Source organism: Saccostrea cucullata, unplaced genomic scaffold (assembly GCF_032062105.1).
Source record: "Saccostrea cucullata isolate Sc308-1 unplaced genomic scaffold, CSIRO_AGI_Scuc_v1 ctg3033, whole genome shotgun sequence".
In the NCBI taxonomy this organism is placed as follows: Eukaryota; Metazoa; Mollusca; class Bivalvia; order Ostreida; family Ostreidae; genus Saccostrea; species Saccostrea cuccullata.
The window spans coordinates 1-59,533 of NW_026934665.1; the positions used below are offsets into that span (position 1 = coordinate 1).

General features: G+C 34.1%; 3 protein-coding genes across 3 annotated transcripts; 1 reads left to right on the forward strand and 2 right to left on the reverse strand.

The window, feature by feature from the left end:
- Positions 1–2,107: 2,107 nt before the first annotated feature.
- Positions 2,108–40,802, forward strand: LOC134241148 (nuclear pore complex protein Nup133-like; the record flags this gene model as incomplete). The annotated part of the gene is made up of 6 exons (XM_062723231.1): positions 2,108–2,209; positions 2,358–2,414; positions 2,560–2,640; positions 3,450–3,517; positions 3,744–3,829; positions 40,576–40,802. Coding segments are annotated over 6 exons (528 nt in total), but the record flags the coding sequence as incomplete, so codon positions are not given.
- LOC134241147 (tripartite motif-containing protein 55-like) lies at positions 26,650–31,263 on the reverse strand. Its single transcript, XM_062723230.1, has 2 exons — positions 31,229–31,263; positions 26,650–28,360 (listed from the first exon to the last, which is right to left on the reverse strand). The coding sequence occupies exon 2, from the start codon at positions 28,342–28,344 to the stop codon at positions 26,650–26,652; it is 1,695 nt and encodes a 564-aa protein (XP_062579214.1). The 5' UTR covers positions 28,345–28,360; positions 31,229–31,263.
- Positions 40,803–54,095: 13,293 nt separating the features above from the next.
- On the reverse strand, positions 54,096–54,903 carry LOC134241146 (uncharacterized). The gene is made up of 2 exons (XM_062723229.1): positions 54,417–54,903; positions 54,096–54,139 (listed from the first exon to the last, which is right to left on the reverse strand). The coding sequence occupies exons 1-2, from the start codon at positions 54,901–54,903 to the stop codon at positions 54,096–54,098; spliced, it is 531 nt and encodes a 176-aa protein (XP_062579213.1).
- Between the last annotated feature and the right edge of the window lie 4,630 nt (positions 54,904–59,533).

The window sequence follows — 59,533 nt, forward strand, 5'->3', positions numbered from 1 at the left end:
CAGACAGACTGAAATTGATATTCTCTAGTTTCAGCGGGGGGCAACAAACGAGCAAGCTTAGCCAGTTGTGTTTTTTTTCGAAGTATCTGTTGTATGACTTAACAAGTCTGTCCGCTATTTAGCATCGGGATCGAAATGATTTGTAGTGAAAACGAGAGTTAAAGCAGTAAAAACTGAAAAACTAAAAATATGTTATAAACCAATGTTTGTGCTGTAGATTTAAATACATTAGTAAAATACCTTCAATATATTTTGTAAAAGAGCTCCAATTTACGCGCCAAACACTAAATTCATCCAACAGTAGCAACTGTATGCTTCGCTGCGTAGAACACATGATCAGGTGCGAACCAGTTAAATTACTGCGAACCAGTAAACTGTTTGAAACCTTCTATACAAAAATAAGCATCGGGAAATTCCTTTTTTGAGTTAAATTTACAGATTACTTTGGTGTTTAATAGGGATTTGTTGGTTTATAATCTATATTGATTTTACTGAAATAAAATTAGCAGGAGTGATTTACTGCAGAACCACTCCCAGAATTCCAGGTCACGCAAGCGCATTGGAAGTTCTTCGTACCATAACTAGTCAGCCCGCGGGCTGACTAAATACATGAATTCTTTGAAAATCTTCTTCTCTGCTCCTAGGTATTAGATAAACTAACTAAGTACATAGTTATGATGAGCAAGAGTGCCTCAACCAAAATTGTGAATTTTATGGCCCCATGCAGGGTCAGGGGTTCTGGTGTTGGGGGTGGGGCTCTATTGATTATACAGTGAAAATACATGAATTCTTTGAAAATCTTCTTCTCTGCTCCTAGGTATTAAATAAACTAACTAAGTGCATAGTTATGATGAGCAAGAGTGCCTCAACCAAAATTGTGAATTTTATGGCCCCAAGGTCAAGGGTTCTGTAATGGGGGGGGGGGTCTATTGATTATATGTTGAAAATACATGAATTCTTCGAAAATCTTCTTCTTTGCTCCTAGGTATTAAATAAACTAACTAAGTGCATAGTTATGATGAGCAAGAGTGCCTCAACCAAAATTGTGAATTTTATGGTCCCAGGGTCAGGGGTTCTGGTGTTAGGGCGGGGCTGTATAGATTATATAGTAAAAATACATGAATTCTTTGAAAATCTTCTCTGCTCCTAGGAATTAAATAAACCAACTAAGTACATAGTTATGATGAGCAAGAATGCCTCTTCTAAAATTATGAATTTTATGGCCCCAGGGTCATGTGTTAGAGTGGGGCTCTATTGATTATATAGTGAAAATACATTAAATCCTTGAAAATTTTCTTCTCTGTCTCAGGGTATGAAGCAGATGAACTACTTATATAGTTATGATGAGCAAGGGCCCTAATCTTGCAGAATTGTGAATTTCAAGGCCCCAGGGTCCGGGGTGGGGGGGGGGGGGCTCTACTTATATACTGAAAATGATTAATTGTTTGAAATCTCCTCCCTTGTATAAAATTTATAAAACATTTATTTATTTTTTGATAGGCAATTTTATGGGTGCCTTTTAAAAATTTGTGCAATGTGTGAACCTAGGGTCAGGGGTTTATGTCACAGTGTTAGGGGCACTACTGATTATTGCCGAATATTACTGATTAGTTGGAGTGCATTTTTGTCCCCCTACCCTGCATATGGGTATTCAGTAACCAAGCTAAGCAACCGATAAGTGTATTATTATGATGAACAGTGGTGCCTCTTTCAAAATTGTAAATGCCATATAACATCTGGCTTAAAACATGAATCAAATTCAATACACTGTAACTAGAAAGTTGTTGCATAATGCTCAGGTGACCTATAAGGCCCTTGGGCCTCTTGTTTATTATGATATTCTATAATAATTTCAGGAAGAGGTTGTAATTCTTTACCAAAGAAAAAACTAACATTGTTAATAAAACGTACTGTAATTTACTTATTAAAAAGTTACATTTTAGAAATTACAAATTAATATAGCAACCAAGAAACTAGCTTGCTTGAAACTATTTTTGAATGGTCCTTAGATACTAAAGTATTCTGACACAGAAAAAAAAACATTTTCTTCTTTTGCTTTCTTTGCCTGTAGTATAAAATGAAGTATTTACTGTACATTATTGTTCAGGATTTATGTTTGAATGTATTTTCCTTGTTGTTTATTTCAGACATCAATGAAGAACAAGAATTAATTGCCCATCAGCAGCAGTTACCTGCCCTTGTCATAGAGGTTAACTTATATAACTATTGCTAATTGCCATTATGTTTTTATCTTCACCTATTGATGTTCACTTTATATCAATTAACTCACAAATCCAATTTAACAAAACTTGGAATAATGAAATAGTGATTTTAAAACAAAATCACTTTTCTTGTAGAACCTTGGCATGGAGCCAAACAATATGAGAGTTCTCTCCCCTGTACAGCTGATAGAGGTATGTATCAGTGGGGACTTCCACCTTCATTTCTGTCTCTATTGATTGTAGACCATAAAGAAAAATTGTACAACACATTTAGTACTCTCTTGCCATTAAATGCTTATATTATAAATTTTATTGAATTATTTAACTTCTTTTCCAGTTATACATCTCAGGAACAAACATTGATGCCACGGAATGTGATTTCAAGAAAGCTCTGGATCTCTTACAATACATAGACAAGGTAAATGTATAAAAATGTGAGTACAGTAGAACACGGTTATAGCGAAGTCCTGGGGCCCTGTGAATTTAATTCGCTATATCCGTAATTCGTTATATCCGTATAACGAATTCGTATAACCATATATAGCGAATTCGCAATATGCATGTTTTCCTTCAAGGGTTACTATTAAATATGTTAGGGAAGCAAATATTACAAAACATACCTTCGATAACTAAGGTTTTATTATGAATTGAATTTTATATACAAATGCTGAGAGAAAATAAAGTCAGTTCAATTATCCAAATTTTGAAATCTTTTAAATTTCTTTATAAAAGAGGTAAAATTCATTATATTTAACCTCAACGGGACTCAAAATCAGTTCGCTATATCCGTAAATTCGTTATATCAGAGTTCGTTATAACCGTAAAATTTTACAAAGATTTGTTAAGAATTTTGCCGCGGACCAAGAAAAACTTCATTATATCCGTGAATTCGCTATATCCGTGTTCGTACTAAACGTGTTTTACTGTATAATCAAAAAAATTTATTAATTACACATGTACATAGGAATTTGAGCAATAAATAAACAACTGACAGGGGTATCTTTACTTATTAATGTTGGCTGTCTCAGAAGATTCAAAATTTTTGTAGAAGATAGATTTTAAGAACAGCTAGCTTCCTTTTCCAGTTTAAAGTATTTTTATAAATACATGTACCTCTGAAAATATTAGAACAGAGATATTCAAATATGGAAAAGAATGGTACCTCTAATTTTTTTTTATGGAAGACTATATTAAATCCTAGAGTTTTCAGCATTTATTTTCTTTCAGACTGACCCATCAATAGACTTTGAAAGTCTGAGGATGCACATCTGGGCCAAGTCTATTCTTAGAGACAGGTAAGGCTCAGGTAGAACTATAGAATCATAATATCTGTAAGGTAGTTAAGTTTTTTGCTCCATTTGCCTGAAGTACATGGAGAAATTGAATGGAATTTCAGGTCATCTGGGGTTTTCAATGTGACAATAAAGATTTATTTTAAAGGACAAATTTTCATTGCATAAATTATTTTTATACTTTAACAAAATACAATTAAAGAACAAAGGTTGTGTTTTACATTAACAGCTGGCAACAAGATGATTCAGTGGATGTTATGGAGACCATCATGAATACTGTGTTCTTCAAAACAGTGGACCTGGCTTACAAAGAAGGTAGGTTATTATCAAGATGTGTTGGTCTTGTAATAAGGTATGTTTATACATGTAATTTTAATAGCTTTTTCACATGGGTTTGTTTTTGTGTGTGCATCATTGGAATTTTAATGTTTTTGTATTTGAATTTTCGTTGAAAAAACAATCTTTCTGTAAACAGTTTCTTTACCTGTTGAATATAAGAAACAATTTTTTTTTCTAGAAAGCAATGTTATTATAAAATTGCTGAAAACAATGATTTTTACTGACAAAGACAATAGTTTTGTCTTGGGTGAACTACTACTAAGTTTTTTTTTATATTCTGATAAATTAAAGTCATTACTTTCTTTATTCAGGAATGGACGTGAAGACGTTTATGCCAGAATTGAGGGCAGTGTTAAATTGTGATGAACTTGGAGAACTTAAGGATAATGCTGGCTTTCAGTATTTGATACAAGCTGGATATGAACATATTGGACAAGTGTTATGATTTATGTCAAGTCACAGATGAGTCTGCATTGGATACGAGTTTTGTATGAACATATTGGATATTAAGTGTTATGATTTATGTAAAGTGTACTAGAAGTGTACAGGCAATATACTGTACAGGGGGAAAATAAATCGCGGTGTTAATATTCGCTATATTCACGGTGTTGATAAATCCGTGAATTCAAGAAAAAGTGAATAAGTTTTCAATAGGTATGGATGAGGAAGGAAACTTTTATTATACACCAAATCCGCGAATTCAAGAAACCGCGACAGTGTCAGAGAAGAGAAAAACGTGAAATTTACAACCCGTGAAATTAATCACCTATACAGTAGTTAATGTGCAAAGTACGAAAAGGTAGCTCAGCAATAATGCAATGTGCAGTAGATTTAAGGTGTCAATTAAAATTAGTTGGAAGGATTTGTTGAAATAAAAGATATGAATTTACTCTTTTTTCCTGCTTTTTTTTCTTTCATACTGTATAGCAGGTTTCTTAAGCGGGTGAAAAATTTGACGGTTTATTTCTTGACAAATGGTTCATGTATACACGTATTTTTTTCCTAACATGGCGTTCAAGTCATTACCGTAATTTTATATCAGTTAAAACATATAAAAGGGAAATGCTTGGGAAACATTGTTTAAAGAATGGGTGGACTTAACTGGCCAGAAAAAATGCCGTAAATTTAAGTTTCACAAAATGTTTTTTTTTTCATCATATAAACCCCCGATATCTTAACCCTGTATTCATGGTACGGATGTGAATTTAAAACGCTTTTTTCGAGGTAAACTAAATAAATATCGAAGGCATGGTGCCTGAAGATTTCTTGAATGTCAATAGATAATCAGGGTCACGCGTTTTTCATCGTCTAAATACATATTCAGCACATGTTTGTCGGGTATTCTTAAAAAAACTGTAGTCGTATATTGAACAAAATAATGTTATATTAAAAGGAGAAGAGCCGACAAAGGTGTGCTCACACTTAATTTAGCAAAAAAACATGTTCGAAAGAAACTTCTCGCTTCCATTGTCATGTCTTCAATTGACCTGTTTAATATTACAATTCATCACGTGATGTCCACCTGCGAGTGTACTCGTGAAAACAGTTACATTGTATTCTACAACCTGACCTCGATCTAAATTATGTCTTTGAGCGTGGTTTGTTGCCGTTTTCAGAATTTTAGCAAAATAAATAGTTTTAATTTTGCGTGTCATTACATTTTTAAAATAATAACATCGCTGTAATATGCTAAACACGTATTCGAATTTCTGGAGAGAGAGAAGGATAGAGAGAGAGATGTCAACAATGACGCCGATCGATAGCTCCGCCTCCTATAAATATTGATTGTGTGACATAAAAACCACTCCGGGTACATGTCGAATTCCGGAAGACGACACTCATGTATCGTTGCTTCAATTTTGATACATGACAACATGGCATTGTTTTTGCACAAATATTCCACCTAATATAACCAAGTATATGTAGGTCTTTCCATTGCTCATAATATATTTTGGATTCACTTCATTTTCAGCTTGGTAGAGGAGTCGCAAAAAGATCCAAAATAGGGCGTTAAGTCCACCCATTCTTTGATGATTATTTGTACTGTGTAAAGCTTGCGAAAATTGTTGATTTCGAGCTTAATCTTTGAAGAGATTGTTGTTTTTCTCTATATATGTAGCTTGCAATTAGATGTTCTTATGTTTTTTGACGCGGTTTATTGAATGAGGTAAATGTAAATTGCAACAGGTCCCATTTTAATGGACACTTTACCTGTAAAGCATGTAGAAAGACCATTTAGATAAAAACAGTTACTAGCTCCACCCACTGCAATTCGATTGCAAAACAGTTTGTCAAGTCTTCTGCCTAATGCCATGTACATATTATTAAATATTCAACTAATCAGCATCTAGGAAGACAGCCAATTAAGACAATGGATGGAGGATAGTCCAGAATCTTACTTAATGTGAAAAGAATCAGCTAGTTTGGTGAGGTGTATTCTATATTTTAACTCAGTCAAATCAATATGATTTAAAACATCAAGGAATGGATTTTGTTTGTTGATTTACAAATGAATATTAATTTTTAATATAATAGATAGAATATTTAGATTGCAGAATACATTACTTTAAACAGGGTATACATTATAAGTTATGTACATGTTATTAATCAGCATCTAGGAAGACAGCCAACTAAAACGATGGATGGAGGATAGTCCAGAATCTTACTTCATGTGAGAAGAATCAGCTAGTTTGGTGAGATGCATCCTATATTTTAACTCAGTCAAACCAATATAATTTATATCATCAAGGATCGAATTGATTTTATTTGTTGATTGACAAATTAATTTAAATTCTCAATATAATAAAAAATATAATGTTTGCATTACATTAATGTAATGTTATATTTTTCAATTTTTTTTTACAGCTCTTTTATCAGATTGATGTAGAGAGGATGTTTAAAGAGTTTCGGTCCAAATATATTTTGGTAATAAAGGTTATGATGAACTTCAGTGTATACATTATAAGTTATCTGAACTCCTTTGTTCATTACTTGGACAGAGAAACTTTTTTTACTTTCTTACCTATTCAAACTTCCAAATTGCTTATAGTATGACCTCTTATTAGAAAGGACTTCTGTGTTTCATCATTGATTCTTACCTTCATATTTCATGTTGCTTAGAAAAAATGCTTTAAATATCAAATCTAAAGCCGATAGATTAATTTATACGAGGGTTGTCCAAAAAGTTCGTGGACAATGAGGTTTTTGTCAAAATAAAGGGTTCTTTATGCATCTATTGTATATCAAAATATTTTCTATGAAAAACCAAGTCAGAATGATTTAATTTTTATAGATGGAACGTTAATATTTTTGTAAAAACCGGGGTCTTTAAAGATCGCAGATTTTGCGCACGGACCAGTCTGACATTAAGCTAATTTCATTATAACGTCAAACAGTTTCATGTTGACTTAACACATGTTTATGGACACGCACTATATTTCTTTTTTAAGGCGCAACGCAAGTCCAAGTGCTAGCAATAATCTTTAAGTATTGATTATAAATTATGTTATTTTAAAAATTCAAAACAATGCACAAAAATTAACGAGCGTCATCTAAATAAACAGTTTGTATACACAAACTGCACAGCCCAGTCCGACGCTGTGCTAGATTTATAACAACGCAATGAATAAAAATCTCCATTTTCAGTGAATTACACTTGTTTCTTGTAGCGTCTTCGAAATTGTACACACCGTTGAAAAATTGTGTATACAAATCTGAAATTCATACACCAAATATATTTCAGTAATTTTGAGTTGTTTTAAGAAATATTTTGTCTTTTACGTCGTTTCAACCGCATACAAACTTTTTTTTATCGGACGCTGCCCCGTACGGACGTCCGACGTCGCTTTTTTTTTGTCGAGTTTTGACACATATCTGTTAGGGTTTTTATTTAGTATTTGTACTGTCTGTATAGTAAGCGATACTTAAGATATCATAAAATGATTATAGCCTCTTTATTTGTGTTACATAAAATTTTTATTAAATTTTGACTTGTCTTATATAATAAATATTCATTTTAATCCGAACACTTTATATTAGAATTTATGTCATTTTAACCTTGGAACGTGCGCACTATCTGGGACCTTTAAAGACCCCGATTTTTACAAAAATATTACGTTCCATCAATAAAAATTAAATCATACTGATTTGTTTTTTTCATAAGAAATATTTTCATATACAACAGATTTATATAGAACCATTTCTTTTCACAAAAACGTCATTGTCCACGAACTTTTTGGACAACCCTCGTACACTGAACGAAGTCCAGTTAGTTAGTGTAATTACCAGAAAAAAAGTTTATTTACTTCTTAAAAGAGAGTGGTAATTTATGCAAATCTTTAAATTCAATTTGTATGTTGTTTAGAACCAGGACTCACATCAGTACTCAGCTAAAGACGTGGTTGTTGGACATACAGCCCACACGGTAAGTCAGAGGGTTCCACCGTCTTATAATTAGAAATAATTTATTATACACATTTTCTGAAAGAGAGGAAAGTATACTGTTTTACCCTTGTGAGTAAGTCTGTTGGAACAAATTTTGTCGCTGTTTTCTTAGCAACTACTCATTGCAGATGCTTGGAACTTTAGCACAGGCTTTGTATAGGCATGCCATAATTTGGGGTTCATTTCTGTTTGATTCCAAGTCAACTTTCTGTTATCTGTGTGTCTGTCCACACCAAATTTCAAGTTCTGGTTTTTTGTTTTTTTTTTTAGATATTTGAGCAATTTTTGGACTTATAGACATACCAATGTAGGAGGGTTGTGTGTGTGTGTGGCATAACTGTTTCAAAAATCTCTCTTGTTTATTTTTGAAGGCCACCATCAAAATTTGAAAATTCTTTGAAATATTTAAGAAATGAAGCTTATTTCAACTTATATTGTACGATATAACATAACCGCGAAGCGTTATAATTTAATTTCAGTGCAGACATTGAGTTTTTTTTCCAGAATAAGCCTTCACATTGATTAAATTTTAAAAGTAACGTCAAGCGGAGTAAAACGTTTTTTGGCGTAACTCATTGTGACGTAGGCAAGTTATGTTATACAAAATGGATAAAATCTTTTATCCAATCAAATGACGTGTTACAAATAAAATAAAATTATCTCTTTCTCTCTTATGGACATTAACAAACATATTATTTACAGGCTTATAATGAATGGCCTGTTCACTAAATAGTATTTGAAAAACTTGTTCCCCTGTTTCAGTGTTTAGCTGATGTATATTTGTCTTTAATATATAATGTACTTAACTTTCTATACGTTCTCTCTTCTATGAAACAAGGTCAAGAATATGATTGTGAATTCATGATCATGGAGTCCTAGCCAAACTGAATAAACTTTGATATGAATTCTGTGGCATGAGAAGCTCATGATGATCAGGTGACAATTTTGGCCAATGGGCCATTTGTTCAAACTTGCTGACTTTTTTTTCAGGCAGGCTGATGTATTTCTTGGTGAGGATGTCAATATGGATGAAGACTTGACTGCACAATTTGGATTGGGTAAGATGTAAGTTATGAAATAATCATAACGGTGCTTAAAGTGTTTTAAGATAACGTAAAACAGACATTCAATGCGCCAACATATCCAATTGCGTCTAGAATGGTATTTGCAAACTAAATGAATTTTGTGACTTGAATTGAAAACTATATCGCATTTTCGCAGCTGAGAAAATTTTGGCTAATGATTATCTGTTTTCAAGATCAGGATTGAAATATACGGTCTTTTTTTCAAAGATTCTCTATCAAGAAAATGTTTGAAGACGTTCCTTAAACTCTGTAAAAGGTAGCAAAAACTGCAATTACGTAATGTAATGATAGCATGCTGTATGATAGTCTACAGGACATGTTGTGATCAACCATATGCCTGTCTGGGGTGGTTCTATGAACTATTTTTAAGTGGTTTCTTCAATCTGGCAAATTATTTTGTCACAGTAATAAGTAGTCTTTGATGTAAAAAGGATATATATCGATGGTGCAAAAATGAATGTCATTCCTTGCTTATTATATGCTACATGTAAATGTGTTATTCAAGAAATGTTTAACACCATGGCGAGTGAAATATTTCTTGATGGTGACCAGAATTTCTGAAATGGCAACCAAAAATAATTTTGAGGTGTCATTTAGTGACTGGTAGGAAGTGTGACTTGGAGAACTTATATTACTAAAAAAAAAGAATAAGGCAAACTGTTTTATGTGCTCCAACTAACCCATCTAAATTGTTCATACAAAAGATTTATCTTTTGAAACTACATTGTTCCTACTGAGTATTCTACATGTACCACACAGTGAACAGGTTTTGTGTTTTTATATAGAATTGAATGTTTTAGATTTCGGACGATTTCATAAAGAAATAATTTAGAAAGAAGTAGAGCATAAACTATTCCTTATCAAGCTTACATTTGATCTTATCACAGTAAGAGTACTTTGTAATATTACTAGTACATGCATCAATTTAATCAGATAACAACATAATGTTCTCTGATGATATTCTAAGCAATTTTGTATTAGCTTTAAATAGGAGGATTTTAAATACATATAATTTATCAAAAAGCATTGATACACTGCATTTGCTCTTAGTTATCATGTACTGTTTTGTATAGGTTTTATTTGATCATTACTCAGCCCTTAATTCCACACATGTATTTGTTTACTTAAATGAATCATTAATTTTTGCAGACTTTTCAAATGAGTTTACTTTTGATATTTGATTTTCTTTACTTGTCTGTTACTTTTTTGAGCAACGAAAAGATTGTTATTTGTATCTGTACACAGTCCCCAGGGATAACTCAGTCCACAGTCTATGTAACGGAGGAACTGTCCATACTGGTCTATGATGTGGACACAGTCATTGTAATAATCAGCTGTAAGGATGTGACTCTGACTGTCTGTGGTGATTCCTCGTGGATTGAATGGTTTGTTCTTTGGAGCAGGAGTATGTCCAGTGTACCTGAATCTCAGTTTCCCGGCCTGATTGACCACCACTATTGCTCTAGCTTCACTATCAGACACACAGATATCTAGGTTCCTGTTCTCCATTATGTAACCACCAAATGAATAGAGAGATTTACCTTGATCATCAAACTGAATGGTTTGTTTCTCTGTGGAGCCAAAGTAACAGACAACTTTTGTTGATTTGTCATCATCACTGACCATAATAACCATGAGGTCACCAGAGGAGGTACTACACACACCTTTAGGTTTCCAGTTCTGTAGTCTGATCACCTCGTCTGTCTTCTCATTCTTCACAATGTTCACTGTTCTATCAATGTAATCGGTATAAACTAGATCTCCACTTTTTGTCACTGCTATGTCCCATGGATTGTTCCTTGACTTGGTTGTGATTGACTTGAGTAGTGATCCCTGATTGATGCTGAAGAGTTTCATGGTGCTGTTAAGCCTACTTGTCCAGATTTCTTCATCACTCAGACAGGATACATTGTAAAGGTTATAATACCCAGTTTTTATGGTGATGACAGTCTCTGGTTCATCAAGCATCTGTTTGACTGGAGGAGAAGATCCAGCTTCTGGTGATTTCTGCGTTTCCTTCATGCTGTAGCCATGTTTGTCTGAAGTTAAAGTATTTGATGATAAAGTTCCAAACAGTTTACTGAGTCTTTCTCCTTGAATTTTTTCTGGAATGAATTTCGATAAGGACGGGGATAGTTTTTGTGGAAGATTTCTGTATCTATTTACATTTGATGTAACACTTAACAGTTTTGACAAGTCATTAGTGTCTATACCAATTTCAACTGAATTGATTTCATCCTTGATGTCAGACATTGTCTTGTTTATTTCATCCAGATGTTTTTGTAGAGTTTGTAACTGTGTGCTTTTCATCTCATCAACTTCAGCTTTGAGTTTCTGAACAAGTTTGTCAATTTCTCTGTGCCAGTCCTCTCCATGTTTTGTTATGGCTGTTGAGAGATCTCCATATTCCTTTTGTAACTGACTCATTCTGGTTTGTACATCAGAGGCTATGTCCTGGTAGGTGGGGTAAATTTTCTCCTTTAATTCAGTTTGTTCTTTTAAAATCTGGTCTTTTTTATCATCCAGAATCTGTAAGATTTCTGATAACTTATGACCCAGGTGTTTTTCAGATGCTAGACACTTTGTACAAACAGGAATGTCACATTGATTACAGTACATAGTGCATTTTTCTTTGCTATGACTTGTACACCCAGGGTAGAAGGGGGTAGATTTCCTGGACTGAAATTTGACGACTTTGTGGTCCTTGGATTCATCAGATATCATGTGTTTTCCTACACAAGCTGTACACAGGTTGACAAGACATGAATCACAGTGCATCTGTACCACAGCGGTCTCACACAGGTCATATCGCATCACGTCCTGGGCACTGGTACGGGGGTCCATGGTTAAACTTTTTACTCTAAAGTAAAGAGTTAATTACGCTTAGAAATGGAGCTAAGTTGGTAAGATTTTGGAAAAAAACATCAGATATTTGAATTGTTTCTTTCAGAGGGGCATTTATTTGGCAAATTATACGTTCGATTACAAAGTTTTATATAAATGTTTATTTTTATTTTTGACCAGCAGTAAAATTTAAAAGTTCATGGATTCATGCCCGAGAATGGGGTTTGATCTTATATATGTGTTGCAAATACATTGATCTTTGGAATGATCTTGTCTCAGGGACTATGATCAAGCAAATGTTTGAATGATAAATATCATCACTTAGCGAGGCCTGTACTAGATTATGAATATTGTGGATTAATGGAGCTGAGATGGCCACATTAAGAAATTGGTTCATGAAACTTGGAACAAAATGACTCATTCTTTATTCATTGATCTTAAAAATCCTTGGTAACGTTTTGGTTTTCAAAAAATCTTTTTATATGACTATAAAACCATGCATTTACTGTTATCTAGTAGGTAAATTAGAATATCAGAATGTTTAATTGATATATAAACATTACCTGACGTCTAAGACTGCAATGACTGCCAATAAAGTGGATGTTGTTATGTGTTCATGTCGCATGACCTAGTTACGGCGTATCGACCTGTCAGGTATTTATACTTCCTGGTCTATATATAGCAGATTTAAATCTCGGTACTGTATTTTGCTTTGTTGACTATGCCGAGCTTCACTGCTTTTAATATTTGAAAATAAAGATTCTTATCTACAGCAAAAATAATGACATTATCTCAGCATGAAATGAAAAATTTAAGGTCACTGAAAGAGGATGATACTACCATTCTAACCCCATCCCCGACCTCCTTGTCCGTGGTTTGATTGAAATTTGATTCTGCTGACTAATCTTAATTACTTTAGTTAAAATAATAATAACTTTAATTAATAATTTAGAGTCTGAGTTAAATTACCCGAGTCACATCTTAAACATGTAAAATATTTTATGTATTGTACAGAATGTAAGATTGATTATTCTAGTATTCAAGCTCAATGTCGATTTGAACAATACATTCATGTACACATCTGGGGCAAATAGGGACCTCCAAAAACATCATGGGATTAGGTGCCATGGAGAAGTGAGCATCTCCTGTAGACCGGTCACACCCGCTGTGTGTGGCTTGTAATGATCAGCAAAAAACAGAAAAATCTGTAGAAAAATCATTGTGAAAATAATGGCCTAACAATATCTGATGTCAGAAAACAGGTTTTCTACTTGATAATCAGTATATGCTTATGTAAACATTGAAATATATATGATACACAGATGTAGCAGGTATGGCGCCCATCTTTTACCTATAACATGTTTTGTTTATTTCAGCTTTCTTGGATACAGATATAAACGGAACTCCTAGTGAATTAGAAAGCTTGATGATTCTGGGATATAAAGACACATACTCGGTAAAACATTTTTAGTTCACTTCTACTAAGCAACACTGGCAAACTTTTCCTTATTCGTAGCCACTGCAGGCCGTTGTGTGTGGGAGGTGTGAAGATGAGGATGAGCGGCCATTCTATGTTTTATCTGGGACACAGTTCCAGAAATGGGTCATCTCTCAGCCGTCATAGAAAAGGTTCTTATTACACTGATTTCATATTAAATGTAATGAGGAATACTGGATGCACTTACTCATTTTCACGTTTAAATAGTAACAGGTGGTGCTTATACAGTAAAGTATTGTTATAGCGAACACGCATATAATGAATTCAAGCTTACAGCAAAGTTTTTCTCATACCGGAAAGTTTAAATGATTCATAGATTTAACGAATACAACAAATTACATTTATAACGAATCAGAATAGATTTCCTCGCACTTTGTTATAAGGATGCTATACTGTACATAAACATGATACGACAGATATTAGTTACAAAAAAAAATTCAAAATACAATAAAAAGAACCGTTATATACCTATCAGAGATATTGCTGTCATAAATCAAATCCCTAATTTAATTTTAATTTTGGGCTCATGTATAAGGTTTCAGACATAAAATCTAGGAAATCTGCACAAAAATGTGAACAACAGCTTAAAACTACTCATTAAAACTAAGAAAAGAAACATCATCAAGTGTTAAAATAGTTTTTACATTACACAGAAGATAATGTAAATTCATTTGTCTCTTGGAAATAATGACTGGACATGCATCCAGTTAAAGATAAATTAATGAGTTTGGTGTGGGAAGTTGTTAAGGCACATCTTATCAAGCATTTGATATCTCCTGAGAATTTAACAGAGAATTAAGGATCTCTCTTCTCCAATTCTCCAATTCTCTTAATTGTATTTTATTGTTTGTCAAAGCATTTCATTAGTGAAATTTATTTTCAAAATGAATTTGATATAAAATTATTAAGATTAATTTTATTTTGTATAATATGATTTAACAATCGGTTTGCAGAGTGTCATGACATATAATAGTTGCGTTATATTTCTTTAATGCAGAAATTAAAAAAAATGTTACAATGGAATTGCAATGTATTAGTATTGATGTTTTATTTGGTTGCATCTTTGTTTCATTCACTAAGAAATATATTGAGCAATTGTAATTTCATTGCAATTTTTTGTAAGAGAATTGTGAACACCTCTAGATTCACAAAGTATTGTGAATTGGCACCTTCTCTGAAAAACTCAGCGGGGGGGGGGGTGTATTTGTCCCTATTGGACAGTTCTAGTTTGCAATTCTTTTTACAGCTGTTCTGTCAGATTGATGTAGACAATTTTTTATAGAGTTCCTGTACAAAAAAGTTTGGGTAATGTCTAAACCACATTGTTTACATTAATACATTATCCGTCCCATTTTGAAGGTTACTGTGGTAGGGAAAAATTTTTTTGTTTTTTGTTTGCATATTTTAACTTTCAGAGTTGCTTATTGTACAGTGGTATGACTTGTAGCTACAAAATTGTGCTTGATTACTGTTTGTTATTTTTATATATCATGTAACTTAGAAATGTTTGTTTGTATGTTTAGATAGTCGACACTTATGCCTGTGTTTGGACAGTTTCATTACTATGAACAAAACTTTGTTTCTCGTATAAGAAATTAGAGTAAAATGCAAAACTGCGCATGTATTATTTAATGGCTAGAACCAGGACACTTGGCAACTGAAGACTTGGTTGTTGGACATGCAGCACACACAGTAAGTCCAAGATTTCTCAAGCTTTGTTTTCGGGGTATCAATTCTATGTTGTTGTTGATTTTTTAATGCCACTATTCTTGAAAATTTGTTTTGAATATTGTTCATAACTCATTTATATTTACAAACAAATTGTTTGCAAGCTTATAATAAATGGCCAGCCCTCTACAAAGTCTTATTATATTGAAAGGATTTCCATGTAATGGGATTTTCTATTTTTGTAAGAAGTTTATGAATTATCCGCTTTTGCTTGCTTGAACAAAGTGGAATTCGAATACACAATATGTGGATTTTCTTTTACCACAATGAGGTAAATGTATTAAATTGGGTTAGGTTCGACTTTAGTAGACCGTTTCTATATTGAACATTTATTTGGATTTTAGAAGGCTAGAAATGTGTTTTTTTAAGCCACTGCAGGCCCTTGTTTGTGGAAAAGTGAGAATGAAGATGAGGTGCCAGTTTATGTTTTATCTACGACACAGATCTTAAAATAGGTCATCTATCAGCATGTCATAGTAAAAGTTTCTTTTTACGGGTCCTTGCCTAAAGCTTTCTTTTTGATTTGTGTAGCAATGTTTTTCGAAGATCAGCTATACTTTGCAAAAATACGATACGAGTTACAGACGCGCCCCCTCCACATCTTGTTCCAAGCATAACCGGTACCTTTACTTTCTAAAATGTTTAATGAAAGGCCTGTTGACTTCCTTCCAAGCATAACTTTTACTATATCGAAAATTTTCATTGAAGACCCCCCGCCCATTTTTTTTTATTGCAGTATAGTCAAAGAAGGTTTAAAGAAGTTTGACAATTTTCCTTTTTTTTCAATGTCAGCTTTTTAAAAAATAAATTTGAATTCCCCCCCCCCCCCGCCTTTTCAAAATTTACACCCCTGAGTTGAGTTGGTAAAACTCAACTGCATATATAGACATCTTATTTCACATGCACTTTGGGTTATTTAAAAAGAATATTTTAGACATTTGCTGCCATATGTTTGTTTCATATCTCTGTTAATAAGGAAAATTTTCAAATAGCAGCCAATGCGATGTTTTCGGTTATTAACCGGTGCAATATATGCTAAGACTCTGATAGCAACCATTGTACTGTCCGTGTTCTAGACACTTATAACAGAAAACACGTCTGCTCGGTTTAACGCTTTAATTCTAAACTACATAACTAAATGATTACACAAATCGGCGTGGCTGAAACTGTCAACATCAATTACTGAATTTGTATTTTACATATAACATTCTGCTGGTATAGCAAATTCCTAAACGTGGGAAAACATTAAATCTGAATGACTATTTTAAGATATGAACATTACATCCCTCTTCACCTTAGACAGAAAAACAATCTTTACATAATTTCTTAAATGACAGCCTGTAATGCTAATAACTAATCTTTATACAAATAGAGAATAAAGTAATTGTCAAATAACAAAAAAGTCAATCATTTTTTTTTCTTAGGTGGTCACATAGTCTTTTAGATAGGCGGGTGGTTTACGTTCCCGGGATGGTCTTCCGGTATCTGTGACAGAACGGTCTTTATCCAATTCGTCTCCTGTTTCGTCTGCGCTAATTTCGGGTTCATGCGATTCCGTTTCGTTTTCGTGGCTCGATATAAATTTCTTTATAGCCGTGCAGTTTCGCTTAATCAACGATCCATTTTCAACCTCGAGAGTCGCTGCATTTCTGCATTTCTCCCTCACGATGAACTTCTCAGGCGCGAACTCGGTTGATAACTTGTCGCGCTTTGGCTGACGTTGTACAACAGTGTCGCCGATCTCAATTTCACACGGTACGGCGCGGCGCTTCTCATCCGCTCTTATTTTAAAATCCTCTTTCCGTCTTGCGTCCGTTTCTCTTACTTCTTTGCGATCGATTCTTGTACTGATCTCTGGTAACTTGGTATGAATTTTCCGATTATATAATAACTCTGCAGGGCTTTTTCCAGTTGTAGAATGTGGGGTCGCACGATACGCAAGTAAGAACTTGGGTAATTCTTGTCTCCAATCCTTGCCCTCTGCGTTTGCAGCTTTAATAGCTTTGAGTAGTGTTCGGTTTTGCCTTTCTACCTCCCCATTTCCTTGTGGCCAGTATGGTGTAGTCCGAATGTGTTTAATACCATTTGAATTCAGGTATCCCTTAAACTCCTCTGACACAAACTGTGGTCCGTTGTCGCTTCGCATGCTGTAAGGTAAACAGTGCCTCGCGAACATACTTTCGAGTTGGAGAATGATCTTCTCACTTGTTATCTTTTTCATTATGGCTACTTCCTGAAATCGGGAGAAATAGTCTATAACGACTAGTAGATTTTCCCCAGAAGGAAACGGTCCCATAAGATCTATAGCCAGATCCTGCCATGGCCCGTCGGGTAATACCGTTGTTCGAACTGGTTCGGGCCTAGTGTTGTTCGACAATAGTTGGCATTGATGACATGTTCTAACAAACCGCTCGGCTTCTGTATCTATGCCTGGCCACCATACCTTTTCTCTTAATCTTTGTTTCGTGCGGACAATGCCCTGGTGTCCTTCGTGGGCCAACTGTATTGTTTGTTTCCTTAGACATTTAGGCAGTATGATGCGCGATCCACGTAATACTATTCCGTCGACGACTGAAAGTTCCGCTTCCACAGTACGAATTTTAGGATCCAAACGGCCATGTCCTGTTTTGATCCTCCTCATAATCTCGACGAGTTCTCGGTCCTCCGACGTTTTCTGACGAACTTCTTCAATAGTGAGTGCTTTCGGTACAGCATTATCTGCAATGAAATGCGCATACTCGTCTGCAATGTGGCGTATTCGGCAAGCCTGATTCTGACTCAATCTGGATAGAGCATCAGCAGCGTTCTTTGGTCCAGGTATATAGACAATCGTATATTTATACGGTTGAAGTCGCAATATCCATCGCTCGATTCTAGCTGGTTGTTTCGACTTTGGAGAGAAAATGTAGGTCAACGGCTTATGATCCGTCCAGATTTCGAATTCCAGCCCGTATATATACATGTGAAACTTTTCACACCCAAACACGACGCCTAGAGCCTCTCGCTCAGTCTGCGAGTATCTTTGCTCAACGTCGATTAGAGTCCGACTGGAATATGCAATTGGTTTAAACAATCCGTCCGGTTGTTTCTGTGCTAGAATGGCCCCAAGTCCAACGGGACTTGCATCCACGATTATCCTTGTCTCGGCTTTTGGATTGTAGTATGCTAGTGCTTCGGCACTTACAAGCGCTCTTTTTAGCATGTCAAACGCATCCTGGTGTCTTTTCGTCCAATTCCAGTGCGTGTTCTTCCTTGTAAGCTCTCGTAAAGGGGCAGCTATCGTTGAGAAATTCGGTATAAAACGGCCGCAGTAGTTTGCTAGCCCCAGGAAGCTCCTTATTTCGGAACTGTTGCTCGGCGTCCGGGTCTCCGATACTGCTTTGATCTTTTCCTGGTCAGGTCGAACCCCCTCTGATGAAATCACATGTCCGAGGAATACAATTTTTGACAGACCGAATTCGCATTTTTCTCTATTAAGGGTAAGCCCTTTCTCAGCTAGTCTGTCGAGCACCTTGGTAAGTTTCTTGTTATGGTCCGCCTGATCCGTCCCGTAGACTATAATGTCTTCAGACAAATTCCTTACTCCTTTGATACCTTGAATGACTTGTCCAATTACTCTCTGGTAGGTCTCAGATGCTGAGGAAATTCCGAACATGAGGCGCTTATAGCGATAAAGGCCCTCGTGTGTCACAAACGTGGTTATCTCTCTTGATTCCTCGTCTAGCTCTATTTGGTGGTATCCCCAGCGTAAATCAAGTTTAGAAAACACTGTGCTGCCGTTCATATCCTCAAGCATTTCATCCACTGTCGGGATCGGGTATTGTTCGCGTTGAACAGCAGTGTTGACCCGTCTCATATCGACACAGATTCGAATTTCCCCGTTTTTCTTAGGCACAACGACAAGTGGCGACACCAAGGCCGTTGGGCTGTTTACTTTCTCAATTATGTCCATCTTCTCCAGCTCCTCGACCTTTTTGTGCACGCTTTTCCTCACATTAAATGGTAAACGTCGTAACGGTTGTGCTACAGGGGTCACGGTCTTGTCGACATGGATCTTCAGCTGAAAGTTTTCCAGTTTCCCTACTCCATCGAAAACAGAACTTCTTGAGGCAACAATCCTATCAAGTTCACTTCTAACGGAGCATAGGTCCGGCTCATCGGTTCCTATGCGTAGAACTCCTAGCTCTACTGCTGTGTCTCTTCATAGTAAGGAAATATAATCGCCCTCAACGACAGCAAACTCTGCATATATTTCACGCAGTCCATGCTTGGTTACAGTCCGAAATGTTCCAAGTATTTGTAACGGTTCCTTCGATCCGTAAGAAAACAATCTTTTTGTGCTCCTCGATAAGGACATTGTTTCATCGTTAGCTCTAATGGCGCTCCATACATTGTGGTTAACGATATTGCAGCTCGCGCCAGAGTCAATTAGCATCTGTATCCTAGCTCCCCCACGCTAACGTCTATCATGCCATTTGCATCGTTTTTGTAGACAGCAAATGCGAACTCGTCATCTGAGGACTCGCTCTGCACTAAATGAACATGCTTCGTACTGCGGTTCTTACCTGGTCTAGTGCGCGGGGTATCCGATTTAGTCTTACACACCTTTGCGAAATGACCCTTTTTCCCACACTTATTACACGTCTTGTCCTTAGTAATTGTACAGTTCCTTGCAATGTGGCCCTTCCGCCCGCACCTAAAACACGTGGCATCTTTCTGCGAACTTTTCTGAGACACGTATTGTTTCCTGTGACTTACCGACGGCCTTACAGTGTTTACATCGGAGCTTGAAAATGTTTCACTGCCCTTGAATCTGTCCGCTTGCTCGTTTACGATTTCGCCAGCTCGGGCTATGTGCATTGCATTTTTTAAAGTTAATTCCTTTTCCTTTAGGAGTCTTTTTCTTAATTTTGACGATATACACTTTTCAACGATTTGATCGCGAATGTTGTCGTCTGGCTTCTCAAATTCACAGGTTACGGCCAGTTTGCGCAGCCTAGTCACAAAACTGTCATTTTTTTCTGTTTCACCTTGTGCCGCGTTTCTGAACAAATGGCGCTCAAATGCTATGTTACGTTTTGGTTGGAAGTACTCATCTAATTTCTTTCTGGCACCGTCCAAGTCATCTCCTGACTCCCCAAGGGTATCAAATATTTCTTGAACCTCACTTCCCGCGGAGTGTAGAAATAAAGCCCGTTTTTGCGCTTTATCCGTAATCCCTGTCGCCGTTATGTAGAAATCAAAAGTTTTCTACCACTTATTCCACCTTTGGGAAACACTTGTCTGGTCACCATTAACATCGAATGGATTAAGTGCAGGTAACTGCAATGCCTTTGCCATTATTGTTATCCTCGTCGCCAATGTACTGTCCGTGTTCTAGACACTTATAACAGAAAACACGTCTGCTCGGTTTAACGCTTTAATTCTAAACTACATAACTAAATGATTACACAAATCGGCGTGGCTGAAACTGTCAAATCAATTACTGAATTTGTATTTAACATATAACATTCTGCTGGTATAGCAAATTCCTAAACGTGGGAAAACATTAAATCTGAATGACTATTTTAAGATATGAACATTACAACCGTAACTTTAAAAAATCGTGTTTTATCCACAAATTTCTTTTTAAATACACTTTTCAATTTTTAAAAAAAAATTTCTAAGAATTATTATAGATTGACGCATCTTCAAATACCAAAATTCCCACAATCTGATAATGGATGATTTAAAAAAAAGCATGAAACTGGGTATTAATTGACTTAAGATTTGGTATAGGCTTCGGAAATTTTTACTAATTCTAAATTATTAGAGGGCTATTCTGCAAATTACACATGACAACATCTATAGAAATACCTTACTTGTTCCGTGCACCCGGACTTTTCAGAGACTATATCTTGATTTGGGGTCATGATTTCACCGTTTTACAACTTGTTTTCAACATATTTATTTCTGCTAGCAGCCGTTTAGGTACTGCACCGTGACTTTGTCTTTCTGTCCGTCTGTCTGTTTGTCCGTCTGTCAATCTTCCGTCCTCGATTTTTCTGTTTTTTTTTAGTTGGCTCGCGTAGCGAGCTACTCCCTGTTAACACAGCCGTTTCATAGCTGTAAAATTTATCATGCATCCATCAAGGTGATCCATACGCCAAATATGATAGTTCTTGCAAAACATGCTTTTGTTTGAGCCATTTTATATACTTAGGAGGTAAAAACTGCACAAAAGTTCATACTGTTACATTATATGTCTTCATGCTTTTAAAGAAATTTTTGATGAAATATCTGTACAATGTAAAATTACTGCGTATAAATATATGTTCAAGCATGTTAGGCAGATCTAATCTTCCCATCTAAAGTTTATTTTGACCTAGAATACTCCCTAACACAAACATCAGCTTCTCTCATTAACTGCAGCTAGTGTACTTGAAAAATCTATTTTTAGAATCCAGATTTGCTGTGGGAATCTTTAAACTAATTACTTAACAACACTGACCACTGCAGCTAGTGTGCTTAACTGAGTATAAGATATTGTGTCCAGATGTATCAAAAAGCTCAATTAACTCGAGCGAGTCAACTCGCAGGCCCTTCAGGCCTTTGATTTCTAATTACCTTCTTTTATGGTTGATCAATTAAGTTCAAATTTGATTTGTTGGTTAAATGGACAATAAGACATTTTTGATGCTATTCTATGCAATAGCTGCATTGTTAATACCCATACTTTCTATTTCTATTGCCAAAAAAAAACATGACCTTCTCATGCAAGTTATGTATTTTTTCTGCATCAGGTGCAACGTTAATTCTTATGCTAACAACCAAGGAAAGCATTTATTGTTAACAATTACACTGAATTGTAAATATCTTGTAGACTGAACCGAAATATCAATATGAATAACAAACCATATTCAACATCAAAAGAGTTCATAACAGGTGACCTATTGCTATCCGTTTTCGTCCGTCGTGCGTCATGTGTTGTGTGTTAACATTTGAACATTTTCAGCTTCTTCTCTGAAACCACTGAACCAATTTCAACCAAATTTGGTATACAGCATCTATGGGTAAAGGGAAACAAAAATTGTGAATTTCATGACCCCGCCCCCCTGGGGCCTGAGGGGATGGACCAAAACCACTAAAATTAATGAAATATTTAAAAATCTTCTTCTTTACTCCTGGACATCAAGCAGGCAAACTGTTGGCATGAATCTAATGAGCATTGAGTCCTCTACAAAAATTGTGAAAGTCATGGCCCCAGGGTCAGGGGTTCTAGTGCTAGCTAGGGCGGGGCTCTATAGATTATATAGTGAAAATGCATTATTTCTTTGAAAATCTTCTTTTCTGCTCCTTGGTATTAAATAAACTATCTAAGCACATAGTTATGATAAGCAAAGTTGCCTCTTCAAGTTTGTGAATTGTATGGCCCCAGGGTCAGGGGTTCTGGTGTTAGGGCGGGGCTCTATTGATTGTATAGTGAAAATGCATTATGTTTTTGGAAAATCTTCTTCTCTGCTCCTGGGTATAAATAGACTAACTAAGCACATAGGTATGATGAGCAAGAGTGCCTTTTCAAGATTTGTGAATTTTATGACCCCAAGGTCAGGGTTCTGGTGTTAGGGTGTAACGTTGAATATTGACCCGAGTTGAAAATTGACCCGGGGGTCATTTTTCAACGTTGAATATTGAACCGGGGTCATTTTTCAACGTTGAATATTGAGACAAAAAGTCGTTGAATTTATACCCGGGGTCATTTTTCAACAGCTTGATAATTTTTTTCTTACACCTGTTGACGTCAACATGTTGAAAATTGACCCTGTTGAATATTGACCCCTCCTCAAAGTTTGAACATTTTTTTTAGGTGGGAAGTTGTTTTACGGGATTTATCATGCAATATCACTTTATTTATATTTCGGTTTCAATTTTTTCCCCTTTCAAGAATAATAGAAATAAACATACAGTATCACCCCGTGTATATATGTACAATTTGATCAGTTCACGATTTCAGTTATCTTCAAGCATGACAACTTTATTTTTGAAAATACTTTCCAAAATCCATGGCATCCATAAATAACTACAAAACAACGAATAGGGCATAAAACAAAAATCTTAAAAATCTGCTGTATAGAAAGTGAGCCCTATATATATTGACCAGGTGGGTGGAACATCCCATCTAGTCAAATTCAGTATAAAAATAACAAAATTAATTGCCCCAAAATTAGAATGAAACACTCCGACCAAAATGATTCCAATGATAGGTTATATTTGTAAAAAAAAAAAAAAAGAGCAATATTATAGCGACCATAGCATGTAAGTACTGACTTTAAATAAATTGTTGAAATCCCTGTAACAATTAACTTATTTGTCAGTAGCCTGTCTCGGCTTGAAATTTGATCGCTTCCGGACCATAACCTTATGAATGAGATTATTCTTATTCTAAAAAAAAATCTTATTCTATACAACGTGATTCCTATTTGATTACTTGTTATTTCTATTCCATTATTTGTAATTTGTATTCGATAAATTGCTATTCCAATTACAGGAAATGTGAGAATATGATTTAAATATCATTAAATTTACATATTTTTTTCTCGAAAACACGAGGAAGTGCTTTGGGAGAAAGGCGTCTTTGGAATCTCAAATTCGAAGGCATTACAGAGTACTGTGTTCTTTTATGCATGTATGTTGTTTGTCCTGAGCAAGGGGCTTGTCTTCCGGTCCGGATTGATAAATGTAAAATAATTTTTTTTTCAATTTTGTATTACATAATAGGTGTAGTACTTTTTGTAAAACAATATTTTTCTCGATTGATCGTGTCAGAATCTTTATTAAAGCAACTTTTGTTTAAACTAGAATTGGTTGTAAACTGCATTTAATCAAAGTTTTAATGTAGGATCTAATCATATATACATGTATATTCCCGAGTAAAATACACATTTTGTTTTAGATCAGAGAATTGATAGCAGAAACACGAAATTGATACAATAATTTCCTAGCGTATTTCTCGTTAATTAACGGAAAACATTCTTTTCAAATGAAATAGGCCTTTAATTGTCACCAAATGTGTTATGTTATGACATACAATCGAGCAAAAACGCAGTTTCTTGGTATCAGTCACGGAAAACGGCCTGGCTGTATTGATTATATAGTAAAATACATTAATTCTTTGAAAATATTTTCCTTTGCTTCTGGGTTTTATGCCAATGATCCAAGTAAATATATATTTATGATGAAGAAAGGTGCATCTAGCAAAGTGGTTTTTTATGCCTCCAGGGTCAAAAGGGGGGGGGGGGGTTACATAGTCTGAAAATAAATTAATGCTTTGACATCTGCTCTTTGCTATTAATCAACCATTTTATGATTATATTTGCAAAATTTTGAAATATGTGGCCCATTGGTCAGTGGGTGAGGTGCACAACTGGGTATAAAGTTGAAGTGCATTTTCTCTTTATTACTCTGATCTACCTCTAGGTATTAAGTAAATAGTAAAGCATGCTAAGTTAGTAATTATGATAAGCAACGGTGCCTCTTTCAAAATTTTAAATTGTGAATTTCATGGCCACCGGTTTAAAACACGAACCAAATTTAATTGTTTGAAAGTTGTTACACAATACTCAGGTGACCTATAAGGCCCATGGGCCTCTTGTTTATACTAGAATATCCTAAAGATTTTGCTCCTGTTATTTTATGCTGATTTCCTGTTTAAGCATGTTAATTATTGTTTCTAGATAAGTACAAAAGAAATTCAAATAAATGGTTATTCGTATTAATGTACTTACCCAGAATTATATATAGCATAACAACAAATGTTCTTTGATGATATTGTAAACAAAACTTTTGCTATTAACTGTAAAATTAGTTTTTAAATACAACTAATTACAAGAGGCTCACAATCCTTATAGGTCACCCGAGTATTATATAATAACTTTTTAACAAATGAATTTGTCTCGTGTTTTAAAACAGAGGTCATAATATTCACAATTTTGAAAGAGGCACCATTGCTCATTTTAAGTATACATGTAGAATGCTTTAAGTTTGAATACTTAATACACAGAGGCAGAGTAGGGGAACAAAGAAAAATGCATTTCTATTTATCAGTAGTGCCTCACCCTACAGGAACCTCTGACCCTGGGGCCACACATTTCACAATTTTGGAAATAGGCAACCTTGATCATCATAAATGTTAGATGAATACCAAGGAACAAATTTCAAAGCATTAATTCATTTACAGTATGTATAATCATTATTGCCCTCCTCCACTTGGTAACCCTGGCCAAGGGACCTTGAAACTAAACATTAAAATGTTTTCTTTGTTTGTTATTACTGGAATTAACGGAATCAGCTGTTGCAGAAAAAATGCGGGTTTTACGCGGGTTATGTAATTTTTCTGCAATAGCTGCGATCGTTAATTCTAGTAATAACAAACAAAGGAAGACATTTTATTGTTTATATTTATATCTGTTAAAATAATCATTTAAATAATTAAAAAGTTTAATTATTGTATTAATGATGCAAACAGCCACTGATCAAGAAATCTGTACATGCAGGCGATATGCCTAATGTAGTTCATGCAGTTATTAATTAACGCAATGGGTTTTCTTAAGAAATAAAGGAGAAAATATTCAGCGGATGTAAATATTACACAAATATGAAAGAGGAATCCTTGTTTATCATAACTAAATACTTAGATCGTCAGCATAATACCCAGGAGCAGAAAAGAAAATTTTTAATCAACTCATGCATTTTCACTATATAATCATTAGAGTCCCACCCAAACAACAGACCTCTGACCCAGGGACCATGAATTTCACAATTTTGGTGGAGGACTGCTTATTACAATCATGCCAACAGTTTGGCTGCTTGATGTTCAGGAGAATAGAAGAAGATTTTTGGTTTTAACTAAACCCCACAAGCGCCAATGGGGCAAGGGCCATGAATTTCACAATTTTTGTTCCCCTTCACCCATAGATGGTATATGCCAAATTTGTATGAAATTGGTTGAGTAGTTCATAGAAAAAGTTTAATATTTTAAAATATCAATGTATGACGCACAACACATGGCGATGGCTAAGACAGATAGCAGAGTGAGTGACTCACAAAGTGATTCAGATGACCTAAAAATGCATTGATATACTGCAAAGTGGCTTCAAATTATTATAATGTATTGTACTGTATCATGTTTATTTTTATTTGCTCAACACACAGTCGTAAAATCAACACATGTACATGTAGTTAATTTTCTTCACATATCTTTCAAATCTTTGAGATACAAACAGATTGTCATTTCTATCTGTACACAGTCCCCATGGATAACTTAGTCCACAGTCTATGTAACGGAGAAACTGTCCATCTTGCTCTATGATGTGGACACAGTGATTGTTATTATCAGCTGTAAGGATGTGACTCTGACTGTCTGTGGTGATTCCCCGTGGATCAAATGATTCATTCTTTGGAGAAGGCATATGTCCAGCGTATTTGAATCTTAATTTCCCGGCCTGATTGACCACAACTACTGCTTTAGCTCCATCATCAGACACACAAATATCCAGGTTCCTGTTCTCAGTAATGTATCTGTTACAGAAACCAGCAAAATAGAGAGGTTTACCTTTATTATCAAACTGAATGGTTTGTTTCTCTGTTGATCCAGAGTAACGGACAACTTTTGTTTGTTTGCTATCATTACTATCCATGATAACCAGGAGGTCACCAGAAGAGGTACTACAGACACCGCGAGGTTTCCAGTTCTGTAGTCTGATCACCTCCTCTATCTTCTCATTCTTTATAATGTTCACAGTTCTATCCCAATAATCAGTATAAACTAGATCTCCATTTTTTGTTACTGCTATGTCATATGGTATGTTTCCTGACTCGGTTTTGATTGACTTAAGTAGTGATCCCTGATTGATGTTGTAAAGTTTCATAGTACCGTCATTTGCCTTTGTCCAGATTTCCCCCTCACTCAGACAGGCCACAAGGATAAGTCGTCTATAATTAGTTTTTATGGTGTTGACAATCTCTGGTTCATCAAGGAGCTGTTTGACTGGAGGAGAGGAACCAGCTTCTGGTGATTTCTGTGTAGTTTTCATGCTGTAGTTATGTATTTCTGAAGTGAAAGAATTTTGTGATAATGTTCCAAACAATTTTCGGAGTTTTTCGATTTGGATTTTTTCTGGAATGAATTTTGATAAAGTTGGTACTATTTTTTGTGGAAGGTTTCTGTACATATGTACATTAGAAGTGACACTAAACAGTTTTGACAAGTCATTTGTGTTTATAGCCATTTCAACTGAACTAGTTTCATCCTTGATGTCAGACATTTTCTTGTTTATTTCATTAAGATGTTTCTGTAGAGTTTGTAACTGAGTGTTTTTTATCTCATCAACTTCAGCTTTAAGTTTCTTGACAAGTTTGTCAATTTCTCTGTGCCAGTCCTCTCCATGTTTTGTTATGGCTGTTGAGAGATCTCCATATTCCCTTTCTAATTGACTCATTCTGTTTTGTACATCAGAGGCAATGTCCTGGTAGGTTGGAAAAATTGTTTCATTTACTTCTGTTTGTTCTTTGATTATTTTTTCCCTTTTTTCATCCACAACTTGTAAGATCTCTGAAATCTTATGACCTAGATGTTTATCAGATGCAATGCATTTTGTACAAGCAGGAGTGTCACAATGATTACAGTACATTGTACATTGTTCTTTGTAATGAAATTTACACACAGGGAAGAGGGGTGTGGATTTCTTTGACTTAAATTTGACGACTTTATGGTCCTTGGATTCATCAGATATCATATGTTTCCCTACACAAGCTGTACATAGGTTGACAAGACATGTATCACAATGCATCTGTACCACAGCGGTCTCACACAGGTCACACTGCATCACATCTTGGGCACTGGTGCGGGGGTCCATTGTTAAACATGTAACTCTAAAATATATAGTTTATAACTTAAAGGCGTTAGGATAGAGCTAAGTTGGTAATATATTTGAGAAATCATTACATCTTCTTTGTTCCCTTTCTGAAGGATATGTGGCTGGCAAATCTTTTGCTTGATTACAGAGTACTATTCTTATTTTATTGATATTGATAGATAGATAAGCTTTATTTAAAGTCAGTTTGGTAGTTAAAAAGTAACACAAGCTCTAATGAGCTTTTGACTGACATGTTTAACATATACATAACAGTAAAACAATGAAAATTTGCAGCACTATATAAACATAGAATTACTTGCAACAATACAGCACACAGTCTAAGTTAAAGGACATTATCAGTTAAAGATACATATAAAAACACACATGTACAGACACATAAACAATACAGCACAGATGCATAGAGAAAGCAACAGGTATACATATATAAGTCACATTACAAAATCGACAAACATAAAAAGAACATAACAGAAAAAAAAGAAAAGAAAAACTGACACACATGCACAGACAAACAAACAAAAAGGACACAACTTACCTAGTGGAGCAGGCTGTACACTCACAGTCCTTACCGCTCCAAGAGGCAATCAGAAATTTAAACTGTAAAAATTTGGTTTGACATTTAAAATGTTCAGGTAAGGAGTTCCATAAAACTGGTGCTGCATATCTAAAAGACATTTTGCCATATGATGTAGTTCTCACTTTTGGTATTTCTAAAATGTTTGAATATCTAAAATTGTATGTCACTTTCTTAAAACTCAATAAGTCTGACAGACATCTAGGAGAAAGGTCATGTAAAATCTTAAAACATTCCAGAGCCATGCTACGCATTCTTCTAATCTCTAATGATGGTAATTTTGCCTTAAGTAGTAATGACTCATAGCTACTCTCCAAATCTCCATAAATAAAACGTAAAGCTCTTTCTTGAATTATTTTAATTTTCCTGGTATTTTTCTTGGAGCAGAAGTGCCATACAAGAGGACAGAAATTAAAATTTGACAAAATAAAACTATAAAATATTGTAATTTTGTTTGCCCGAGTTTATACTGAGCCAATGCGTTTTAACACATTTAATTGTTAGGCAGCTTTTTTACAGATATTACTAATATGGACATCAAATTTGAGCATAAAATCAATATCAATATATACGCACAGTATGATATCTATAATAGGGATGTCAAATCGGTCAATTTTTGATAATCGATTATTTTGACGATTTTCCGATCTAGTATCCGGTAACTCGGTAAAAATGTGTTTAATTTTATTGAGGTCAGTCAAGCCCTAATTAATCCAATCATTTTTTTTCATGCATGTTTTATTGCCTGCCACAAACATCGAGCCTAATGAAAATAATTTCTTGTTCTAAACTTATTTCTAAAAAAAAAGAACAACAAACAAACAAAACAAACAAATATACACGAGTACACAGCCATAGGTGATAACGGGTACATCAAATATTAACAGGTGTGTGTGACGCTAATTACATGTACTGTATAAACATGGACAGTACATATGCACTTTGTACTTTGAAATTTGAAAAAATATACATCTGAGTAGCCGAGTAGCGATTTTAGTATTCGATACTCGGTCATTCGATCTTGCACTAGGTTAACCGGGTACTTGTTGACATTCCTAATATATATATTTTTTTCAAACAGTGAAATATATGGTGGGGTTTTCGTCACATACATGTATTGCAAATGCATTACATCTTGGTTATGTTCAGTCTGATGGAGAATTTTACAGGAAATCTATTTGCATAATTATGATATAATGATTAACAATTATGAAAATTGCGGATAGATGGCATGGAGCTGAGTTTGCCACTCGAAGAAACTACATAAAGGGACTTCGTTCCTCAGCCAGGAAGGACAACTCTTTAATTTATTATTTAATTCAAAAAGTCTCAGTATGAAGCTTAAAAAATAATTATTTTCGTGCAACAATTTTCATAATTTACCTCTCAATTAGCTTCAAGGTTCTTTGAAATTTTCAGAAAGGTCTAATTAAAAGTCGAAATTTTTATCCCGTAATAGCATTTTAAAAAGACATATATCAGAAAATTGATGTTCATTTTAATCTAACCATAGATGCCAATGTTTCTTAACATGATATGAAATTAGAAGTTATTTATGGAGCTTTGCGATGACAGGTTAATCTTTATACACTTTGTATTGTAAAATGATCGAAGTAGTTTAAAGAAATTAAAGTATTTTATGTACTTTATGTATAAAAAATGTGGAATTTCTTCAAAAGCCTGGATACCAATGTGTTATTTGATCAAATTTAATTGGAAAATGCATAGCATGACTGTTTTTATTCGCAATTCCTGAAAATATATTTGAGATTTACTAATTTTCTCTATATAATTTGATTGAATTAAAAGATGAAGTTTAAAAAAAAATGGGAAGGGTAAAAACACGTTACTTTGAAAACTCAGAAACATTTTTGTGAGTATTTTCAATTAGTCAATGCTTGATTTTCATAACCTGAGGATCGGAGTACTTTAAACCTGATGCAGAATGAATTATTCTTCATTTAAGGAGGCTGGAGGGTCAACAAATTAATCCCAAATTAACCACCAGATTTCAATTATTTTTTTACATACGGTATCTTTAGCTGTCAACTATCATTTGACAAAGAAAAAATTCATATATTTTAGTTTTAAAATTTGATCATTTTGTATATCTTTATATGGAGCTCTGCTTTTAAAGGAGATTGAAATAGTCTAAAAATGGCTGCCACCCCCTAACCTCGTTAATGACCATAAAAATCCTTGGTCATGTTCTATTATTTTTCTTTTATTATCCTACAGTAGGAAAAAATATAAATCAAAAGACCAAAATGTAAAATTATACATAAACAATACCTGACTTCTACATTTTCTACGTCCGTAATGGCTGCCAATAAAAGGGGTGTTGTTATGTCACGCGACACGACTTGTTTACAATTGTTATCTACTTGTTATCCTGCATGGTCTATATACGAGGGTTGTCTGGTAAAATCGTGGACAAGTTGTCTCGCGTGAATAATAATCACCACTGCGTTCTGAAATTTTCCCTACTACTTAGTGCATATTTGCTGAATAAACATTGCATATTTCAAATAGACATATGCATAAATAAACGAATTATGAAATTTTATTTTATGTATTATATCGCCTTACGGCGCACGGATGATAACGTCAAAGTGCCTAAAACAGCGTCACGTTTCATCTTTGCGCTAAAAATAATGTTTGATAAGCCCCACTTTAATTGCGGAATTTCATTGATGCATATATTTTAGTCCCCATAAACAATTGAGGAACCAATATGGCACAAACGCGCGATCTTCTGAGGATTTATTAGTAAAATACGGACAACATTCCCACCATCATTCAACTACGAGGACAGTTCAACAAATAATGTCCTCGTTGCTTGGAAAGAAGCAAAAAACGCTTTTCAATGATTTAGTCTTCATTATTTTCCTTATAAATCCCTTTTAATTAAAACACATTTCCGTAACATTTTTTATCTAATTTCTGATTGTTTTTAGAACTCATTTTTGGGTATGACTCTAAGTATACTGGAAAATGGCAGATCCAATGATTTCGGGGACTTGTTTCGTCTTCTGAAAGCAGTTTTTTCAAGTTTGGAAATAGAGAGAAGTCAAAAGGTCAAAGATATGGCGTATATTGTTAATGTAAAAAAAACATTTACTTTCTGTTTATCCCGAAAACCCCTTAACTCTTCAGAGTTGCGGGTTTGGACGCTGTCATGAAGAATTTTAATGTAGTTGATTCCTGATTTTGGGTCCTTCCTCTAATAAACCTTTTGATTTTTTTGCAAAACATTGCTTTGTAGACTCCTTCAGAAATTAAACTGTCTCCCCAGATACAAATTTATACAACAATACCACTAATATTTAAGAAAATTGCATATAAATTTGTCTTTTTGCTTTTGCATATCTTTGCTCTTGTCAAATCTTCGCTGTTTTTATCAAGTACATCTTATGGTAAATTTTGATTTGAGGGTTTTAAGCAATAGATTCATGTTCCATTATCTGTTTGAATATCAAACAAACGTGGATAACTACAATTACAGATATTTTAAAATAATTGTAGAGACATTCGTACACGTTGTCGTTTTGACTCATTTTTCAAAATATAGGGTGACATTTGAGTTCCACGCTTTTTACCGTCAAGCGTTTCTTAAAACAGTGTAAACTACTCCCGATATGATGTCTTTCAAATTTGCTATGTTTCTTAAAGTCAATCATACATCATCAAATATTGTTTTTTGAAATTTGGCAAACAGTACATAAGTTGTTGTAATTTTTGTTGGCAAGGACGGTACCCATTTTTGATGCCCATTGTATAATTTTTTATCATTGAAATCCACCTGCTCATTTGTCTAGAAAACTGGCATTGGTTGCAGTAAATGTAACATATTTCAAAGAATATATCTTTGGGATTAATAAAAAGTTTTACAGCAGCTTTAATGAAGCCTTTATTTTCACTCTAGTTTACTGATTCTTAACCCTTTATTTATAATGCAGTGTCTAGAATAGTCCTTGTTTCTCAGCTTCTCACGATGAAACTATGTGATGAAAAGTGGTCACATAAACTGTTATAAATTTATTAAAGATTTAATAATGAGAGAAAGTCAAGTTTAATGTCATATGGTACCTGTTTTGTATGTCATACAGTTCAGAACTTTATTTATTGAACAGCCCTCGTTATAGACATTCTTATATTGACGGTCAGCAGTGACAGCATCTTTTGCTATTAAAATAGCAGTCTGCCTGTATGTTTTGTACTTCCTCGAAACTCGATCAAGAAAGATTTTAGTAAGAAAACCCATTTCATTTCTTTATTAATTTTTTTTTTCTTCTGTATTCATTAAAAGTGTTTCACGGTGTTATAACCCCATCTAAATAAAAGCCAACTCCTCTCCGGTGCGCCGTAACGTCATTAAACGTCACCAATTTTCGTGTGTTGTGTTCACCACTTTCCTTTTTCAAATGCTATGGAAACTGCCATAAATTGACCAAATGCCTTGACTTTTTTAAACAGAGGACAAAACACATTTTTGAATCAACAAGGAAAATTTCTGCCCTAATCTTATCTATTTAATTTTTTTATTTTCATGTATTCTCTAATAAAACCTTCGATTCTTGACCGTGCGCCGTAGGACCTTACTTTGTACGCATAATAATTTTTTTGTGTGTGTATATTGCATCTAAAATTATGATGCACTAAAATATGATAAATAAACATTCACTGAAAATTTCAGGTTAGTGCGTCCATTATTTAAAAAAAAAAAAACGCTTTGTCCACGATTTTACCGGACAACCCTCGTATAGTGGGGATTAAAGGGTTTGCTTTTGTGTGCTGCCAAGTGAGACTCACTAAAAAAAACCTTAATATCTTTAAAAATAAGCCTTCACAACACTTGATTGATTGTATATTGTTTAACGTCCCTCTCGAGAATTCACTCATATGGAGACGTCACCGATTTTGACCCTTACTCGGCACTCATAGCCATGAGCAGTGAGGGATCTTTATCGTGCCAACGCCTGCCGCTGACACGGGGACTCGGTTTTTAAGGTCTCATCCGAAGGACCCGCAACTTTCACTTCAAAGTGCCGAGCGCACGGCGAAGGAACAGTTGCTACCCATTTTATCGACTGGGTCAGTCGCGGTCGAGATACAAACTCACGACCTTCCGATCACAGAGCGAGCGCTCTACCGACTGAGCTACCGTGATAGGTTACAACACTTATCCATAATGATTTTCATAATAAAACCATCTTTGGGTATATCCAGCTACATTTACACTTGCAGTAGTTTGCAGCTATTAAGTGGACAACAAACTTGCAGGACTGTGCCGCAACAAGTTTTAGCATAATACCGAAAAATCCTAAAAATATATATAGGTACAGAAACATACTTGGTAGGTATTAGTAGTCAGATAATGGAGATATAGACAGCAACATACTAGGTAGGTATTAGTAGTCAGATAATGGAGAAATAGACAGCAACATACTAGGTAGGTATTTATAGTCAGATAATGGAGAAATAGACAGCAACATACTAGGTAGGTATTTATGGTCAGATAATGGAGAGATAGACATCAACATACTAGGTAGGTATTTATGGTCAGATAATGGAGAGATAGACATCAACATACTAGGTAGGTATTTATAGTCAGATAAAGGAGAAATAGACAGCAATATACTAGGTAGGTATTTATAATCAGATAATGGAGAAATAGACAGCAACATACTACGTTGGTATTTATAGTCAGATAATGGAGAAGTAGACCTCTACATATTAGATAGATATTTATAGTCAAATAATGGAGAAATAGACAACAACATACTAGGTAGGTATTTATAATCAGATAATGGAGAAATAGACAGCAACATACTAGGTAGGTATTTATAGTCAGATAAAGGAGAAATAGACAGCAACATACTACGTAGGTATTTATACTCAGATAAAGGAGAAATGGACAGCAGCATACTAGGTAGGTATTTATAGTCAGATAATGGAGAAATAGACAGCAACATACTAGGTAGGTATTTATAGTCAGATAAAGGAGAAATAGACAGCAACACACTAGGGAGGTATGTATATTCAGATAATGGAGAAATAGACAGCAACATACTAGGTAGGTTTTTATAGTCAGATAAAGGAGAAATAGACAGCAGCATACTAGGTAGGTATTTATACTCAGATAAAGGAGAAATAGACAGCAGCATACTAGGTAGGTATTTATAGTCAGATAATGGAGAAATAGACAGCAACATACTAGGTAGGTTTTTATAGTCAGATAATAGAGAAATAGACAACAACATACTAGGTAGGTATTTATACTCAGATAAAGGAGAAATAGACAACAACACACTAGGGAGGTATGTATATTCAGATAATGGAGAAATAGACAGCAACATACTAGGTAGGTTTTTATAGTCAGATAAAGGAGAAATAGACAGCAGCATACTAGGTAGGTATTTATACTCAGATAAAGGAGAAATAGACAGCAGCATACTAGGTAGGTATTTATAGTCAGATAATGGAGAAATAGACAGCAACATACTAGGTAGGTTTTTATAGTCAGATAATAGAGAAATAGACAACAACATACTAGGTAGGTATTTATACTCAGATAAAGGAGAAATAGACAGCAGCATACTAGGTAGGTATTTATAGTCAGATAATGGAGAAATAGACAGCAACATACTAGGTAGGTATTTATAGTCAGATAAAGGAGAAATAGACAGCAACATACTACGTAGGTATTTATACTCAGATAAAGGAGAAATAGACAACAACACACTAGGGAGGTATGTATATTCAGATAAAGGAGAAATAGACAGCAACATACTAGGTAGGTTTTTATAGTCAGATAAAGGAGAAATAGACAGCAGCATACTAGGTAGGTATTTATACTCAGATAAAGGAGAAATAGACAGCAGCATACTAGGTAGGTATTTATAGTCAGATAATGGAGAAATAGACAACAGCATACTAGGTTGGTATTTATAGTCAGATAAAGGAGAAATAGACAGCAACATACTACGTAGGTATTTATACTCAGATAAAGGAGAAATAGACAACAACACACTAGGGAGGTATGTATATTCAGATAATGGAGAAATAGAGAGCAACATATTAGGTAGGTTTTTATAGTCAGATAATGGAGAAGTAGACAGCAGCATACTAGGTAGGTATTTATAGTCAGATAATGGAGAAATAGACAGCAACATACTAGGTTGGTATTTATAGTCAGATAAAAGAGAAATAGACATCAACATACAAGGTAGGTATTTATAGTCAGATAATGGAGAAATAGCAACATACTAGGTTGGTATTTATAGTCAGATAATGAAGAAATAGACAACAACACACTTTATTAAATGATAAGGAATTTTGGTGCTCTCTGATTGGTCTAGACGCCATTTACTGGTGTGTACCTCAGAGTGAGTTCAACTCAAATGAAGTTCTCGGAGGTTTATTCGGGTTTTCCCTCTCGACCAACCATAGATTTGCTTACAGCTTTTTCGACCAATCAGATTGCGTGTTTTAAAGCATGTGTCGGTGTGAATGTAAACATGTCAGACGCCATTACCAAGGAGATTACGAACTTTTGAAAGTAAATGGTTGAGTATTTATTGTTTATTAATATTGTTTTTAACTTATTAATTAATATTGGTTTAGCTGTTGAAGTATATCAGCATGTAATAAGTGTAATTACACTTTACATTATGGATGTTTATATTTGATGGAGACAAGAATGAAAGAGTCAGCAGTGTTGTAAAATTCCTCATTATTTAATAAAACGGTTGTTGACTTTTGAATTCGGTCTACTCGTGACTATACAGACCTGGTCAGGTATTGGTTAAGCTCGGCCTTCGGCCTCGGTCAACCAATACCTGACCAGGTCTGTATAGTCACGAGTAGACCTCATCAAAAGTCAATAATTGTATAAGGTAGATATTTAAAGTCAGATAATGGAGAAATGGACAACAACATTCTAGGTGGGTATTTATAGTCAGATAATGGAGAAATAGACAGCTACATACAAGGTAGGTATTTATAGTCAGACAATGGAGAATTAACAACATACTAGGTAGGTATTTATAGTCAGATAAAAGAGAAATAGACATCAACATACTAGGTTGGTTTTTATAGTCAGATAATGGAGAAATAGACAGCTACATACTAGGTAGGCAATCAAGTGTATTTCATTCTATAGCGGAAGTTGAAGTTGTTTCTATTAACAGGTAGATGTATATCCTGAATAACTAGACATTAATCTTACCATAGGGGGTTGAATAAAATATTCAATTCATAAGATTAGCCAGTAAGAATCTTTTATGAAGTCATGTTCTATTATTTTATTATAATATCAGGAAGAGGTGGCAATTCTCAACCCAAGAAAGGAGAGCCTGTGTTAATAGAACCTACAATAAATTAGATATCAAAGAGTAACATTTTTGTCAATTTACAAATCAACTAAGTAAGAAATTAGCTTTGTTGAAAATATTTTTGAATGTCGGTAAGATATCTACATGTAAGTATTCTGACACAGAAAAAAATGTCTTCTTTGTTTGGTTTCTTTACCAGCAGTATAAAATGAAATACATGTATTCACCTTTAAGTTACATATATTGTCCGGGATTTATGTACAAATGTATTTTCCTTGTTGTTTATAACAGACATCAATGAAGAACAAGAATAACTTGCCCATCAGCAGCTGTAACCTACCCTTGTCATAGAGGTTAGTATTGTTTTGCTAAATTCATCTCTGTTCAACCTAAATGAATTATTTATTGTAAATTCCAAAATATCAATTTGGCAAAAAAGTGAGAAATATGTAATTTTGATAAAAACAATTTTCTTCTTTCTTGTAGAACCTTGGCATGGAGCCAAACAATATGAGAGTTCTCTCCCCTGTGCAGCCGATAGAGGTATGTATCGGTGGGGACTTCCACCTCAAGTTAGTTGGCATGATCCTAGAACATGCATATTGGAGTTTTATGAAGAGACTTACTTTTACATTTGACAACTGACTTTTTACATTTTAGTGATTGGAGTTTATCTCTACATGTATTTAAATTGTAAAAGTCAGTCGTCAACTGTAAAAGTAAGTCTCTTCATAAAACTCCATTAGTATTGTACAACATTTGTATTCTTTTGCCTTATGCGTTAAAGAGCAATAACTTGTATAAGGGGTCATCAGATCCTTTCGCACTGGAACATGAATGTTGTGCCTAAAGTCTGTTAAGGCATTAATGAAGATTTCATGCTTCTGCAATTTATGGCTTCGAAATAGTAGCAATAACAAGGTTTTTCGCATAAAAGGCAATAACTTTTTAAAGGGTCGATCTTAGGGAACAAGAATGAAATCTTTTTAAGAGTACATATTATAGATGCAAAGACATTTAGTATATGTAAAAGACAAAAGAGATATTAAAAAGGCTTATTTTTTCGTTTTTTGAATGACCTTGATCTTTGACCTTTACATTAATTTCATGATCAAAGATAAATGAAGCTGATGCATTTAATCCCATGTCTCTACGACTTTACGTTTTGAAAATATTTAATTATTTCTAAAATTGAAAAAGTTTCAGGGGCAATAACTCATTGAAGGGGTCACCGAATACTTTCGCAATGAATAGATTCCTGAGTCCTCTCAATTAGTCGAAAACTTAAATGAAGGTTTCATATTTCTACGGTTAACGGTTTCGAAGAAGAAGCGATAACAAGGTTTTACGCACAAAGGGCGATAACTTTTAATAGGGTCAATCTTAAGGAATACGAATTAAATCTTTAAAATAGTTTTAAGAGTACATATTAATGATGCTAAGACAGATTGTATATGTTAAAAGACAAAAAAGATTTAAAGAGAGCTTAATATCTCAATTTTGGAATGACCTTGACCTTTGACCTTTGCATTAATTTCATGATCAGAGGTTAATGAATCTTATGCAGTTGATGCCATGTCTCTATCACTTCTCGTTTTGAGATTTTTTAATTATTTCTAAAATTAAAAAAGTTTCAGGGGCAATAACTCATTAAAGGGGTTTACGAATACTTTTGCAATGAATAGATTTCAGAGCCTAGTAAATTAGTCAAAGACTTTAGTGAAGGTTTCATATTTCTACGGTTTACGAATTCGAAGGAGTAGCGATAACAAGGTTTAACGTACAAGGGGCGAAAACTCCGAAAGGGGTCATAGGTCAGGGATGGGGTACTGGTAATGTGTAATGTTAATTGACTGTAATTAATTACAAATTTTGATGTAATTGAAAGTAATGTGTAATTGACCAAATTTTCAATTACAAGTAATGGTAATTCAATTAATTACTTTCCAAAAAGGCATGTAATTCACAATTACTTTTCAAATACATTCAATTACACTGGTTTTAATAAATGAATAATAGTCTCCTCTCCCTCAATTTCATAAACATTATATATGAAAGGTTAATAAATTATATTTTGGGCCAAAAATTTAAAAGTAAAATTTCTTGAAAAGAACTTCCCTTTTAATGTCAATTGTTGTTTAAATACAATGCCCCTTTTAATTAAAAGAAAACTTTTAAATCAAATTAATCTTTGTAAAGTTTACAAATAAAATTCATATTTTGATTTTTTAATTAATTAATCCATACGAAAATAAGAAGTCAAATGGCTTCTAATCCTTTTGTTGGCCATATCTTCAGCTTGTGTTGGATGTTATTAACAGGTGCTAATTAGTGTCTTGGGGTCATATACTTATTCCTAAATAAACATTTTTCACACCTTCGACTTAAAATTTGTCAGTTGGTGTTTTTATACATACTCTTTGACTTTGAATTGTAGTTTGGCACAAAATAAGTCAAATACACACAATTTGAGGTAAACCTATGATGCTAAAATAAGGAAATATAAAGGCAAATTAAAGCATAAAAAGTACATTTAGCATAAATTTATCACTTGTTTATGGAAAAGTTTAAAAATGATTCCAAAATTTTAACACATGATTTAAAAGTAAAACCATCTGTAAACTTTCTACCAGTCAGTATCTACATGTATGCATTTTTCTCACAAATACCCCAGTGGAAAGAATCTTCAGCATGACAGGAAAATCTTAAAATTAATCGAAGATATATTAGGTTTGGGGACACAGTATTTGAAAAATGCATGAAGCTTTTAATAATATTATTGTAAAAAATGTTGTAAAATAATCTGTTATAAATGTAAAGGAATATACATGACTATTTACTTTTATACGTGTATTCTTGAATGTAATTTGTAATTTAATTAATTACATTTGCAAAGTAATTGTAGTTTAATCAATTACATTTCAAAATTCATGTAATGGTAATGGTAAGTTTTGGGAAAGTAAATGTAATTTAATTAATTATTTTCCTATGTAATTTACCCCATCCTTGTCATTGGTCATGTACGTTGGATTGCTATTCGAAATAACTTTTGGTGTCGAGTATCATGAACACAAAAGTTTTTCAATTCGTCTTTCAAATCAAAAGTCCATAGCGGAAAAATAACGATGATAAACAGAAGCATTTCAAGAGGTCTTTCCTCAGAAAGGTGGAAAGACCTAAAAATGCTGAAATCGATAATGTTTACTTAATTTTTACAGACAAAGACAATAGTTTTGTCTTGGGTGAACTACTATTAAGTTCTTTTTATTCTGATAAATTAAAGTCATTACTTTCTTTATTCAGGAATGGATGTGAAGACATTTATGCCAGAATTGAGGGCAGTGTTAAATTGTGATGAACTTGGAGAACTTAAAGATAATGCTGAATTTCAGTACTTGAAACAAGCTGGTTATGAACATATTGGACAAGTGTTATGATTTATATGAACATATTGGACAAGTGTTATGATTTATATGAACATATTGGACAAGTGTTATGATTTATATGAACATATTGGACAAGTGTTATGATTTATATGAGCATAATGGATATTATGTGTTATGATTTATGTTAAGTGAAATAGAAGTGTATAGGCAATATAGTTAATATGCAAAATAGGAAAGGTAGCACAACAATAATGCAATGTGCAGTTGAATTAAGGCGTCAATTGGAATTTTTTTTTTTGGAAGGATTTGTTGTAATGAAAGACATGAATTTACTCTTTTTTCATGTTATTTTTCTTTCATACTGTATAGCAGGTTTCTTAATTAAGAGTGTGAAACATTTGACGGTCATTTCCTCACAAAGGGTTCATGTATACAAGTTTTTTTCACCAAACATGGAGTTCAAACCATTTGTGTAATTTTAAATCAGTTAAAAAATATTAAAGGAGAATGCTTGAGAAACCTTGTTTAAATTTTATGATTATTTGTACGGTTTAAAACCTGCGAAAATTGTTGATTTCGAGCTTAATCTTTAAGGATATTGTTGTTTTTTCTATACATGTATATTGTTTGCTATTAGATGTTCTTATGTTTCTTGACAAGTTTTATTATATTGCATTGAGTCCCATTTTATGAACAATTTGCACATAAAGCATGCAGATAGACAATGTAGATCATGTAAATACAAGCAGAGTTACTAGCTCCACCCTCTGCAATTTGATTGCAAGGCAGTTTGTTAAGTCTTCTGCCTAATACCATGTACATGTTATTAAAATTTTCAACTAATTAGCATCCAGGAAGACAGCCAACTAACAAAATGGATGGAGGATAGTCCAGAATCTTACTTAATGTGAAAAGAATCAGCTAGTTTGGTGAGGTGCATCTTATATTATACAATTATTGCTGTTTTTGAGGTCAAAACAGTGATTTAGCCATCTGAGGAGTAAAATATTCATCGAGCCAGAAGGGTGTTTTATTGTATGAATCACTGATAAACTTATATACAGTTAATCACTTGTTTGAGTTTAATCAAGTCCTAGCCAAATACAAGAGAGAAGTCGAATTAAAATGTTAATAAACCTTACCAGTCGTATCAATTTGAAATGTTTTTTATCAATTTTAGTTGCTATGAAAAAAATATATAATGTCAGTCTTTTTTATAGGATAGATTTTGAAAGGAATGAGTATTATCAGGGAAACTGACCGCCAAAAAGTAAAAATTGTTCAGTAAAAGTGTTGGAGGGAGGTCCCTGCATCCCCTCTTACCAGCCTCACCCGAAAATATATATTCGCTTATGTTTTGTTCACATTAAAAAAAGTCATAGTCGTTTAAATAGCCTTCCGAAACAAACAATTTGGATCAATTTGGAATTCCCGATCTATTTTTAGATCAATGTAGAGGAAATAAATCCTTGTATTCACCAGGAACGTCATGTGCAGGTCAATACAACGTAGTATTTTTCTAACATAGTTGGATCTCAGCCAATCAGAGAGAGGGGAATTATTCAATCATATAATAACATATCATATACCTAGTAGTGTATCAGCCCTGATACAGGCGATTTTCAAACTAGGCGAGACAGCGCCTGGGAAGTAGGGCTGTCTCGCCATCGGGGCTGAGCTATCTCTGTCTCGGCCCGTCGTCAAGGGGCTGTCTCGCCCTCAAATTTAAAATCATTGTTTCTGTTTAATTAGCGTGAATAAAGAGTCAAATTCATATTCAAGTATTAAAGAGAAACAATATTTTTCTACAAAATTAACCTGATTTTATAAATATTATTTATTTATACTAGAATTCTGAGAAAATTGTTTTGAAAAGTGCGCCAAATGATAGCACTTGTGACGTAAGAGAGGTAACTTTTGTTTACTTCTAGGACAGCAACAAATAATATTTTGAAAAAAAAAAAACTGGACGTTTATTTGCTTTGACAGTAAGACAATACCAAGTTTTAATTTAATGTGTCATTTTTTATTAAATATTTTTCGTAAACAAAACAAATAGTTACTATTAATCTCAGACTTACAAATTGTAATGTTTCGTTGAAGAAGTTGTAACCCCGGTTCGATACAAAGTGAAACTAGAATATTTTTAAGTTTGGGACCTTTTTTAAAAATATTTGTTAGGCCTTATCTAATGTGCTTCAAAACGAAATGTTTCAAAACACCAGGGCTATTCTCTTTAATTTTTACATTCGAAAAATATCTGAATATTTGTTCTTTTCTTTGGTTTTAGCCCTCCGGGCTTGGGCCGGTGCGTACAGTGTACCAACCGCTCGGGGTGATACCAGGGCCGAGATCAAAACAACAGTGTGATAATCTATATTTCACTTAGTCAAATTATATAATTTAAAACGTCAAGCATTGATGGATTTTGTGTGTAACAGGTGATTAACAAATGAATATAATTCTTAATATAATAAATATAATGTTTGGGTTGCATTATACATTAATGTAATGTTATATTTTTCTTTTTTTTTTTTACAGCTGATTTATAAGATTGATATAGAGAGGATGTTTAAAGAGTTTCTGCCAAAATAAATTTTGGTAAGGTTATGATACACTTAAGTGTATGTATAATACATGTTATCTGAACTATTTTCTTCATTATTTGAACAGAGAAACTTTTTCTTGCTTACATATTCCAACTTCTAAATTGCTTATAGTATGACCTCAAATTAGAAAGGGCTTCTAATATACAAAATGTTAAATACCGTTTGTTATCAGCTCACCTGAGCCGAAGGCTCAAGTGAGCTTTTCTGATCAAAATTTGTCCGTTTGTCCGTTGTCTGTTGTTGGCGTCGTTGTTGTTGTCGTTTTTGTAAACTTTTCACATTTTCATTTTCTTTCTTAAGAACCACAGGACCAATTCAACTAAACTTTCTACAAATTATTATTGGGTAAAGGGGTTTGAAGTTTGTTCAAATGAAGGGCCACACCCTCTTCCAAGGGGAGATAATTATGAATTAGTGAAAAATTGATGGCATTTAAAACAAGAATTCTTCTCAAGAAGCACTGGTCCAGGAAAGATGAAACATATGGAATCATCCTCAGGTAGATTTAAGTTTGTAAAAATCATGACCCCAGGGCAAGAGTTGGGCCACAATGGCCGAACAAAGTTTTACGTAGGAATATATAGGGAAAATCTTCTCAAGAACCATTGGGCCAGGAAAGATGAAACTCACGTTGAATCATCCTCAGATAGTGTACATTCAAGCTCAAAAAAATGACCTCCGGGGCAAGGGAGGGGCCACAATGACCGATCAAAGTTTTGCATACTGTAAATCACTTATTCGCGAGAACTTTATTTTGGCGTAATTACGCGAGGCAAAGCATTCGCAAAAATTCATTTCTCGCGAATAAAAGTATTCCTTACGATTATATAGAGGAATAACAAAGGAGGAATTACAAAGAGTCAATAACAATCGCGCGAAAATAAGATGTCGCGAAAATTTAGGAATATTTAGGAAAAATCTTAAATAATCTTCTCAAAAACCATTGGAACAGGAAAGATAAAACTCATGTTGAATCATCCTCAGATAGTGTACATTCAAGTTTGTTCTAATCATGACCCCCGGGCAAGGGTGGGGCCATAATGGCCGATCAAATTTTTACATAGGAATTTATTTATAGGAAAAATCTTTAAAAATCATCTTCTGAAGAACCATTGGCACAGGAAAGTTGAAACTCATGTTGAATCATCCTTAGATAGTGTACATTCAAGTTTGTTCAAATCATGGCCCCGGAGGGTGGGGCTACAATGGCAGATCAGAATTTTACTTTGGAATATATAGGAAAAATCTTTTAAAATCTTTTTTTCAAGTACTTCAAAGCTATGATTAGTGATATTTTTATGGAAGCATCCTCAGATACTGTAGATTTTAGTTTGTTCAATTATTTTTCGATATTTATATGGAAGCATTCTCAGGTAGTGTAGAATTAAATTTGTTCAAATCATAACCTTTAAGGGTAGGGAAGGGTCTTAATGGTGGATCAAAGTTTTACATGGGAAAATAAAGGGGGAAAATGTCAATAAAAGAAAAGCTATGTTTAAATGTATAATAAATGGATTTTAAACGATTTTAAATATTTAAAACTAGTTAAAACGGATTACTAGATAACAGTAAAAGAGACATGAATCAAATTCCCAAGACTGAAAACATGTAAGGAGACCGTCATTTTGCACATTAAAAGAGATTGAAGAGTTATCTGCCCGTGATCAATAGAAGAAAAGTTTTGATTTCTCAAAATTTCGGCAGTAAATAATTCATTTTATTTCATATTTTAATAAAGGAAGAGTTTATTCATACTTTAACCAAGAGATTTATTTGAAATTCAAATTACTTTTAACAATATCTCTCAAAAACATGAGCTGTCCATAGACTTCAATGTAAAATTCAATGTGAAATTAATTGTGCAATAATCAAAAATTTGTAAATTCCTTTGGTGGAGCATTTTTATGTGATAATTTCTTTAAAGGGTTACCATTATAAAAAATATCGGACCATCCATAGATTAGGTACATAATATGGCCGTTATACATTGAATACTATAAGTCATATTGACATGTAAGCATCCTCATGTACTGAAGATTTTTTTTTTTTTTTGTTATAAAAAATGATACTTTAAACCAACTTTTACTAGTACTCGAGACGACTTTATTTCGCGATTTAGCAGGGTTGAACTCGTTCGAGACGATTAATTTTCATGACAAAGCTTTATTTTTTGGTCACTTGAGTAACTAAGGTGACCTATTGCTATCCGTTTTCGTCCGTCGTCGTGTGTCGTGCGTTAACATTTGAACATTTTCAGTATCTTCTCTGAAACCACTTAACCAATTTGGTATACAGCATCTATGGATTCAGGGGAACAAAAATTGTGAATTTTATGGTCCCCGCCCCCTGGGGCCTGTGGGATGGGGCAAAAACCTCTTAAATTATTGCAATCTTTAAAAATTTTCTTCTTTACTGACAATGGTCCAAATATATTTAAATTTATGATGAAGAAAGGTGCACATAGCAAAATAGTTATTTTTTATGCCCCCCCCCCCTTCCCTTGGTCGGGGGTGAGGGGGGGTACAAATTCTGAAAATAAATTAATGTTTTGAAATCTGATCTTTGATGTTAATCAACCATTTTATGATAAAATTTGCAAAATTTTGAAATATGTGGCCCCTTTTGGATGAGGTGCACAACTGGTTATAAAGTGGAAGTGCATTTTCTCTTAATGTTACTCTGATCTTATCTCTTAAGAGTCAGTCCGCGAAACCATGCAGAACTGTCCAAATCGAAGGTTGTCATATCTTAATGAAATTTGGTGGGTAGTTAGACTTAATAATATGTTATTAAAAATGACCAAAAAAATTCCAATCATTTAACATGGCAGACGTAGGCAGCGCAACCTCCTTTTTGCACTTTTGAGTGTAATGCACTTAAAAAATTCAAGAACAAATGGTAAAATTCACATGTGATTTATTTTACTCAAAATTAAACTTGCATTTCCATTAAGGTATTTTTAAGTAACATAAGACTATGCTCTTTCAAAATTGACATATATCATAATCAAATGTGCAATATATCAAAGGCAGACAACTCTTGAAAATTGGCATGTTGCCAATTTTCAAGAATTGCCAAAAGTATTACAAATTTAATGCCCCAAATCTTCCAAGAACAATCTTTGAAATTAATTTTTTCGATTTTATTGTACAAATGTAACTCTATATTATCTTTGCAAAATATTGAGCTTGGGAAATAATAAATAGTTGAGATATGGGGATTTACAAATTGCCAATTTTAAAAAAATTGCTAAACTCAAATGGATTACAAAGTCAAATATAGTACTTTAAATTTTAAACAATTGTTGTTAGATATTGGAACATGTTACAATTTTCTTTGAAATAATAATTAAGATTGAAAAATATTAAAATTAAAAATTAAATTAAACTAAATTGTCAGAAATTATCCCTTATATGAGGGTTAGCGTTTTGCCTAGAAATGAAAAAAGCATAATAAATTGCAGTTGCTTGCTTTCAATTTTTCAACAATCATATGAATGTTCATGTTCCTTACATTTTGTAAGTTATTTTCTTTTTAATAAATAAAAGGGAAATTACAAGTCTTTAAATTCAAACAGACTCTATTATAGTATTAATCATATAAATTTTGAGACTTGAACATATAAAATTTGAGCCTTCAGTAAGTTGTTTGCTTTCTGCCAATTTGAAATTGGTACAATTTTATAAAAATACTGACAGGAGATGTTATACAAAATACTCCATAAAGGAGTTTAAGAAAATGAAAGATGCTGGAGTTTACTCTTATCCCACCTCCCAAATCAAACAATTGTCTTCTTTTTTCGCTTGGCAAATTCTTTTCAGGTAAGTTTAATTTTAACCCCCCCCCCCGACTCTTTCAAATCGTTTCTTCATTTCTGCGTACGTCACTGCTACGACTACAATTTTCGTGAATAAGAGGTTAATGAACACGAATAAATCAACTTGAATTAAAGAATGGGGGATTAAATTTATTAAATATATATTGTTTATACATTTGTGTATTTAAAGTGATTTAATCTAAAATAAAAACATATAATATAATACGTTTTCCGTTCCGTTTTCCGTTCCTCGTTTTAGCAACACCCCTCCTGAACCCTTATCATTTTTCATTATTTAATCCATATCAATATTAGTATGTTAATTGTGGGGAGGTGAATGGGGTTAAACGATTGTGTACTAGATACCCTCGTATATTTAATATCCTGACCTTGATTGAATGACACGCCCCCTCCCGAACTGTTTTTAGTGGATACATATAACATTTAAAAAAAAAACAATTTATCTCCCTCTGCAATGGTATTAATAATACTATTATGGTTATTCAGAAAAAGTATCAAATATTAATTTACAAAGCCTTATACAATTTTATAAATAATGTTTTAAAAATAAATCTGACAAAATTAGATAGCCCCCCCCCCCCAATTTGAATGAATATGAAATGAATCCAGTCTTTTATCATGTTTATAGCTGGTTTTAAATTTTTACCACTTTTTACTGAACACTGGCAAAATTTTGGCTGCAGTAACGACTCATATTTTCTTTGGGGGAATGGGGGTAGTACCTTCCCTCCCCCCAATAATTATGCCAATATTTATCGTGGAGGGTCCTATATCGGTGGGATACCTAATCGGTGGCATCTCCTTTTGAGCTGATGATTTTTAATTGGAGATCTGACTTTATCAATATATGAATGTTACGTAACACAGTAGTTTAAAGTATGTAATGTAAAATTAAATATTCCCAGGAATGACGGTGTTTGATTTACTCAAAAAAAAAAAATAAATTTATGAAACGTAAACAATTTACATGTAGATTGAAATTACAAATTATTTTTGAATTTGTTGAGAGTATGCAATCAAAAATCTGTTTGTATTCTTATATTTTCTCAACTGATGACACAACAAGTTGCTAAGACACTAGCTAAGAAAACTACGTACGTTTATATTGAAAATATATGATTTTAGTTAGTCAGTCCTCCATGATTTTACCCCTCGCTTATTTCATTATTACATGTTTCATATGTGTTTTTCTTATTTCTTTTCCTTGTCATATTGTAGTTATGAATATCATATACTTGTACCTCTGACCTGAATTTATATGTTGTAAATATTCTTCATTGTCCTCATGTACCTGAAATGGTTTGAGTGAGTAAAATGATCTTGAACTTGAACGGGCCAGGTGCTTAAACAAAATATCAAATGTATATTTTGATTAAAAATATTCTGTTATTATTGATTTAATTTCCTATTTAATATTGTACTTGTAAGGAAAAATTTTATAACTGTTAATTACCATGAAATAAATGTAGATTCCCCAAGGACAGAACCCTATAGAAAACATAGCTACTACATGTATATGTCCCAAATAAAAAAAAAACATCTGATGACCTTTTATTTTTTTTTTACTTTCTATGGAATTCTTGGTACATGTAGTTGATAATGTAAGTTGTCCCCCCTCCCCCACACTGAAATTGCTTCCTATGGGCCTGCTATTTGTTTATTCAAGCTAAGTTGTTGTTTCTTTCTTACATTCAAATATCTTAAAATAAGTTTTCCCTCTTTCAAAGTGCAATAATGCTCTACAACAACTCCCTAGGTGAAGAAAAAATGATCATACATGACTTTCTTCTTTCCATATTGACAAATCTGTCACTTTTTACCCAATATTACTAAAGAGTTCCAACAAGGGGAGATAACAATTTAACTCCAGCAAATTAGTAACAAGGGGCTAAAATAAGCTAAAGAAAGTTATATGAAGTATCCAAATCAGTTATTTCTCTTCTAAAAAATATATTAGATTAAGAATCTTCTCTTATTCATTAAGATATCATAGAAATAATCAAAAAATATGGTAAAAGACTGTTACAATAGTCGTAATATTGACATTGAGGCTGTTTCTGCATTCTATATTTTGTTAAACTTTGACACTGACTCGAAATTAAAATTAAACAATTTATTTTTTCGTCTTGTATACAATTTACTATTTTTCATTGAGACCGCTTCTCCGAATTATCGTAAGACAGTAGATGATAATTATTTTAATAGCATATACATGTAGGCAACATGATTAATTGTAAATCAATTATCACCTAGTAGTATAAGTGTCACCTGAATAAACATCCCGTTTCTCGAGAACCGCGTCTTCTGCCTGGGGCCATTTAAATGTCCAGGTGAAGTCGCTAATTATGTAACATTGTAAACACATAGCTACTTCGAGGTTTCAAGGGTAAATTCCAATAGAATATGCATAGCGGGACTGCATTTTGACTTCGAGGGATCAAGGGTTACAAGAGATCGAGAGTTCGAGAAATCAAGAGTAAATTTGCTTAGTTATATAGGGGAAAAATCGGGACCGGAGACTCATTTCGAGCGATCAAGAACTTCGAGAGATCGAAGTTCGAGCCATCAAGAGTTACCTGTATTTAAAATGATTATGTGAAATTGAAGCAAAATATGGTATTTCAAAGTTAATTTACAACATGTAGATATTATTTCCCAAGCTCAATATTAATACAAATTAGACCTTAGATCATTCTTAAAGTAACAGTTAATTTAATTTAATTTCAACCTTGGTCTTGAGAGAAACGAGCATCTAAAAATGGCTAAAAAAATCAAAATCATTTATTTAGGATCTATAAATAGATGTGTTTAAAATAAAATATTAATTTGAAATAAGTTTTTCCTCGTTAATTGTGTTAATTGGACTATGATTTTGAAAATAAAACAAAATTTGAAAATAAACTGATGACAAAAGGTAACTTTTTGACTTGATCAATTTGTAAACATTTTCCATTAAATTTTGTGTGATTTTCGACAAATATGCAAATGAGCTGTTACTTAAAATAAATGCAGGGTCTGACATTTTTTGTGGATATTCTGTCTTCTTCCTTTATGTAGAAATTTTAAGCCACTAAAAACTCCCAAGTTGCAACCTTCCATTTGGACCATTTTTAGCTCACCTGAGCCGAAGGCTCAAGTGAGCTTTTCTGATCGAAATTTGTCCGTTGTCTGTCGTCGTCGTCGTCGTCGTTGTAGTTGTTGTAGTCGTCGTTGTTGTCGTAAACTTTTTACATTTTCATCTTCTTCTCAAGAACCACTGGGCCATTTTCAACCAAACTTGCTAAAAAGTATCCTTGGGTAAAGGGGATTCAAGTTTGTTCAAATGAAGGGCCACGCCCTTTTCCAAGGGGAGATAATTATGAATTAGAGAAAAATTAATGGCATTTTTAAAAAATCTTCTCAAGAACCACTGAGCCAGTAAAGATGAAACTCATGTGGAATCATACTCAGGTAGTGTAGATTCAAGTTTGTTCAAATCATGACCCCTGGGGGTAGGGTGGGGCTAAAATGGCCGATCAAAGTTTTACATAGGAATATATAGGAAAAATCTTTAAAAAATCTTCTTTTCAAGAACCACTGGGCCAGGAAAGATGAAACTCATGTGGAATCATCCTCAGGTAGTGTAGATTCAAGTTTGTTCAAATCATGACCCCCGGGGGTAGGGTGGGGCCAAAGCAGCCAATCAAAGTTTTACATAGAAAATATATAGGAAAAATCTTTTAAAATCTTCTTCTCAAGAACCACAGGGCCAGGAAGGATGAAACTCATGTGGAATCATCCTCAGGTAGTTTACCGTATATACTCGCCTATAAGTCGGTATTTTGGGAGTTAAATTTTAGTCCAAAAGTCTATGTCCGACTTCTAGGCGAGTCATTAAAAGACAGAATTTTTTCTAGATGGCGAATCATAGTATTCTTTAAACATTTTCAACAGCTATCGTTGAACAAAGAATGGATACATTATATCATTTATGTATTATAAGATTATACATAAATTACATGTATTTTTTATACATGTATTTAATTAAAAAAAATATTTTTAATCTTAAGAGGGCAGAATCTATTTTCTATGATTCAAAGTAAAATATCGACTTCATTTCTCAAAATATTAATTGAAATCAGGGTAAAACACCAGAGCATTTATTAAAAATTGTCATCTGATGCTGGAAAAAAATTGTAGCCCAACCGACTTATAAGCGGGTCAATGGCAAATCCCTGCCAAATCACCTCAAAAAATACAACCGACTTATAGGCGGACCGACTTATAGGCGAGTATATACGGTAGATTCAAGTTTATTAAAATCATGACCCCCGGGGGTAGGGTGGGGCCAAAATGGCAAAGTTTTGCATAGAAATATAAAGGAAAAATCTTCTTCTCAAGAACCATTGAGACAGTAAAGATAAAACCCATTTGAAATCATCCCCAGGTAATGTAGATTCAAATTTGTTCAAATCATGACCCCGGGGGTAGGGTGGGGCCAAATGGCCGACTAAAATTTTACATAGGAATATATAGGGAAACCTTTTAAAATCTTCTTTTCAAGTACTTCAAAGCCATGCTTAGTGATGTTTATAGGGAATCATCCTCAGGTAGTGTAGATTCTAGTTTGTTCAAATCATGACCCCCCGGGGGGTTAAAATTCAAGCCCCCCCCCCAGTAAATTTTCAGTTCTGATCTGATATGTGCTTTTCCTAGCCAATTGCTCAGGTGAGCGATGTGGCCCCTGGGCCTCTTGTTTGAAAATTGCATGGTTTTCTCGCGGATTGGCTCTTAAGTAAATAGAGTAAGCATGCTAAGTCTATAATTATGATAAGCAATGGTACCTCTTTCAAAATTGTGAATTGCGAATTTCATGGCCTCTGGTTTAAAACACGAACCAGATTTAATTGTTTCAAAGTTGTTGCACAATACTCAGGTGACCTATAAGGCCCGTGGGCCTCTTGTTCGATCTGTTGTTAAAAGAAACAGAGACTTTAAGGATTAGTTCACGGCGAGAAATATTCACGATGATGAGGCTCTCGCGAAAATTTCTGGTATAAACCAGACATTCATTGTTCCAAGTTGTGTCTTAAATGGTTGCATTTGCAACCAAAAATTAAGTAATGTAATACTAGCATGCTGTAGTCTACAACAAGTGCACAACATGTGTACAGTACACGCTAGGATTTAAGTGATTTGAATTGTTTTATTGAAAGATTAGTAATTGCTAACGTTTAAATGATACACAATCAATAATTAATGCATAATGGGAAGCAGAGCGACAACATGTGATGCGTGGCGAAAGATCATGAATACATGGCGGTACCAATGGCCTAGGGAAAACACTGGGTGGGAAGAGAACTGAAAATTACTATAAATACACAAAATAAGACCAATGTTTGATAACTCCAACCAACCCATCTAAATTTTCCATGCTCAAATGGGTTGTTTTTTTTAATGCATATAGTTCCTTCTGTGTATTCCTCTATACAGTGACAAGGTTTTATGTTTTTATAGGTATTGAATGTTTTAGATTTCAAGTGGATTTCATATGAAAGGAATACTGTATATACTCGCCAATGAGTAAGATTTTGGGAGTTAAATTTTAGTCCAAAACTCTATGTCCGACTTATGGGCAAGATATAAAATGATTGGTATTTTAGAAGGCCAAGCCTTCTAACAAAAGCTTCAAAAATACAACCTACATATAGGTGGACCGAAGTATGGGCAGTTCTACCATTATCTACCATTACTCCTCGGATTATTGCCGAGATCAAAGAAATGCCGCGGACATTATTCTCCAATAAATCACGGACGTCATCACATAATTATCAGATCAAAAACAGTATCAAACCTGAACAATTCAATTGCATGTTTGACGGTAGAATGATATACTTGTTTAGACCATATTGATGTTTCGTCTTTTGCAGTATAAACACTGTAAATTGCATAAACTTGCTGATGAATGTCGGATTTTATTGCTAAAAGAGGCCATTCCACGGACCTCCCTACATATCTAAACAACGTGAAACTAGTCCAATAAAGCAGTAAAACAGGAACGTTGAAATTGTTATTGTATATTCATTAAAATTAATGAATTAATTATTACAAAAAAAATCTAATATAACACGGCTATTTTTAATGGAGCGAAAGCTCAAATCGTCTGCATTCCGTACACAGGTTAGCAAAACAAATTTTCCCTCTGGTGTTGAATGGAACAAGCGTAATCGAGACATGGTGACCTAATTCGAATAGAAATAAAGCCGTTGTTGTTGTGAATGATGCAGAATAACCTCCTCAGTCTCGTAATGTAGTTTGAAATATGAAAGTCTCGGCTTTTATCTTTCAAACAACATTTCTCGACCTCGGAGGTTATCCTGCAACATTCATGAAACGCGGACTTTATTTATTAAGTATTTACGGTAATTTCAGTTTTACAGTCTAGCACTTGTTATTTCAAGGCATGTTAGCATTTGATCTCCTCACAGAGTATTATTTCATATTACAACATGCATAAGTTTATTCATATAACAACTTAATCATGTCAACTACAGATTTTTTCAGATGAAACAGTATTTTAATGATATTTTTAATGAAGTTTTTAAATACACATGATGCAACTAATTAAAAAGCATCGTCTTTTGATACAATGCGTAGTGGCTTTCAAATTACATTGAACTGTGTCATATATGTTTTATTTAATCAATACACAGTCCTAAAATCAACACATGTATTTGATTTTCATGACTTGTCTGCTTCCCCATTGAGCAACAAACAGATAGTCGTTTGTATCTGTATACAGTCCATGGGGAACACTAAGTCCACAGACTATGTAACGGACGAACTGTCCATCTTGGTCTATGATGTGGACACAGTCATTGTTATAATCAGCTGTAAGGATGTGACTCTGACTGTCTGTGGTGATTCCTCGTGAATTGAATGGTTGGTTCTTTGGAGCAGGAGTATGTCCAGTGTACCTGAATCTTAGTTTCCCGGCCTGATTGACCACCACTACTGCTCCAGCTCCACTGTCAGACACACAGATATCCAGGTTCCTGTTCTCAGTTATGTATCTGTTATAACTATCAAAGGAATAGAGAGGTTTACCTTTTTCATCAAACTGAATGGTTTGTTTTTCTGTGGAGCCAGAGTAATGGACAACTTTTGTTTGTTTGTTATCATCACTGATCATGATAACCAGGAGGTCACCAGAGGAGGTACTACATACACCGCGAGGTCTCCAGTTCTGTAGTCTGACCAACTTCTCTATCTTCTGATTCTTCACAATGTTCACAGTTCTATCATTGTCATCAGTATAAACTAGATCTCCACTTTTTGTCACTTCTATGTCACATGGTCTGTTCCCTGACTTGGTTGTGATTGACTTGAGTAGTGATCCCTGATTGATGCTGTAGAGTTCCATGGTGCTGTCACCTCCACTTGTCCAGATTTCTTTATCACCCAGACAGGCCACATTATAAAGGTAACCTCTGTACCCAGTGCCTATGGTGGTGACAGTCTCTGGTTCATCAAGCAGTTGTTTTACTGGAGGAGAGGATCCAGCTTCTGATGATTTCTGTGTTGTCTTCATGCTGTAGCCATGTTTTTCTGATGTTAAAGAACTTGTTGATAAGGTTCCAAACAGTTTACATAGCTCCTCTTTGATATTTCCTGGAATGAATTTGGGTAAGGATAGCATAATTTTGGGTGGAAGATTTCTGTATCTATGTACATTAGATGTTACACTAAACAGTTTTGACAAGTCATTAGTGTCTATTGCTATTTCAACTGATTTGATTTCATCCTTGATGTCAGACATTGTCTTGTTTATTTCATCCAGATGTTTCTGTAGAGTTTGTAACTGCGTGTTTTTCATCTCATCAACTTTAGCTTTAAGTTTCTGGACAAGTTTGTCAATTTCTCTGTGCCAGTCCTCTCCATGTTTTGTTATGGCTGTTGAGAGATCTCCGTATTCCTTTTCTAACTGACTCATTCTGTTTTGTACATCAGAGGCAATGTCCTGGTAGGTGGGATAAATTTTCTCCTTTAATTCAGTTTGTTCTTTGATTATTTTGTCTTTTTTATTGTCCACGACTTGTACGATTTCTGATAACATATGACCAAGGTGTTGATCAGATGCTAGACACTTTGAACAAACAGGAATGTCACACTGATTACAGTGCAATGTACATTTTTCTTTGCTATGAGTTGTGCATCCAGGGTAAAGGAAAGTGGATTTCCTGGCCTGAAATTTGACAACTTTGTGATCCTTGGATTCATCTGTTGAGATGTGTTCTCCAACACAGGCCTTACACAGATTGACAAGACATGTATCACAGTGCATCTGTACCACAGCGGTCTCACACAGGTCACATCGCAATACGTCCTGGGCACTGGTACGGGGGTCCATGGTTAAACTATTGACTCTAGAGTAAAGATTTAATTAGGCTTAGAAATGGAGCTAAGATTTTGGAAAAAAAAACATCATATATTTCAATTGTTTCTTTCAGAGGGGCATTTATTTGCTAAATTATATGTTTGATTACAGAGTTTTAAATAAAATAATATATTATTTTGTTTCACCCACAGTAAAATTTAAAGTCCATGGGTTCATGCCCCAGAGTGGGGTTTGACCTCATACATGTGTTGCAAATACATTGATCTTCTGAACTAGTCTAAGGGACAATGATCAAGCAAAGTGTTTGAATGTATGATAAATATCATCACTTATCGAGGCCTGTACTAAATTATAAACATGATAAATATTGTTGATAGATGTAGCTGAGTTGCCCACATTAAAAACTTAGAGCAGGATGATTCATTCTTTATTGCATTGATCTTAAAAATCCTTGGTAACGTTTTGGTTTTCAAAAAATCTTTTAAGCTATAAACCCATGCATTTATACTGTTATCTAGCAGGTAAAATTTTCAATTAAAATATTAGAATGTTAAATTGATATGTAAATATTACCTTAAGTTTAAGTCTGTAATGGCTGCCAATAAAGTCGGTGTTGTTGTGTTCTGGTCACATGACCTAATTACTGTGTATCTAGCTGTCAGGTATTTATACTTCCTGGTCTATTTATAGCTGGGATTTAAATCTCTGCATTGTACTATGCCGTGCTTCACTGCTTTTAATATTTAATAATAAATTATTGACAGTAAAATAATGATATATCTCAGCATGAAATAAAAAATTTCAGGTAAACTGGCCACTCAAAGAGTATCCGATGATACTACCATTATAATCCTCACCCTTCCCCTCCTTATCCCTTTTCCTACTACACCAAAAATTGTCATAAAACAATAACTCTTATTGAAATTTGATTCTGCTAACTCTAATCTCATTGACATTAGTTAAATTAATAATAACTTTAGGTAATAATTTAGTCTGAATTAAATTACCTCAGTCACATCTTAAACATGTTATTGATTATTGTACAAGATGTAAGATTGATTGTGAGAGTTTCTGTATAAATTATGGAGATAATGGACAGAATTCAAGCTCAATGTTGATTTTAACAATACAATCATGTACAAATCTGGCAAACATGGACCTCTAAAAACATAAGAACTGGGATTAGGTGTCATGGAGGAGTGAGCATCCTCTACAGACCAGTCACATCCGCCGTGTGTGCCTTGAAGTGATCAGCAAAAAGCGGAAAAAATCTGTAGAAAATTCATTGTGAAAATAATGGCCTAACAATATCTAATATGTCAGAAAACAGGTTTTCTACTTGATAATCAGCATATGCTTATGTAAACATTGTAAACATTGAAAAATATGATACACAGATATAACAGATATGGTACCCATCTTTTACTTAAAACATTCTTTATTTATTTCAGCTTTCTTGGATACAGATATAAACGGAATTCCCAGTGAATTAGAGAGCTTGATAATTTTGAAATATAAAGACACATACTCGGTAAAAAAATTTTGTTCACTTCTACTATGTAACACTGGCAAAGGGTTTCTGATCAAGACAATTTTAATGTAACCAGTTAGTAAGAATATCTTTAAAGCTTTGACGATCTTCTAAATTGCAGATATTTAAACCTGGCATCGATTATGCGTTTATACAAGTTAAAAATTGTGTATTTCTGAATCTCTCTTAAGTTGGTTTATATTGCAGTACAACTATTTAAAACATTGAGATATATGGAGGTAATAAACAATATTAAAGGTCTTACCAAACAGTGTCCTGGGTATTTTGGGTTGTATACGGAAATGAGTTCATCTGAGCAACATTAATCAGCCTGAAATAACATTTGGGATTTTTTACCCAATTTGGAGGCAGCAGAGTCGATCAAAGCTACTTGATTGCGAAGATGAACTTCAACTAGTGCGGCTCATCACCCTTTCCTTATGACGTCAGTAAGACCCCCTCGCTACATGCAGTACCAATATTTATATAGCCGATCATGATTTGTCCAACTAAATTTTTTTTAAGCACGATCAGAGTATGAGCACAATTGACCATGTACTTGATCGGTAACACACACATTTAAGTAAAGCTGGATACGATTGACAGCGTTGTGTGATAGTGAAACTAAAGCTGCGGATAAATGATTGCTTCCTCGTCTTCTCCTCTCTCAGTTTTTCCTTACTCTCTTTTGGCTTTCCCTTTTTTATTAACTCTTTCCCATCCCGTATTTTTTTTTACCAACGTCGGTACATTTACACATAACACTGTGCCTTTTTAAATATGGTGATAATTGTAAAAAGTCAGCCTCGGACTTAAACGCAATCCATGTATCCTACATTTCTGTGTGTATTGACAGATCAAATTTTCTATTTATTTGAAATTTGAAATACTAAAGAGCAGTGAAAATTTCAGAACGCAGTGATGTTTATTATTCACGCAAGACAACTTGTCCACGATTTTACCGGACAACCCTTGTATATATCATTTTCATTAGTTCTCGAGTTTCAGATTGCAGAAGCTTGCATTCAAATACACCGACTTTTTATAGATCCACGTTTATCATGAACTTCAATCTAACCATGTTCATTTAGGGAAGGGGGGGGGGGGAGGTTACATCGTGTATCATGTACGTGTAAAAACAAACAAGAAGGTTGTTGTTTCTAAGGTATTAATTTAAAATAAGTACTAGTAATCTTGGTTGGGGTGAAAAAATCTTGATTTCAACGGGGTTTTCATCAGGATCATCTTACTATGAAAAGCTTTCGTTTTTAGTTTATGTGCCCAATTAACGATAAGTTCAAATAGACTAAACTGTTCTTTAGAATTAGATAGCTCAACCAAAAATATAATCACATTTATATCCACAAAAAAGACTAAAAATAACTCAATAAAATACAGTAAAATTACACTAGATTCAATGCGTTGTTTACATCAATGGGTCTTTGTGACGTCATAAAAACACAAAATCAAGGACGATAAGCAGGTAACAAGTTAATCAAGTGGACAAGTTTAGGCCTTTATTTTTCTGTAAAGCAAAAGCAAATGTTTTTTTACCAAACGCGATTTAACATTCTTTCATACCAGTCTTAATGTTTAAAAAGTAAAATCCTAGTGTTATGAATTGTTTCGTACGACCTTTAAAGTCAAAATCCATAAAAAAAATACAAACTTGGAGCAGAGCAATCAGAGACCTCATAAACATCAGAAGTTGGATGAGGTGCCAAGGAAGAGTGAGCATCCTCTGTTGACCGGTCACACCTGCCTTCTGCTCCTTTTCATGATCGGGAAATAACAGAAAAATAAAACATACAATTTCATGGAAAAGAAATGTTTCCATTGTACATGTTGCAGAGCACGATAAATCAGAAAAGTAAAAGTTTTTTTATTTCCTATCAAGGATGATTTTGAGTACAGCCTTTAGAAGTATAAACTACCACAACTACTGCATACATCTATAACAGACACCAGATTCTGTTTGCATCAGGTAAGTTGATCCTACATCTTTAACAGAGACCAGACTCTGTTTATACCAGGTAAGCTGATCCTACATCTACAACAGAGACCAGATTCTGTTTGTATCAGGTAAGCTGATCCTACATCTACAATAGAGACCAGACTCTGTTTATACCAGGTAAGCTGATCCTACATCTACAATAGAGACCAGATTCTGTTTGTACCAGGTAAACTGATCCTACATCTATAATAGAGACCAAATTCTGTTTGTACCAGGTAAGCTGATCCTACAACAGAGACCAGATTCTGTTTGTACCAGGTAAGTTGATTCTACAACAGAGACCTGATTCTGTTTGTACCAGGTAAGTTGATCTTACATCTACAACAGAGACCAGATTCTGTTTGTACCAGGTAAGCTGATCCTACAACAGACACCAGATTCTGTTTGTACCAGGTAATTATAAGCTGATCCTACATCTATAACAGAAACCAGATTCTGTTTGTATCATGTAAGCCGATCCTACATCTATAACAGAGACCAGATTCTGTTTGAATCAGGTACGCTGA

Coding starts and splice junctions, on each gene's coding strand:
- LOC134241147 (XM_062723230.1), bottom strand. CDS start 28,344: ATGGACCCCCGCACCAGTGCCCAAGATGTGATGCAGTGTGACCTGTGT.
- LOC134241146 (XM_062723229.1), bottom strand. CDS start 54,903: ATGTCTGACATCAAGGATGAAATCAAATCAGTTGAAATAGCAATAGAC. Junction 54,140..54,416: donor TGACATAGAAGTGACAAAAA/GTGGAGATCTAG, acceptor AACTGAGAACAG/GAACCTGGATATCTGTGTGT.